The 60,948-nt window shown below is 49.5% G+C and overlaps 1 protein-coding gene across 1 annotated transcript; it reads right to left on the bottom strand.

Annotated features, from left to right (window-relative positions):
* Positions 1–12,520: 12,520 nt before the first annotated feature.
* On the bottom strand, positions 12,521–52,799 carry PDE6D (phosphodiesterase 6D). Its single transcript, XM_056850127.1, has 5 exons — positions 52,722–52,799; positions 21,832–21,920; positions 17,830–17,955; positions 15,166–15,271; positions 12,521–12,653 (listed from the first exon to the last, which is right to left on the bottom strand). The coding sequence occupies exons 1-5, from the start codon at positions 52,769–52,771 to the stop codon at positions 12,572–12,574; spliced, it is 453 nt and encodes a 150-aa protein (XP_056706105.1). The 5' UTR covers positions 52,772–52,799; the 3' UTR covers positions 12,521–12,571.
* Between the last annotated feature and the right edge of the window lie 8,149 nt (positions 52,800–60,948).

Here is a 60,948-nt window from a genome sequence, read left to right on the forward strand (position 1 = left end):
AATCAGAGGATAAGTTTCCATGATATATCAGGGGTGCTCCCAAAAACAGTGTTTCCTTCCAGTATGAACACCTTTTACTCACTCCTTCATTCATGAATAAATAGACAGACGTATTATCTGAGAGCCAGCGTGGTGTAGTGGTTTTGAGAGGTGGAGTCTGATCTGGTGAACCGGATTTGATTCCCCACTCCTCCACATGAGTGGTGGAGGCTAATCCGGTGGACTGGATTTGTTTCCCCACTCCTACACACGAAGCCAGCTGGGTGACCTTGGACTAGTCACCGCTCTCTCAGCCCCACCTACCTCACAGGGTGCCTGTTGGTGGGAGGGGAGGGGATTGTAAGCCAGTCTGATTCTTCTTTAAGTGGTAGAGAAAGTCGGCATATAAAAATAAACTCTTCTTCTTCTTAACTAATCAATTAAAACAAATCAATTAATTAATCAATTAAAACTATTTCCTGACAATTATTCTCCCAAATAACTGTTTCCCATTTTCCCTGCCTTTCAGTTTTCACCATAAAGTTTTTAAACATTCTGTAAAATTTTCTTAAAACTAATTTTGGAGCGTCTGGCTTCAATGGACCACAGTCATTAGATTTTTCTTTGTTTGTTTAAAAGATTTACATCCTGCCTCTCTGGTTTAAAAAACCCCAGTAAGGTGGCTTACTGTTCAAACTGCAAAACTCCCAAACAAACAAATACTATAGACATGTTAAAACACATATAACCACAAGTTTATAAAACAGCAGCCAGTAGAAACCTTCAACCTGAGCCCTGATTTATACAAGGAGAGGAATAAACAGAAAAGGAAACACTTTTTCTCTACCACTTCAGGCTGCAGGAGAGAGGAGGATCGTTTCAATTTTCCTCAGAGGGGACCAAAAAAATCCTCCCTGCCCATAGAAATCTAGCGTAAAATGGAGCAGGTGAGACTCAGCCCTTCTTGACAAGCTACTTTTCTCCACGCAAGGAGTTTTGTGAGCACTCAAACATGCAGCTCCTCCTGTTACGCACCTGTTTCTCTAAACGGTCCAGGAAAAATCAGAACAGGTGATCCCGCTGCCTCCCCTTTTGTGAAAGGGCTGACCGCCATTCTTTTTCTAGGCCGCTTTTTGTCAGCTGTTTTTAAGCTGATCAGGGACGGTTCTCAAAAGGGTAACAAGATCCACAGCCGCTTAAAGGCTAATCATAGGCCTTGGCAGACATTTATCGACAGGTGAGGAGGGATCAACCTGTACTGTTGCAGGTGTTAGCAGCAGGGGCTGCAGGTCTGGCTACTTTCCCCTTGACAACTACTTTTCTATGTGCGGGGAGTTTTTGATAGAATGAAGCGTTTGGTCATGTGGCCTCTCACCTGATGTCTGTAGAGTACGGTAACCACTGTACCTCTTTGTCCTCTGTTAGCCAACGTCGGGTCTCAGAAACTGTTCCACAAATAATGTAGCATGTGCAGGCAACACTGAGAAAGTTTTTAAAATCCCCTAGTTTTCTACATGCAAGGAAGAGTTTTTATGTGACGGTCAAAAAGATAGTCTTCTCGCCTGTCAATGGTTTAAGGTCAGGGGCAGGGGTAAGGTAAAGCTATATGTTACTATTAGGGGTGTCACCCAAATCGGTCAGTTTTAATTGATTCGCTACCTGCTTCCTAACCAATTTGTCAATAAGCAACTCCGTTAAATTAAAAGCACGTCCTGATCATTGATCTTTGGAGCGCTTGGAAAAAATTTAAAAGGACCAAACTCTGCTTCTCTTGTTCAGCGGGAACATCTCGTATTGCAACTGTTGATATAATTATCGCCTGTCACCTTGTGTTAACTAGTGTTATGAAAAATTTAAAGTAGACCGTTAACAGTTACAAAATTTTCGCTCTTCAAGAGTAACTTAAATTCGCCCCCCAAGCTTTGCAGTTGGTCGTTCTGCGTTGGGCCCAAACTGGAGTGGCCAACCCTGGGTTGGGACAATCCTGGAGATTTTTATTTGGGTAGGGAGCGGAGTGTGAGGAGCAGAGGGACACCCCCCCACCCAAATAAAAATCTCCAGGATTGTCCCAACCCAGGGTTGGCTACTCCAGTTTGGGCCCAACTCGGAACGACCAACTGCAAAGCTTGGGGGGCGAATATTAGGGTATAATGCCATAGAGCCTCCACCCTCCAAAGCAGCCGTTTCCTCTTGGGCAACTGATTGTTGTAGTTTGCAGAACAGCTGTAGTTTCAGGAGATCGCCCGGACCCACCTGGAGGTTGGCAACCCTAGGCCAAAACATTTGAGGCTTTTTGGGGGGGTGGGCCCTAGGAAACCAGCCAGACCCCAGTGAACTCATCGCAGTGAGCATGAACAGAACAGACAAAGCTGCCTTCTACTGAATCAGACCATCAAGGTCAGTATTGTCTACTCAGACCGGCAGCGGCTCTCCAGGGTCCCAGGATGAGGTCTTTCGCATCACCTACTTGCCTGGTCCTTTTTAACTGGAGGTGCTGGGGATTGAACCTGGGGCCTTTTACATGCCAAGCAGATGCTCTACTACTGTGCCACGGCCCCTCCCAAAACATCCGTAGACATAACCATGAAGCTGCCTTCTACTCTTGGCCAATCAAACTCAGTCTTGTCTACTCAGATCGGCAATGGCAAATAGGATCTCAGGCAGAGGTCTACCACATCCCCTACTGCCCGGTCCTTTCAACTGGAGCTGCCAGGGATTGAACCTGGGACCTTCTGCATGTAAAGTAGATGTGCCACCATTGAGCCACGGCCCCTCCCCAAACACAAATGCACATACATGAAGCTGCCTTCTACTGAATCAGACCATCGGTCCATCACGGTCAGAATTGTCTGCTCAAACTGGCAGCAGCTCTCCAGGGTCTCAGGCGGAGGTCCTTCATGTCACCTACTGCCTGGTCCTTTCTTAACTGGAGATACCAAGGATTGAACCTGGGACCTTCTGCGTGTCAAGCAGATGTTCTACCACTGAGCCATGTTCCCTCTGCATAACAACTAAAGAAACCATCAGACTCCCGGAAAGGTGACATGGGTAGGGTGTGTGTGTGTGTGTGTGTGTGTGTGTGTAAAGTGCCGTCAAGTAGCTTCCGACCCTATAAATGAAAGTCCTCCAAAATGCCCTGTCTTTGACAGCCTTGCTCAGATCTTGCAAATTGAAAGCGGTGGCTTCCTTGATTGAGTCAATCCATCTCTTGTTGGGTCTTCCTCTTTTCCTGCTGCCCTCAACTTTTCCTAGCCTGATTGTCTTTTCCAGTGACTCCTGTTGTCTCATGATGTGACCAAAATACGACAGCCTCAGTTTAGTCATTTTAGCTTCTAGGGTCAGTTCAGGCTTGATTTGATCTATAACCCACTGATTTGTTTTTTTTGGCAGTCCACGGAATCCGTAACCCTCTCCTCCAACACCACATTTCAAAGGAATCTACTCTCTTTCTGTCAGCTTTCTTCATCGTCCAGCTTTCACAACCATGCATAGTAATAGGGAAAACGATGGCATGAAATTAACCTGATCTTGGCGGCCAGTGACACATCCTGACACTTCAGAATCTTTTCTAGCTCCTTCATGGGCAGGGTAGAGGGCAGATTATAAAGGTTGACTTTGACCTGACTCAGAAGTCCCCAAGCACCAGAATGCCTCTCTTTGGAGGTGTTATGGGGCATCTCAAGATACTTGCGCGTGGCATGGAGGTGAGCACATGTTTTGCATGCTCAAGACCTCGGCTTCAGTCATCATCAGTTAAAGGTAGCAGCAAAGATCTCCCTTGCCTTGACATCTTGCTGGCCTGCTGCCAGTCAGAGATCACAACTCTGAGGCCATTTGTGCATGGTAATTAGCAGCACGTTCCAGGCTGAATTGCCCCGCATATTTTTTTTAATTTTGCTGAACCGTCATTCCGGAAGTGACTGCTAAGCAGGCACATACCTGCTTCGCATTAGTAAAGAGCCTATTTAATGAGACCTTTGGTGTTTGCCCCAAAGAATCTCCCTCAAGGAACAATGCAAAACAACAGAGGTGCATTAGCTATGCATATGCTAATGACTATGCAAACAGGAACAAAGGAGCAGGCAAGTGGAGGGAGCGGAGCTTCTCCTTTTGCATCGGGACCATGAAAAGGCATTTTTTAAGTCAGATTTTTAAAAAGAGCTTTGAGCGAGCATCAAAATTCACCATGCAAAAATGACCCCAGCTCGGAGGACCAGTCAGGCAGCTTCCTATAGAAGAGGCGTGATGCAGAACTGTTAGCTCGAATCAGCGATGCTGTCTTGGTCCCCTGGAGCTCAGCCATGTGATTGGCAGGTGTCTCCCTGGCCAAGAAAGGTGGCTTTCCTGACACCTGAGGCTATTTAACTAGAGACACCTGGGATTAAACCAGAGTCCTTCTACTCACAGAGCGCATGCTCAGCCACCGAGCCCCAGACCCTCCCCAGGTTAGGTCATGTTTGGTACAGAATACATCTCCCGGGTTGCATCGAAGGCTGTGGGGAGAGAGACGGCTGCTCAGCGCCCTCCCTTTGAAACTGGAAACACCCACAATTACTGTGTTCCGGCACTAATTGGAACACAAGTCCCCCTGGAAACTTGGCAAGCGGGCAGAAATAGAGAAAAACACAGCAATCTGTCTGTTAGCCAAGTGGAGGTGACTTTGCTGTAGTGGGTTAAGGGCAGAGCCGCGCCTTGTATGGGTAGAAAAGAGCAAGAGCCCAGTAGCATCTTAAAAACTAACAAAATTTCTGGAGAGGTTTGAGCTTTCGTCAGCTAGAATATAGCTAGATCTTCAATGGGTGCGTATGTGTGTGTTTGGGGTTACTGTTGGGGGGGGGGGATGTTCAGCGTGAGTCTCCCTCCCTCTTTGCTCAAGCTGTTTCACACTCTTTCAGGAGAAGAAGAGTTGGGTTTTTTTATCTAGTTTTTCCTCTACATTTAAGGAGTCTCAAAGCGGCTTACAATCGCCTTTCCCTCCCCACAGCAGGCACCTTGTGGGGTAGGCGGGGCTGAGAGAGTTCAGAGAGAACTGTGAGTGGCCCAAGGTCACCCAGCAGGCTTCATGTGGAGGAGTGGGGAATCGAACCCAGTTCTCCAGATCAGAGTGCACCACTCTTAACCACTACACTATGCTGGCCCTCTACTCTAGTAGGAGCTGTCCAATGGACTGATGCCCTTGGCAAATGGTTTAAGAGCTGGATGAAATCTCCCCTGTGTGGGATTTGGCCCCCTCCCCCGGGGCTGTAATGTGCCCATCCCATCAACAGAAGGGGATCTCAGAGCAAAGAGACACCTCTTCAAAGGCAGTCAATTTGCTATCAGGTGGGGCTTCATTCCCCTTGTGCTCTATCTAGGCTTTAAGAGAGGTACACATGAACACATGAATCTGCCTTATACCGAATCAGACCCTCCGTCCATCAAAGTCAGTATTGTCTACTCAGACCGGCAGTGGCTCTCCTGGGTCTCAGGTAGAGGTCTTTCACATCACCTACTTGCCTAGACCCTTTAAGCGGAGATGCTGGAGATTGAACCTGGGACCTTCTGCATGCCAAGCAAAGGCTCTACCACTGAGCCCCGGCCCCTCCCCAGATCCTGGAATGCCTGAACGAACCCTTCTAAGTCTGCTTTGGGAATGAAGGATTTAACCACAGTATTCTGGAAGGAGCTGCTGAACAAATAAAGTTGCAGAAGATGTATTCGTTCCATTTGTTGAGCTTTGCCACTGGCCAGCAGAAGAAGAAGAGTTGGTTTTTATATGCCGACTTTCTCTACCACTTAAGAGAGACTCAAACCGGCTTACAATTACCTTCCCTTCCCCTCCCCACAACAGACACCTTGTGAGGTAGGTGGGGCTGAGAGAGCTCTAAGAGAGCTGTGACTAGCCCAAGGTCACCCAGCTGGCTTCATGTGTAGGAGTGGGGAAACCAATCGAGTTCACCAGATTGGTCTCCACCGCTCATGTGGAGGAGTGGGGAATCCAACCCGGTTCTTCAGATCAGTCTCCACTGCTCCAAACCACTGCTCTTAACCACTACACCATGCTGGCTCTTCCTAAACATTATAGCACCTCCCAAACATCATAGAATACGCTTTCGACACAATGGCATTTCTGTCAGTCTAATTTAATTGTGTCACACTTTCATTTTCTACTGTTAGAACAAATATTTTGTCGGGGGAGGCGTGGAGAATAAAAGGGGATCTCTAGGATTTACCAACCTTAAGCAAGTGAATAAACCTTCAATTTATGACTGGAGAGAGAAATTATGGATATATATGAGGATGGCCAAACTAACCGAATTCCTACATGGAAAAGATATGGAAGAATATAAAAAAACTTGGACAAAGGCCGCCACATATTGGGATAAACTGGCAAAAATGGATTTTACTACTTTAATTAGTGAGTTATAGAAACTAGTTAATATTTTTATATTTTACTGTTAATAGATATTTTTAAAACTGTTAAGACACTTCTTTGGAAGTCGGGTGATGGGTCACGTTTTCAAGGTGGGTGGAGGGTTGAAGAGGTATCTTTTTGGTTTTTATAATTTTGTAACTACGAATGTATTAATAAGTATATATAGATACTCTTTTGTATTTTCTTATGTTAATTTTCTTTTTTGTATATTATTTTTTATTATTGTATTCGTTTGTTTTTGTTTTATGTGTTATGTTATAAAAATTAATAAAAAATTATATATATATATAAAAAAAAAGGATTTACCAACCTGGACTCTCCTGCTTGGATTGTGACAGGGATGGAAGAATTGTTGTGCTGCAGCACCATCTAGTGGCCATGCATGGGAAACAACACCCCACTGTTAAAACCCGGTTGTGGGGAAATGCACTAGATAGTTGCATTTTCTGGAGGTCGAGCCTGAGGAGGGGGAGATTTGGAAAGGGAAGAAACCTCGGGGGGGGGGTGCAATGCCATAGGGCCCACCCTCCAAAGCAGCCATTTTTCTCCAGGGGAAATGATCTCTGAAATCTGGAGATCAGCTGTCCTTCCAGGAGATATGCAGTCCCCACAAGGAGGTTGGAGCAGAAATTTCACATATACTACAATAGTCAAGCTAAAGGAAAAGAGCAGTAATGGCTCTAAGAATGTACCCAAACAAGTATTCAATGAAAAAGTGAATTTAGTGCCAAAGTGAAAACTACAAAAATTAACAAAGGAAACTTACAAAATGCTAAGAGTACAAACTCGATACAACAATGTACAACAGGCAAGGATTCAGTTCTTATCTCATTCAATCACTTGTAATCCCTTAGGACTTGTGTACAGTTCATATGCTTATAAATCCCACAGGCGCAGGAAGAAGAAGACTGGTGAGAAATGGAGGAACGCCGTCCGGATGCTTCGTGTTTTCACTACCAAGTGGGCAGCTTCATCAGCTCTCTGTTCAAGTTGGAGTCAAAGCTCCTTCAGATGAAATACAAAGTTTCACAAAGTTACCAAATTTCATGCGCCCACTAGGCTGCTCTGCTCTAAACTGCTTGGTAGTGAAAATGCAAAGCATCCAGACGGCGTTCCTCCATTTCTCCATGGCCCCTTCCAACTCTATGGTTCTAGTTGAATCAATAGCATTTATTGCATATGTGTGTACGTTAAGTGCCATCAAGTCTCTTTCTGACTTATGGCGACCATCTTCTGTCAGGGCTTCTTATTTTCCCGCTGCCACCATTAGCAGAACGGACCGATGGGATCCATCTTTGTGTAAAGCTACCAAAAAAACCCCACAAAAGGCACAATGCAGAGGTGGATTGCTCCTCTACAAGCCAGCGATGTAATTCCGGTGTTCGTATGCATCCAAGAAGACAAAGGCCAGCTAAGGTGAACTTGGAAAGGGGGAAGAAATGCTACGTGGGCTCCTCTTTGCTCTGGAACACGGCAGCGCGTTTGATCGGAGCCAGAAATCTGAAAAATCAAGGCGATCAAAATCCAACAGCCCAACTGCAAGGTGAGAACGTCAGAGCAGACTGAGCTGTATGTATTTGATGAGGGTGGGTGTGGAAGGGGGAACTTGGGAAGGTGACGCATCTCACAGAGGGGAGGAAAGGCATGCCAGCCCCAATCCTGTGCAATTGTCCAAGGAGCCCTGAATCCTGATCAGCCTTAGAAACGGAGAGTTGATACACAAACTGCTTATTAGCAGCATTAATCAACACGAGCAGATCTTTCCAGTGGATTTGGGGACACTGAATTGGGGGAGGGTGGGGGGTGCTTTTACCTGCGGGACAATCTATGGCCACACGCCTCCTGGAGAAAAGCCGGCATTTATGTTTTCTTTCAAAAAAATGGCCATTAGCAGAATGGTGTGTACGACGTCAAAGACAGTTCTGTCTTCCCAGGCCCTGACGCTGCTGGGGCTAGCCCTGGGCATGCCGTAGCATCAGCCTTAGCGGAACTTGTATGGAACTCCCTGCCCCAGGATGTGGTGATGGCTGCCAACTGGGAAGGCTTTAAGAGGGGAGTGGACATGTTCATGGAGGAGAGGGGTATCCAGGGCTACTAGTAAAAATGAATACTAATCATGATGCATACCCATTCTCTCCAGGATCAGAGGAGCATGCCTATTATATTAGGTGCTGGCAGGATGCTGCTGCTGCAGTGGTCTTGTTTGTGGGCTTCCTAGAGGCACCTGGTTGGCCACTGTGGGAACAGACTGCTGGACTCGATGGGTTTGTGTCTGATCCCGCAGTGCTTCTCTCATGCTGGGGGGCTAACCCCGGGCATGCTGTAGCATCAGCCTCAGACCCGGCGATGCTCTCCGGCTTCGGCCTCCAAACTACACACCCTGTCAGCACCTGTTGCTTCTCCTTGCCTGCACATTGCAGCATGATCTCCGCTGTGGCAACAGTGGCAGGGCAGGTGGCGGAAGGCAATGTGCCCCCAGGCAGGGCCTGCCTCTTTTGTTCGGCCTCCTGGAGGATCCTTGCATTCATTAGGTGAGGCAATTGAACAGACTTGCGCTTGAGTGGGCAGGACAGGCCCAGGGCCAGCGGCATAGGGTTTGGTTTCTCTGACAGTGTTCGAAGGGTTCAGGTTGCTCTGGGCTGCCTGAGACAAGAAGCTGATGTTCGGGGGTGACAGCGAAAAACACACCAAAAGGCTCCGGGCAACCACAAACACAAGAAGAAGAACAAGAAGAGTTGGTTTTTATATGCCGACTTTCTTTACCACTTAAGGAAGAATCACACTGGCTCACAATCACCTTCCCCTCCTCACAACAGACACCCTGGGAGGTAGGTGGGGCTGAGAGAGCTCTAAGAGAACTGTGACTAGCCCAAGGCCACCCGGCTGGCTTCATGTGGAGGAGCGGGGAAACCAACCCGATTCACCAGATTAGCCTCCGCCGCTCACATGGAAGCGTGGGGAACCGAACCCGGCTCTCCAGATCAGAGTCCACTGCTCCAAACCACCGCTCTTAACCACTACACCACGTTGGCTCTCCAGCGGCGTAATTGTACATCTGAGCCCAAATTCTGTTTGCGGAAAGAAAGCACCCCCCTCGTGGCAAGGGCTGCAAGCTGTGCACACCGTCCAGTATTGTCCCCAACAGGGGATGGGCAGCAACCCCTGGAAGTTCAAGAAGAGGTCATAAGGGAGGCAGTCATCCTTTTGGTCCCCCCCCCCCCAAAGGATCTGTGATTTCGGCAGCTCACCCATTGATGCAGGCCCAGAAGCAGCTGCTCAAGGCTGGATCTCCAGGGGATTTCTTTAGACCGCAGCGTCATAGCAACCGCTGGGAAAGAACGCGGCCCCTCCATGGATGCCAGCCGACTGGGAGGCAGTTTCTATAGGAACCGGCCTCAGAGCGCAGGAGGGTTGCGGGGTCTCCACGGAGGAAGACGTCATCCCAGAGCGGCCACGTGGGTTACCGCAACTCCAAGCCCCAGAGTAAAGAGAACCGTGGGTGCCATGCATTCGGCTCCCCCCCCGCGAACTCCAGGGGTGCCTTTTGAGAATACTGTGACATATGGAGGAAGCGCAAACTGGCCCATCGTCTTCATGACCCGCACAAGATTGCGCTTAGTTTGAGGACCAGCAACTGGAAGAGAATTGCTAGCGGGACACAAACATAAAAGGTACTTAGTGAGCACCAAGCACCCATGCAGAAGCTGCCTGCTGTGTCTCAGGCCAGCCTCCCAGGAGACGTTCTGCTGTCTCGCTAAGCTTCAGGTTCAACTGGAATTATCTCTTGAATGGACAGAGCAAAACAATTCGGCCTCACGGGAGATTCCTTGTTTAATCTCTGTATCAGTCACTGTTCTGGGATCGCCTCCTTCCCATGAGGAAGTGGGTTGACTCGTGCAGTAAATCAGGGGATATGCTCCTCTGACGGTGGGCTGGTTTTATTACACGGGTTTTGGGTAATAAAGACAAGCTGTTGAAGTGAAAGATTTCCTCTCCTGGTGGACGATCTCTCCCTCAGACAGGAGATAGGGGCTTACAGATTACTTGGATACCTTTGCAGTGTGGCAGAACGGCAAGAGTGCTGGACTTTGGAGCAGGAGATCTAGTTTTAAGGCTCTGTGATGTCTTGGCCACGTGCATTTGCCTTTATTATTTATTTATATCCCGCGTTTCTTCCCCAGTTGGGACTCCCAAGCGTCTTAGAATATTGTTCGACCCTCCTCCATTTTCTCACAACCCTGTGAGGTAGGCCAGGCTGAAAGTTTGTGATGGGCCCAAGGTCACCCAGCAAACTTCCATGGTAGAAGTGGTGATTCAAACCCATGTCTCCCAGGATCCTAGTCTGGCACTCTGTCCGCTATGCCATGCCGGCCCCTCATGGCATTGGCCACCATTTTATCAACTTACAGGACTCGTAGGGTTGCCAACCGCCAGCCCTCGTGCTGCCAATTTCTTTAAGGTATCTTAATTCTGGCACAGGTGTGTTGAATTGTTGTAACCGCCAGGTACTAGCTGGCAATCTCCTGCTGTTACAACTGGTCTCCAGTCGACAGAGATCAGTTCACCTGGAGAAAATGGCTGCTTTGACAATTGGACTCTATGGCACTGAAGTCCCTCTCCTCCCCAAACTGCCAGAGAGGGGGAGCTCACCACCTCCCTAGGCAGGTGATTCCACCGTTGAACAACTCTTACTGTAAACATTTCTTTCCTACTATCCAGCCGGTACCTTTCCACCCACAATTTAAATCCATTATTGTAAGTCCTATCCTCTGCTGCCAACAGGAACAGCTTCCTGCCCTCCTCTAAGTGACAACCCTTCCAATACTTAAAGAGAGCAATCATGTTCCCCCTCAACCTCCTCTTCTCCAGACTAAACATTCTCAAGTCCCTCAGCCTTTCCTCGTAGAGCCTGGTCTTCAGGCCTCTGACCATCCTCGTCGCTCTCCTCTGCATCCATTCGATTCTGTCCACATCCTTTTTGAAGAGGCCTCCAGAACTGCACACAGTACCCCAGGTGCAGCCTGACTGATGCAGTGTACAGCAGAACTATGACATCTTGCGATTTGGATGTTATGCCTCTGTTGATGCACCCCAAGATCTTGTTCACACACACTGCTACCCAGAAGTGTATCCCCCATCCAGTATGCATGTCCTTCATTGCTGTTACTCAGATGTAGAACTTGGCACTTACCCGTGTTGAATTGCATCCTGTTCGCATCTGCCCACTTTCCCAGTGTGTTTAGATCTCGTTGAATTCCATATCTTCTTACGGCGACCCTATGAATTAATGTCCCCCGAAACCATCCTGTCATTAACAGGTCTTGCAAATGGAAGGCCATCTGATATCTACAGAGCTTCTCTTCTCCTTGCCAAACAATCTCACCTTTCCCCATCCTTCTTTGTGTCTCCAGATGCATACGTCCACATGGATTTAACCTGAGAATCAGCCCAGAGGTGTTCCCCCCCTCCCAACAAGAAGAAAAACCACGGATAAGAACTCACCTGGACTTTGAGTGGTAGGAACATTTGCTTTTTTTAATTCAGAAATTTATTTTAAATTACATTATGTAATAATATCAAGTCTATTTTACAAGTTTAACGGGGGGGGCAGGGGTTGACATTGGAACCAGTTATGCAGAAATCAGAAATGAGATGAAATGATTTTTTCTTTTACAAAAAAAGAGAGAAGAGACAGGAAGAGGAATTATGAGTAAGTACCAGAGAGTTAACTAAAAAAAATGGGAAAATCAAGAAAATGTAAAGCCTGCCAAAAAAATGAAAATAAAGAGGAATCTAGTTACTAAGATTCCGAGACAGCCAAAGGATTTAAAAAACAAACCAACTAAACACAATTTACAGTCTTGATCCTTCATGACCATGTGCCCGTGTTTTAGAAACTCGGTCCTCGACAGCCCCTCCCCATAAAATCCTGAGCAAATGGTGGTACAGCAGGCCGCTCAGACTCCTCCATCTGGTCAGGAGGAGGAGGAAAACGGAGGACGGGCAGACATCATGCCAAGCAGGCCCCCGGGGTCACCGCCTAAAGGAACCGTCTTCCGCTGGATGCTTTTGGATGGGGTGGGGGGATTCTGCTGCGCCAGGAACCAGACGAAGGGGAAGGGTGGGAAACTAAACCAGGCGTCTTCTCTCTCTCCCCCCCACCCCCGGGGCCTTCTCTCAAACGTAGAACAGTCTTACTCTGGAAGTGCTTACAAGGAGGTCGTCGTCGAAAAACTTGGTTTCTATGATAACGTTTCCGCTGCAGAGGGGGGAAAAAGAAGGGGAGGAGATCAGAGAAGAACCGGAGCAGGGTTGACGGCAGACTAGCTGGAGAAGGCACAGAGAATCATAGAGTTGGAAGGGACCATAGAGGCCATCTATGCAGGATCAGAGCATCCCTGAGAAATGCTTGTCCAGCCTCATCTTGAAGACTGCCAGTGAGGGGGAGCTCACTACCTCCCTAGGCAGCCCATTTCACTGCTGAACATCTCTCACTGTAAAAGATGTCTTCCTAATGTCCAGCCGGTACCTTTCCGCCTGAAATTCAAACCTATTATTGCTAGTCCTGTCCTCTGTTGCCAACAGGAACAGCTCCCTGCCCTCCTCTAAGAGAGCCACTATGTCCCCCCTCGACCTCCTCTTCTCCAGACTGAGAATTCCCAACTCCCTCAGCCTCTCCTCGTAGGGCTCGGTCTCCAGGCCTCTGATCATCCTCGTCTCTCTTCTCTGCACCCGCTCCATTCTGTCCACATCCTTTTGGAAGCGAGGCCTCCAGAATTGCACAGAGGACTCCAGGTGCAGCCTGACCGATTTGGTGTACCGTGGGACTGTGACATCTTGTGATTTGGATGTTATGCCTTGGTTGATACAACATCGAATTCTGCACAGCCATCACTACTGTGAGGTTCCCAAGTGTGCTGGGAGATGAGGCAGTTGGTACTGAACTGCACTTTGAGTCAGAGGGTGCCACTTAGAGGGGGGCAGGGAGCTGCTCCTGTTGGCAGCAGAGGACAGGACTTACAATAATGGGTTTAAATTGCGGGAGGAAGGGTACCGGCTGGATATTAGGGGAAATTTTTACAGTAAGAGTTGTTCAACAGTTGAATTGGCTACCTAGGGAGGTGGTGAGCTCCCCCTCTCTGGTGGTCTTCAAGCTGAGGCTGGACAAGAACTTGTCAGGGATGCTCTAGGCTGATCCTGCATTAAGCAGTGGGTTGGACTAGATGGCCTCTATGGCACCTTCCAACTCTATGGTTTTTGAATCCACACAGCAATTCCACAGATTATTTGGGCAAATTCTTCAGTATCGGGACCGGATCCCCTGGCACTGACTCTTTCAGTGCCTCAGTAATGGCTCCAGGGAGCAGCCGGGAACTGCGTTCTCTTCCCTCCAGGCATTCAAGTTGTACCTGCCAGCTGGGACTCATGTTACAAGGCATGCCACCGGGTGCGAGCATCAAGGAAACCCCTCGGCGTCTCCTTTCTATCTTCCGAAAGCAAGCGGGCTCTAACACTACCACAGTTGCAATCAATATTGCCGCAGAGAGGTGAGGTTAAGCCGGTGAGGCTGGGAGCGGCTCTGTATCTCAATGACAGCCCTGACTGAAGAAACTTTGGGCTGTTGTGTATTCTGCAACGGAGCACACAGTACAGAGTGTGGTATTCAGCACATGAGCATTTATTTGGTGGTGGCAAGCGCTGCCAAGTCGCAGATGATTTATGGCAACCCCGTAGGGTTTACAAGGCAGGAGACAAATGGAGGTGGGTTTGCCCTCGCCTGCCTCTGCATAGCAACATTGGACTTCCTCGGCGGTCTCCCATCCAAGTACTAACCCGGGCCGACCCTGCTTAGCTTTTGAGATCTGACGAGATCAGGCTATCCCAGGCTATCCAGGTCAGAGCATTTATTTAGTATTCTCAAAATTATAAACACATACACATGAAGTTGCCAGAATGGTGCAGTGGTTAAGAGTGTTGGTTTAGAGCGGTGGACTCTGATCTGGAGAACCGGGTTTGATTCCCCACTCCTCCAGATGAGCGGCGTAGGCTAATCTGATAAACTGGATTTGTTTCCCCACTCCTACACACGAAGCCAGCTGGGTGACCTTAGGCTAGTCACAGCTCTCTCAGCCCCACCTACCTTACAGGGTGTCTGTTGTGGGGAAGGGAAGTGAAGGGGATCGGAAGCCGGTTTGATTCTTCCTTAAGGGATAGAGAAAGTCGGCATATAAAAACCAACTCTTTTTCCTCTTCTGGGTCAGTATTATCTAGTCAGACTGGCAGCAGCTTTCCAGGATCTTAAGCAGAAGTCTTTCACATCACCTACGACCTAATCCTTTTAACTGGAGATGTCAGAAATGGAACCGGGGAACTTCTAAAAATCTGGCATAGTGAAAGGACTGAAGAGCATGAGATGGAACAGCGCCAATTCAAACGTCACCTAAGCCATGAACTCACTCGGTGACCTTGGACAGGCCACTAATTCTCTCATCCATCCCCAATGCCACAATATAGTGGACAATAATGCTGGGCTACCTTGTATGGATTACCAGATAATGCTTGGAACATTTCCTAAAGTGTCATCCTCAATGCTGGGTTTCGTTGGTTTTTAAGAATCACGTTTCTAGGCCTTAAGGCTGAATGCATATGTGCAGCACCTGGTGAAACTCTCAAACTGTGGTTTGGTTAAGCTGTAATGTCAAAGCATTTAGCCTCCCCGCCCCATTCTACGCAGCCCCTCTTTGCCAGGGGTTTCACATAGAGCAACTCACGTTAGGACATTCGCGGGCATCATCTGTGACTCCGGAGCGGCCTCTATCAAGGACTGCCAGGTATTTGTGGAGTTGGGGATCACAAAGCCGAACTCGAAGAACCATTCTGCAAAGAGAGGAATGGGGGAGAGGCGTTAGAGCAGACAAGTTCCCCCCTCCTTTCCCACCTTAGCATCCACCTAGCACCCCTCTGTGTTTAAGACCATGCCGTACAGCCCAGAGGGCATTCAGCAGCTCCCAGGACTATCCTCCCCAACAACGAAGCATTTATTTGCACAATGCATAGTGGGGGGAGCCTGGCTGTCCTTTCCGCGTTGGCCAGGACCCCGTGTGCCACTTTTAGCGGCATCTGTTTAGATAAGTGCTTGTAGAATTTCAAGTTGAGAGGGTACAATTTTTATGAAGTGGGGATATGAATGGTCTTTGAATCCTTGTATGTGTGCGTGCTATCTGTAATGTGCTGCTGTTAGAGAAAGAGCACTTGATTTTACTGTTGTGTTTCTTATGTAATTATGGATTGTTTTTAGATGTTTTTAAAAGGTTGTGAGCTGCTCTGAGCCTGGCTTGGCCAGGAAAGGGTGGCCTAAAAATCAAATCAATCAAAAATATTGATTATGATTGATTTTAAACTGTATATTGCTGACTTTAATTAATATGTATGGAATTAATGTTTTTTAAATAATTTGTATGATACGTTGTTTCTGTGACCTGCCCTGAGCCCGGCTTTGGCTGGGATAGAGGGCGGGATATAAATCCAACAAACAAATAAATAAGCTAATGATGTGACGTACAAGTAGGCTAGCAAAGGATGCTTTATGGGCAAGCATGAAGGAAAGAGGTTGCCAGAGGCAACCGTATCTTTTGATCCGGCTACCGCCTGCCCCAGCAGAGCCTGGCTGCTTCTGAGCACCTCCGAAGCTTAGCCTGCCTCCAGCCTGCCTCCCTTCCCCTTCTAAACTGGAGGGAAGGAGCAGAATCGGTGAAAACCACAAGTAAAATTTGGGGAACCCGCTCATGGGCTTGAAACTTTGGTGGACTGAGTCTTGCCCTTGTCCAGTTGCAGTCTCTCTCCCCCGATTCATGTTCAATTTTCTTGGTGGCAGGGACACATCAACAGTGGATCAGACCATCACAGAATTATAGAGTTGGAAGGGACCACCAGGTTCATCTAGTCCAACCCCCTGCACAATGCAGGAAACTCACAACTACCTCACACACACACCTCCAATGACCCCCTACTCCATGCCCAGAAGATGGCCAAGATGCCCTCCCTCTCACGATCTGCCTAAGGTCATAGAATCAACATTGTTGACAGATGGCCACCTAGCCACTGCTAGATCGGTCCATCAGAACCAGTATTGTCTGCTCAGACTGGCAGCAGCTTTCCAGGGTTTCGGGCTGAGGTCTTTCACGTAACCTACAACCTGATTCTTAACTGGAGATGCCAGGGATTGAACCTGGGACCTTCTGCACGCTGAGCAGATGCTCTACCACTGAGTCACAGCCCCTCCCAAGGGACCTGGTTCTTTCCCTCCATAAAGGTCTTTATTCACTAAACAGGTGTTCTAGCTGGCTTATCAGCGGCCGGACTCAGGGTACCTTGTCTCTCAGGAACAGGGCTGGGGAATTCACAAGCGAAGTCAAACAGTTCGAGGTCAACAGGGAGCCAGAGGAGTTGCCATAGTCGGTTATCAGTCTAAGGCCAGGTAAATTCAGGAGTCGATCACAACGGGGTCAGCCGGTTACACGTGTGGCAAACAAGTTGCAGCAACGCCCTGCAACTCCTTCCCGGGAGATTTATAGCTGACGCCTGCCTCTAGGAACCATCCTGCCAACACTCTTTCATCTGAGCTTCCCCCATGTAGCTTATGTGTATGTTACGTGCCGTCAAGTCGCTTCCAACTCATGGCGACCCTATCAATAAAAGTCCTCCAAAATGTCCTGTCTTTGACAGCCTTGTTCAGATCTTGCAAACTGAGAGCTATGGCTTCTCTTGTTGGGTCTTCCTCTTTTCCTGCTGCCTTCAACTTTTCCTAGCATGACTGTCTTTTCCAGTGACTCTTGTCTTCTCATAATATGACCAAAATACGATAGCTCAGTTTAGTCATTTTAGCTTCTAGGGTCAGTTCAGGCTTGATTTGATGTAGCTTATACCGGGCAGCCAATCTCGCGCTGCGCCGGAGTTCCCGCATCTCCGTGCGCAGTCTTCTGCGGCGCCCTTCCACGGGGCTGGTGACCCTGGAGGGATGGGACCAGGGGCTGGGGCTGCTGCCTCTGGTGCAGGAGGTGCCTCTGTTCTGCCCAGTGGCTGCATCTCTGAGAGTTCCTGGGTCTGGTCTTCCTGCAGGCCCTCTGCTGACAGCCTTGGGCCAGCCACTCAGGGCCCCTCCTGCTCCTCCAAGGAGTCCTCAGTACTGTGGAGCGCAGGCTGGACCATGACACCAGGTAAATCGTATACGAGGAACAGGTCTTGGTGCTCCAATTTGGTGGAGACCGGAATATTCACTCCTGTAAGCTGATGACTCGCTCCAAAAACAGGGTCCCGCTATTAGCCACAGTACATTTCAAGCTAAGCAACAACCTGCCACCATCCTCTCACCCAAGCCCATCGCACCAACCATCACCTGCCCCCACCGCAGAGCTGCCCACAGACCCAAATGGTACCTTCTAGACACTGTCCTTTGAAATACACTTTCTGCTCCAGGCGGAATTTCTCCATCTGTTCTGACGAGGAGAAGTTGAGCTCCCGGGAGACAGCTTTACATTTCAAGATTTTCTTAGGGACTCGAGCTAGCGGAGAGGAGAGAAAAGAGGTTTAATTATTACTCGGAGGAATAAGACAAGCCCTGCGAAACGATTTAAAGCATGGGGGGTGGGGGATGCAGGAGAGGCCCCTGTCAAAGTTTGGCAGGCTTGGAAAAAGTCAATCACCTAGAAGAAGAGTTGGTTTTTATATGCCGACTTTCTCTACCACTTAAGGCACACTCAAACTGGCTTACAAATTACCTTACCTTCCCCTCCCCACAACTGATACCGTGTGAGGTAGGTGGAGCTGAGCGAGTGTGACTAGCCCAAGGTCACCCAGCTGGTTTCATGTGCTGGAGTGGGGAAACCACCCCTGTTCACCCAGATTAGCCTCTGCCACTCATGTGGAGGAGCGGGGAATCAAACCCAGTTCTCCAGATTAGAGTCCACCGCTCCAAACCACCACACCACGCTGGATCCTCACCCTCAATGGTGTTCCCTATAAGGAATCTATCAAGAGCCCATGAAGCAGGCAGCGAAATGCAGTGTTGGCATGAGCCTTTCTGAATACGAGGAGAGTCAGTAGCGGGCAGGCTTTCAACTGTTGAAACTTCTTGGCCGGAACAGACTGGCACAGTGCCCCTCAAGTCCACCACAATAGGAATGCTTGATCAGTTTGCAAGACCAGCGTATACCCACACTGTAAAGATCAGATACTGAAGCTGCTCTCTAAGTATTTGAAGGGCTGTCACTTACAGGAGAGCAAGGAGGTGTTACAGTTGGCAGCAGAGGATAGGACTCGCAATAATGGGTTTAAATTGCAGGCAGAAAGGTACTGGCTGGATATTAGGAAAAAAAATTTTACAGTAAGAGTAGTTCGGCAGTGGAATCAGCTACCTCGGGAGGTGGTGAGCTCCCCGTCACTGGCGATCTTTAAGCAGAGGCTGGACATACACCTGTCGGGGATGCTGTATGGTCCCTTCCAACTCTGTGATTCTATGATTCTAAATCAGGCTGCGCAGAGAAGAGCGGGCGAAGGAGCCAGAGACCCTACGATTCCAGAAAATGTGAGAAAAAGGACTGGCAAGGGAGTTATTCAGCACGTAACCCTTCCCGCTCAGCAGGGACGTTATCGAATTATCTTAGTTTGCTGAGTCCATTCTGCAGGCTTTAATGACATTTTCCCCCAGCCTTTTAACAACCCCCCACGTCAATTGCTAAGCAGGTTAGGAGCCCAGCGATTTTCTGCAAAAAGCGCGGGAGGGCAAAAGAGCAAAGAGAGCCGAAGGCTAAAGTGGATCTTGATAAAAGAAGCAAAAAGCCAGATTAATGGCTTGTCGGAGCATTTCCCTCCATCTGGCTTGGCATTTCCCAGTCGCGCCCAGGGATGCTCTCGGGCACGATCGGCTAAAGACCTGCTGCGTTAAGAGACGGGGAGAAGAAACCGCTAGAGGCCAGGCAAGAGAATCCGACTCTCCCCGCTGCCTGCGAAGCGTAGCGCCAGGATGAGCTGCCTGCAGCAGGGTGCTGCCTAACTTGTTCTCCCAGGGCCCCCAAAGTCCACCGAGGTATCTCATTAAAAGAGGAAAAGCGGACCCTCGGGACCTCTTAACAGTCAAGGCGTAACTAAATCTGAATTGAACAGGAATGATATATGGGGCTATTGACATGTCAAATATGGCCAGCTGACCACAGCCAAGCGCTTCCACAATGCCAAGAACGCCAGAATCGGAGAGAGTGACCTCCCCTCCTTAATTTCCTTACAGGACGGGAGCTCCCTTTGCTAGTAAGGACGGGACAGTGGTTTCATTTGCCTTGCATCGCTCAGGGACAGTCCCGGTGGAGAGCCAGCGTGGCGTAGTGGTTAAGAGCAGTGGTTTGGAGCAGTGGGCTGTAATCTAGAGAACCGGGTTTGATTCCCCACTCCTCCACAGGAGTGGCAAACTCTAATCTGGAGTATTGGGTTGGTTTCCTCACTACTACATGTGAAGCCAGCTGGGTGACCGTGGGCTAGTCACAGCTCTCTTAGAGCTCTCTCAGCCCCACCTACTTCACATGGTATCTGTTGTGGGGAGGGGAAGGTGATTGTAAGCCAGTTTGATTCTTCCTTAAGTGGTAGAGAAAGTCGGCATATAAAACCCAACTCTTCTTCTTCCTTGCCAAACGCCTCCTGCTGTCCCACTTGCGATCCCGGCAGCCATCTCAAAAATGCTTTCAAAACTTTGCTTTTTTCCAAGAAGTGCTGTTGCTTTGCTTTATTTCTGCTTTGATTTAATTTAAAAATTAATTTGGTTGACCTCGCAGAACAAAAGCCAAGGAGGAAGCGTTCAGTGAAATCATTCACAGTCACAGAAAACCTACCGGAGCGTTATTAAGAGTTCCAACAATCGCTACTGTTTAAAACAAAATTAATTTCACAATAGTACTAAATGCATTTGTTTCTGTCATTCACATAAACAGCAAGTTAAAGATTAGAGTTTTCTGTTGTTATTTTAACAAAAGTTAATGCTTCAAAAACCCCTGACCGCTAGTTAATGGATCAGCTCTTCTTCCCCCTGATCAAATAGTCATTCCTTGTATGTAAATACACTCTTCTTAAAGAAGGCAAGGAGTGTCCTGACGGATTAGATCAGGATCCACTTGATCCATCACACCTTGCAAGAATCCCTGCAGCCAGCAGCTGCTAGGTGGTCTGCTAAAGTTGGCCAGCAGTTCGCTGGTGGACTGCAATCCACTTCCTAGAGCTCCGCCTCCTGCAGCAGCTACATTTTTGGGGGGCGCTCTCTGCCCCCTCTCAAAATTCCAATGGTGACCACAGGCTCTAAAGCAGGGGTGTCGAACATAAGGACTGTGGGCCGGATCCAGCCCCTTAAGAACTCTTATCCAGCCTGCCGAGGCAGCCGCCCTCCTCCACTCTCGATCTGGGCTGGGGAGGCACGGACTGACCAGGTGACGTTTATGTCATATCTGGCCCTCGTAATAATTGCGTTTGACACCCCTGCTCCAAATGGTTTGGGGACCCCTGTTCTAGTGTGTTCTATACCCTATAACCTGCCTTGAATCTCAGCGTGAAAAGAAAGAATTATAAATAAAGTAAAATAACTACACATTTCTGGCCACCCTGGAACAGTGGCTAGAATGCTGGACTTGATCCAGAGAGACTGGGGCCCAGTCCACGCTCAGCCATGACACCCTGTGAGGAAATCTTGACCTCGGTCGCTTCAGTTGAGCATCCCTTATCCGGACATCCAGTATCCGGATGGATCCAAAAACTGGACCTTTTGAGCCAGCATGCAGGGATTACTCACAGGCCTCAGCAGCGCCACTGCTGGTTCAACATACACAAAATTGCATTGGTTCATATCTGCTGCAGCTCCCATACCTCCTTTTCTTAGATCGCCTGCACTGTGGAAATTTACAGCCCATTCCTGACCTCCAAGGACAAAAGTCCTTAAGAGGCCTAAAAGGGGCTGTGCTGGCGTCGGGGGGCCCCTGCGCCGGGGCGACTTACGCTGTGCAGAGTGGCCCTGACGCCAGTGGGGAGGCCAGGACACCGGTCTCCCTTTCAGCCCGGCACGCCGGCAAGGAGAACGACCTTGCTGCGACTGCTTTTTCTGCAGGCACAGCCTCGCTGTTCTCAATGGGGCAAAAGTTCGGCAGCCAGAAACGGGTCCGGAGGCGCCTCGGCCACGCCATCCCCAGCCGCCGAAAGGTGAGGAATGGGCGGTTAGAATGTAAGCTCACTGCAGGCAGAGAATGTCATTTTTGCCTATGCTAAAATGTTACGTACACCAACAGTGACAAACCACCATCTTGACAAACCACCATCTACCACACATCAGGCAGCCCTGAATAAGGCTGACAGCACAGGCCAGTCCCTCTCCCACAATTGCCCGTCACCAAGTAAAGGCCCAGAAATACCTTCATGTTCTACTCCTGGGACGGAGAGATCTTCTGTCCCTTGCCAGAGAATCTTCCCTGTTTCTGCATCCCGGAGATTCATCCAATTTCTGTTTGCAAAGTGGTTAAGGAAGACAGATGGTGTCTCTTAACTCCACCCACTACATTTCTTGGCCCAACCCAATCCAATCCAGTCAAACACATCAGTTGTTAAAAAGGCTGATGAAAACCTCAACCGAGTTCACTGCACGGATGTCTCTCTGCACGAAGACATGGCCTATGATTGCAATTCACAGCGATATTCTACTCTCTTGTACCACGGATGCCTTTGACTTTTGGAGGGCACCTTGACAGGTGATGATGAAGATGGTGGTGGAGGAAAAGGCCGTCAGGTCACAGCCAACTGACGGTGACCCCGTAGGGTTTTCAAGGCAAGAGACGTTCAGAGGTGGTTTGCCATTGCCTACCACTGCATAGCCTCCCTAGACTTCCCTAGCGGTCTCCCGTCCAAGTACTATCCAAGGCTGAGCATGCTTAGCTTCCGAGATCTGATGAGATTGGCTAGCTTGGTGACTAAAGGGAACCACCACCTTCAGATGCTGTAAACCCTCTGGATCCCAGTGCCTGGAGGCAACATCAGGGGAAGGCCTCGGCCTCTGTGCCCTGTTGTTGGACCTCCAGAGCAACTGGCTGGCCACTGTGTGAGAAAAGATGCTGGACTAGATGGACCACAGCTCTGATTCAGCAGGGCTCTTCTGATGTTCTTCTGAAGGCCTCGGCCTCTATGCCCTGTTGCTGGACCTCCAGAGGAACTGGTTGGCCACTGTGAGACAGGATGCGGGACTGGATGGACCCTCACTGGTCTGATCCAGCAGGGCTCTTCTGATGTTCTTATGTTCTCTTCTTAAGGCCTTGGCATCTATGTCCTGTTTGTTTGGCCTTCCAGAGGAACGGTGAAAGACAGAGTACAAGACAGGATGGACCCTCATTGGTCTGATCCCGAAGGGCTACTCTTATGTTCTTACCCTACAACCCAAAGTAGGGCAAAGATTACCTGAAGCTGCCTGAAGTTCCCAACAACAACTTGAAAGGTTCCAATCTCCCTCCAAAACACAGATGACACCCAGTTCTCCTCTGGGTCATTCAGATGTGCATTGGCAAACTGCAGACGGGCCTGTACATGTGCTGTCTTGAGCAAGGGGACCTTGCGGGCTCTGCAAGATCTCAGTCCTTTATGGCGTAGTGTGTTACCAACTGTTTTCATGGTGACTATGGTCCTAGCTGCCCTGAGATCATTGACAAGTTCCCCCCGTGTGGTTCTGGTTCATCACCGTTCTCATGATCATTGCAACTCCACGAGATGAGATCTTGCATGGAGCCCCAGACCGAGGGAGGTTGAGGGTTAGGGTTAGGATCTGGCTGGTTGATGGGGGATCAAATACTTATTTCACTCATTATAATGCACATCAATCTCTGACTTTTGTCTTCTGGGTTTCTGGGGGTTATTCTGTCTCTCACAGCTACAAGGAGGTTGAGGGTTAGGGTTAGGATCTGGCTGGTTGATAGGGGATCAAATACTTATTTCCCTCATTATAATGCACATCAATCTCTGACTTTTGTCTTCTGGGTTTCTGGGGGTTTTCCTGTTGTTATTCTGTCTCTCACAGCTACAACAAACCTACCATTAAAATTATGGACTGGTCATTTCTTCGTCAGAGGGCAAACGGGCAAATTTAGCAGGGGATCAAATACTTTCCCCCCTCACTGTATAATAAAAATATATATTTATTGGTTACTCTATTAGATAGTGTTTAGCTCAACCCCTTTGGTTTCTATTTAGGGAAGGGAGACAGAGCAAGAATCCCAGAACGGCAGGCAGAGCAGCTGCCTGAAACAGATCTAGTTAGCAGCTTAACCAAGTTGGAAAAAGTCTCCGGCGCTAAGACAAGCCAGATAACGCAGCTACTAGCAATGCCGGGACTGGACTCGCATGCATGGTTGCCTCCTAGCGCGTTTAATTGGCTTAACCGTTCTGCCATCTGAGCAGGAGAAAGACAGGACTGAAATAGAAACAGCCTTATCCGCAGAACAAGCAGAGGAGACCTGCAGGGAAGAACGAGAAGGGCGGCGAGAAGCCACCTTAACACAGCTCAAACATGAGCATCCCGTCTGGAGGAAGTTTTTGGAGGAGACTGGAGAAGGACCAAACCTGGAGTCAAGAAAGGAGACCGCTCCAAGAACCAGGGATCGGAGGGGAGGGAAGAAACCCAACGGCATGAGCACCCGCAACTTGGAAAAGGTGTCTAGAGATGTCAAAGGTCATATCACGGCCAATCCCTCAACCAGGCAGATTAGGGTGAACGGTGGACTGAATTGGAATTGCTTCACCTTGTTTGTATTCCCTTATCTAGTGGGCCAGCAAAGTCTTACTGCAAACCGTGCTTCGTACACAGGAATCCATAATATTAGAAATATGATGAAGAAGAAGAGTTGGTTTTTATATGCCGACTTTCTCTACCGCTTAAGGAAGAATCAAACCAGCTTACAATCTCCTTCCCTTCCCCTCCCCTCCCCACAACAGACACCCTTTGAGGTAGGTGAGGCTGAGAGAGTGTGACTAGCCCAAGGTCACCCAGCTGGCTTCATGCGTAGGAGTGGGGAAACAAATCCAGTTCACCAGATTAGCCTTCCCCACACACGTGGAGGAGTGGGGAATCAAACCCGGTTCTTCAGATCACTGCTCCAAACCACTGCTCTTATCCACTACACCATGCTCGCTCTGTTTGTAGCTAGTGTAACTTATTGGAAAATGAAGCTGGGTGGCTCAAAACTGGCTGGTTGATCATGGGAGTCGTAGTGTGAAACATGAAGGGAAGAAGAATTGGTTTTTATACCCTAATTTTCTCCGCCTTTAAGGAGTCTCAAAAGTACATTCGCCTTCCCTTCATCTCCCCACAACAGACACCTTGAGAGGTAGATGGGGCTGAAAGAGTTTGGAGAGAACTGTGACTAACCCAAGGTCACCCAGCTGGCTTCATGGGTCGGAGTGGGGAATCCAACCCGGTTCAACAGATTAGCCTCCACCGCTCATGTGGAGGAGCAAAGAATCAAACCCGGTTCTCCAGATCTGAGTCCACCGCTCCAAACCAAAGGAGGAAGGCCAAAGAGGGCCTTTCAAACTGTATACGCCAGGGATCCCCAACCTCTTTGAGCCTGTGGGCACATCTGGTTTTTCTTCTCTCCCCCATCATTGTTGTCTCAAATGTTGGGGAGCAAATAGAGAACAGTTCTCTATTTGAAGGTTGTTCTGGCCTGGTCCACCGGATGGGTCATACAACAGCTATTACAATTGCTTGATCGAAACTAGGTTTTAAATTTGGTCTTATCGTTAACCCATACTCAGTTATTCTGCATTGTTTTTAATTTGTATGTACTAAAATAAGACAAAATGCACTTAAGGCTCTGGAATAACCAATCTATGATTAGAATCCCTACTGTTTTATGCGTACCTTGGAGGATTTTATCCCTTTATTCTAGTTTTTAATCTCCACTACATTTTTATCTTTTGTATTATCAGTTCAGCCCTGACCTGGATGGCCCAGGCTAGCCTGAACTCGTCAGATCTCAGAAGCTAAGCAGGGTCAGCCCTGGTTAGTATTTAGATGGGAGACCACCAAGGAAGTCCAGGGTTGCTGTGCAGAGGAAGGCACTGGCAAACCACCTCTGTTAGTCTCTTGCCTTGAAAACCCCATAAGGGATCGCCATAAGTCGGCTGCGACTTGACGGCACTTTACACACACACACACACACACATTATCAGTTCATAACTATTTATGTATGTATTTAATTACAATTTTGTGGAATATTTGATGGTCTATGACTGCAAATAAAGTCTGTTGTTGTTTGTTAAATTTGTATGTACTACGTACGTCTCAACTTGTGGGAGGCAGCTCTGAGCTCTGCTTGGTGGGGGAGAGTGAAATATAAAACAAACAAACAGACAAATTCTGTCAAGCCATGGGGGGCACAGCAACAAAACGGCTGCCCCAGGAGGCGAAGCCAGCCACATAAAGAGCGCCACAGCTTAACTTCGGTAACGCAGTGCAGATCCTTGTGCCGCGGTGGCAGCAAAGGGCCTGCAAGACAGAGCTTTTCTGCCGGGCCTATAGTTGAGGGGAGCCGCAGATATTACAATCGCTGGCCTCCCTACACTCGCATTATGTGCGCTGCTGGATCGATCGGAGGGGGGGGCGCCTACCTATTTGCTTGACCAACGTGATTAGATAGTGAGCGCCATCATGGGATTTTGTTTGTTTGTAAGGAGAGCTAGTGTGGTGTGGAAAGCCAGTGTGGTGTAGCGGTTAAGAGCGGTGGTCTCTGATCTGGAGAACCGGGTTTGATTCCCCACTCCTCCATATGAGCGGCGGAGGCTAATCTGGTGAACTGGGTTGGTTTCCCCACTCCTCCACACGAAGCCAGCTGGGTGAACTTGGGCTAGTCACACTCTCTCAGCCCCCCCTACCTCACAGGGTGTCTGTTGTGGGGAGGGGAAGGGAAGGGGAATGTAAGCCGGTTTGATTCTCTCTTAAGTGGTAGAGAAAGGTGGCATATAAAAACCAACTCTTCTTCTTCTGTGTTTTATTGTTTTAAGTTTAATATTATTGATGGAAGTTTTAAATGATGTAACCCGCCCTGAGCCTGAGTTTTGGCTGGGGAGGGTGGCCTAGAAATTGCAAAATAATACACACATAAATAAATAAAGCTGATGCCAACGCAACACATTTAAACATCTGCGCAGCCAATCGAATCTCCAGTGGCCAATCAGAAACCTTGCTGGGTAAAAGCCTCACCTGGCCCCACCCGCTTCCTAAAAACACTTGGCAGGTGCCAGAAAAAGTGTTAGTGGGCGCCATGGTGCCCACGGGTACCTCGCTGGGGACCCCTGGTGTATGCGATCAGCTCATGAGCAGATTGCCCTTTATAAAGGGGGCGGCTGGAAAAAATCGAAGATCACAGAAGTCTCGAAGAAATCAGCCATCTCGGCCTTCTGGAAGCATTTTGCAGAAGAGGAAAAGCAGAGGATTAGATCAGGGGTGGGGAACGTCAGGCCCGGGGGCCGTTTAAGGCCCGCGAAATCATTTGGTCTGGCCCTTTGTGGGTCCTGGCAGATCTCTAGCTCAGAAGGATCTAAGACTGGTGATCTGCCCCCTCCCGCGGACAGGAATAGCCTCTATTCAAGGCGGATGTGAGTTTGTTTTGCCGAGAAAAGGAACTTTTTCCCTCTTGCAGAAGAGTCCTTAGTTATGGAGCTGCTAGGACCGCCCAAGAAACTGTGTTAATCCTTTCCCACCTGGGCCATGGAGAAATATATTCCCTCTGTACTACAAGAGGGCTGAGGGAGGAAGTGGCAACAATGGAGGGGTTAAAGGGGGCAGGGCCAGAATGTGCGGGAAGGGTGGGGGAGTTCTTAGCCAGTGTGTCCTCATTTCATCCCTGCAGGTGGAGGTAGCAGGAGCCGGCTGTAGAATCTAGCCCCGACCATGTGGAGCAGGAGCAACTCCGGTGTGCGGCGGGACGGCTATGCCTGGTTGGTGCAATGGACCATCCTGTGCCACCAGGTGGGCAAGTGCGCCACCAGTTGCATGAATGCCTACTTGGCCCGGGGGGGCGTCTGGGGCAGCTGCCTGCTTGGGGATTGGTCGGCTAATTTTTAAGTTGATAATTTTGTATGGCCCGCGAATGATGTTATAAATATCCACATGGCCCTTAGCGGAAAAAAAGGTTCCCCAGCCCTGGATTAGATGGAGGCAGGGAAAAGAAATAGTTTGGGGGGGGGGGAGGAAACTGTGATCATTTTTGCCCTACAGCCTTAACCTGTGAAACCACGTTCACAGCCATTAACCACTGACAAAAGTATCAAATTGCAAGAGGAAGCTGAGATGCCAGCGAGAGCAACATGACCAAAGCACTGAAACCATCCCGTTTCAGGCGGGACCAAAACAGCTCTAATTGCTTTTTCCATTCATTTCCCTCCACAGGACAAAACGGAGGTGCATCTGAGAGTATTTCTCCCACGACAATGCCATCAAACGCACTCGCTCAGGGGAGACGCCCACTGCGCGGTATGAAACGACTTCCCCAGCGCTTGATTTCTAAACCCAGGGAAAGGCAGACGTTCGGCACAAATGATTTTCACTTTCTGCAAGGCGCCCAGGAGTTACAGAAGAGAAACGCTCAGGAAATTTGACAAACGCACTAGCTTGGAAAATTCAGGAGGCCAAAAAAGGCCCTGCCCGGCAGCCTCAGTTAATTTTGTGGAGGCTTACGTAAGGGGACAGAGGGAGAAAGGCAGGGTATAAGTGAAGTACAAAAAATAATAAATTACCACTGATGGATTGAATAAACTGGGGAGAAATTGGGGAGAAAGGCAGGTTATAATAAATTGGGGGGAAAGGCAGGGTATAAATGAAGTAACAAAAATAATCAATTACCCCTGATGGGTTGAAGGAAAGGGCATCTATAATTTACTTTCATTTTTATTCCCTGTTGCTGGAAATCACAGCATCAGGCAAGTCCAACAGATATTTCCGCGAACTCCCCCGCCCCCTGTGAGCAGCTAGCTCTCGCGTCATGCCTGATAGCTCATGAAATCCCCTTTAGCTTCACGACATGGCTTTCCCTGGGGTCGCGAGACAAGGGGAGCAGTTTTAGATGAACAAGCCTGAAGCCCCTCGGGCTCAGGCACCGGTTCTGTGGTCCTTTGGGCCTGGGTTGGAGTACACAGACATGCCGCGAAATGCTCAGCCAGGTGTAACAGCGCCAGCTACTTGTGACCACATGAAGTCTCTTAGTCCATAAAAGTCAGTATTGTCTACTCAGACCAGCAGCAGCTCTCCAGGGTCACAGAGGCCTTTCACATCACCTACCTGCCTAGTCCCTTTAACTGAAGATGCCGGGGACTGAACCTGGGACCTTCTGCATGCCGAGCAGATGCTCTACCACTCAGCCACAGCCCCTCTCCATGGCTCTCCAGGATCTCAGGCTGAGGTCTTTCACACCACCTACTTGCCTAGTCACTTTAACTGGAGATGCTGGGAATCGAACTTGGGACCTTCTGCATGCCAAGCAGATGCTCTGCCACTCAGCCACGGTCCCTCCCCTTCTCAGTCTTAAGGCGGCCAGCCACACCCAGGCACCAGGTGACAAGATGCCAGCAATTTGTCCAGGTTTGTACAAGGGAAAGAAATGATGGCACAGGAGGGCTAGAAAGATCCTCGCCTTGACGCCAACCTTGATTTTCTCTTATTTTTCCCCCATCAAATTTTTAGAGACCAGCCTTATGCAGGTTGGAGGAGTGTTGGAGGAGAGTGTTATGGATACCACAGACTGCCAAAAAAACAAATCGTGGGTTATAGATCCAATCAAGCATGAACTGACCCTAGAAGCTAAAATGACTAAACTGAAGCTATCGTATTTTAGTCACATTATGAGAAGACAAGAGTTACTGGAAAAGACAGTCATGCTAGGAAAAGTTGAGGACAGCAGGAAAATAGGAAGACCCAACAAGAGATGGATCGACTCAATAAAGGAAGCCACAGCCCTCAATTTGCAAGACCTGAGCAAGGCTGTTAAAGATGGGATGTTTTGGAGGACACAGATTCACAGGGTCGCCATGAGTTGGAAGCGACCTGACGGCACTTAACGCACACACACACTTATGCACGTTACAAAAAGGGACACTCCAATCCATCAGCGCCATCCCGAAGCCTGGCTTCCAGAATTGCTTTTGCCTCGAGATATATGTAGTCAGCATTACCCCTATCCTAGCAGTTTCCAGGACTGCTGCCCAACATTTTCCTCCAGCGGCACAAACACGCTTCCCGCTCACAGCGTTAGCAGGCCAGCACGCCCGCTCTGAGTCTCGCTCAACGTTTCCTTTCTGCAGAGCCAGCGTTTTCCCCAAACCACATCCAAGGCGTTTCAAAACGGCAGCATTTCAGGCACCAAAGGGCAAAGCTAGAAAGTCTGGCAGAGGTCAGGAACTGGAGAGAATCACTCAGAAAAGCTGCTGCCGGCCAAGTAGGAGCTCATCAGGCCAGAAAGGGAAGAGGAGAGGCAGCACTTGCGGGAAGAGAGCCTGACAAAAGGGGACTACGTGCCTGCCTGAAGCAGGGAGACACTGCTAAAAACTCCAGCGGCACTGCTAAAAACAACCACAATCTTTGAGCGCCTGTTGTCACGCAGAAGAGGCTGGGTAGAGTTCTTGGGTGCAAAGGGGGTAGCCGCGATAAGTCTCTCGTAACCAAGATGATGATGAAGAGTTGGTTTTTATATGCCGACTTTCTCTATCACTGAAGGAAGAATCAAACCGGCTTAGAATCACCTTCCCTTCCCCGCCCCAAAACAGACACCCTGTGTGTGAGGTAGGTGGGGCTGAGAGAGCTGTGACTAGCCCAAGGTCACCCAGCTGGCTTCATGTGTAGGAGTGGGGAAACCAACCCAGTTCACCAGATTTAGCGTCTGCCGCTCATGTGGAATAGTGGGGAATCAAGCCCGGTTCTCCACATCCGAGTCCACCGCTCCAAACCACTGCTCTTAACCACTACAACACGCTGGCTCAAAAAAAACAACAACCCACAGCAGCACCGTAGACTAATGGCATCTATTTCAGCATGAGCTTTTGTGGGTCACAGCCCACAAATAGATATGTGATGGAATATAGCACAGTTAGATACGCGATGGAAACATTGTACTGGGAAAATATTATGGGGCAGGTGGGTGGGGTGAGGATCCGTCACATCTCTGATGAAGTGGGCTGAGACCCATGAAAGCTCTTATTGAAATAAATATTGTTAAGAGCCAGCATGGTGTAGTGGTTAAGAGTGGTGGTTTGGAACGGTGGACTCTGATTTGGAGAACCGGGTTTGATTCCCCCACTCCTCCATATGAGCGGCAGGGTCTAATCTGGTGAACCGGGTTGGTTTCCCCACTCCTACACATGAAGCCAACTGGGTGACCTTGGGCTAGTCACAGTTCTCTCTGAACTCACTCAGCCCCACCTACCTCACAAGGCGTCTGTTGTGGGGAGAGGAAGGGAAGGGGAGTGTAAGCTGGTTTGAGACACCTTATAGGTAGAGAAAATCAGGGTATAAAAACCAACTCTTCTTTTACTTCTTGATGGACCAGCAGTATAAGGCAGATTCATGCGTGTCTGCAGGCTTTTTAGGCGTTTTTGTTGACATTTCGTTCCTGAGTTCAGGGTTTTAAAAGTCCTGCTTTCATTTTGTTCCTCTCTCCCCTTTGTTTTATGGTTCTTGTTTTCAAATTGAAAGGGGTTTTCTGCTTCAGTAAATCTGTCAGTCTTTATGCTGCCCTACAACCCTCTGTTGGTTTTCCCAGGGCTATCTCACTGGAGTTTTTAAGAGATGAAATCGACTGCATTTCGCTAATACTGCAAGCTGCTTTAGGGACAGGATACAAAGCTAATGAAACAAAAATTGTTAGAAGCCGCCTTGAACCACAACGAAAGGTGGGGTATAAATGTTTTAATTACTGAACAACCTCCCCAGGAAGGTCGCCTGGGCCCACCACTGTTAAGCAATAGGAGGCAAATAAAGACAGTTTTATTTAGGACTGCATTTGGTTTCGTTTTTATTTACTGGCAGTCCTCAACCTGAGGAAGAAATAAGGAAGAATCAAACCAGCTTACAATCACCTTCCCTTCCCCTCCCCACAACAGACACCCTGTGAGGTAGGTGGGGCTGAGAGAGCTGTGACTAGCCCAAGGTCACCCAGCTGGCTTCATATGTAGGAGTGGGGAAACCAACCCTTACTGGCAGTGCTTAACCTGAGATTTTAAATTGCAGTAATGGGCTTTATTGTTGTTTTTACTGTGTTTGTAATAATATTTTATTTATATCGCAAGCTGCCTTGATTTCCACAAGAGAGAAAGGCGGCTAATAACATTTTAAATAAAATAAATAAATATTTTTGTTGCACGAACCAACTTGTGCAGATTCTTTGTGAAGAGGGAACCATCTAGCAGCAAAAGCCTCACAGGTATGAAGCGCTCGTCCTCCAGTGGAACTGGAACTTCACATACAGAACCCAAAGAAGAATGGAAACAGTCAAGGACAGAATGTCTCATGTCTCTTACAACTGGAAAATATTTTCAAGGCCCAAAATGGCTTGGGGACAGGATACCTGAAGGACTGTCTCTCCCTCTCCCCCCCCCCCCCCCATACTATCCAGACTGACAGCTAAGGTCTACCTCTCAAGCCTGGCTCTCTGTGCCCCAGGGCATTTTCTGTGGTGGCCCCTCACCTTTGGAACGCCCTCCAAAGCCAGCGTGGTGTAGTGGCTAAGAGTGGTGGTTTGAGAGCAAGCATGGTGTAGTGGTTAAGAGCAGTGGTTTGGAGCAGTGGACTCTAATCTGGAGGACCTGGTTTGATTCCCCACTCCTCCACATGAGCAATGGACACTAATCTGGTGAACCGGTTGGTTTCCCCATTCCGCCACACGAAGCCTGCTGGGTGACCTTGGGCTAGTCACAGCTCTCTTTGAGCTCTCTCAGCCCCACCTACCTCATAGGGTGTCTGTTGTGGGGAGGGGAAGGGAAGGTGATTGTAAGTTGGTTTGATTCTTCCTTAAGTGGTGTTGAAAGTCGGCATATAAAAACCAACTCTTCTTCTTCAGGCTGGCAGCAGCTCAGTCAAAAACAAAAGTCTTTCCCGTCACCTCCTACTTGATCCTTTTTAGGACTGAACCCGAGATCTTCCGCACGCCAAGCAAATGCTGCACCAAAAAGCGGCTGCAGCAGCAGCAGGATTGCAGAGTCCAAACGCAGACAAGCGCCGTGACTCATTCCCAACAGAAGGAACTGGCAAAAGTATTACCTTTCTAAGAATCTGACGCTAATTTTAACAGCTGTAATGCAACAACAACAACAAAACCTCAAGTCTGTGTTGGTTAATGGTGTAATCCTAAAGTGACAGATCACGATGGGGCAGCCGTGGTAGTCTGTCTGTAGCAGTAGAAGTGAGAAGTGACTTGGGAAATCTCATACCCTGCCAAAAAAAAATGTTTTTGTTTGTCTTTTAAGGTGCTACTGGACTCTTGCTCTTTTTTAACCCTAAAGTGAGTTACTCTAGTCTAAGCCCATTCATTTCAATGGGCTTAGACGGGGATAACTCTGCATAGCTGTAAATCAGTCTTGCCAAGAGCCGTCACCACCACATGCCTACAATGGTAATATTATCACAGTGACTATGATTTTAGACAGATCGTGAGAGGGAGGGCAGGAAGGAATAAGCCAGTGCTCGGATCTTGTGGCCCTTTCTTACATGCCCACAGTAATGCCAAATTGCCACTTTGGGGCCAGGAAGCCATTTTCCTGCAGGCCAGATTGGCCCAGGGGTCCTGGGGTTGTTTTGCCCTCCTCTGGGCATAGAGCAGGGGTCACCAGGCGGAGGGGGAAGGTAGTTGTGAATTTCCTGCGTTGTGCAGGGGGTGGGACCCTTGAGGTCCCTTCCAGCTCTATGTTTCCGTGCTGAGGACAATAGCTCGCTCTGCTCTTCCACACACATATACGGGCTCTCCAAGCCAGCTGCTGCTTCTTATATTCCACCACTTCTGGCTTCAACGCTGCTAGTTGTCTTCTCTTGGGGAGGGGCTGTGGCTCAGTGGCAGAGCATCTGCTTGACAGGCAGAAGGTCCCAGGTTCAATCCCCGGCATCTCCAGTTAAAGGGACTAGGCAAGTAGGTGCTGTGAAAGACGTCTGCCTGAGACCCTAGAGAGCCGCTGCGGTCTGAGTAGACAATACTGACTTTAGTGAACCAAGGGTCTGATTAAGCGTAAGGTAGCTTCACGTGTTCATGGATCCCACCTGCATGCGTCTCTCTACACCTGTCCGCCAACGAAGCAACTCATGCACCTAATAGAGTGGGTTCTAGTCCCTCTGAGAGTGTGCAACAAATAGAATGGTTTGCCTCAGTTATCATTTGCTATTTTCAAAAGCAAAAGGGCTTTTCCGCACTCCAACAGGGCTTATCTAGCGTGAGTCATCTCTCTAGACCAGGGGTGTCGAACTCATTTGTTACAAGGGCCGGATATGACATAAATGTCACTTGGTTGGGCCAGGCCATGCCCCACCAGCCCCGATTGGGAGTGTGTGTGTGTGGGGGGGGGGCACCTGGCTCAGCTGACTTGCGGGCCGGAAAAGCGCTCTCAAGGGGTTGGATCCGGCCCGCGGGCCATGTTTGACACCCCTGCTTTAGCCCATGTACAGTTTAGCCCAGAACACCCCCCCCAGAGGACACAACACATGAAGCTGCCTTGTACTGAATCAGATCCTCGCTCCATCAAAGTCAGTATTGTCTACTCAGACCGGCAGTGGCTCTCCAGGGTCTCAGGCCGAGGGTCTTTCACATCACCTACTTGCCTAAGTCCCTATAACTGGAGATGCCGGGGATTGAACCTGGGACCTTCTGCATGCCAAGCAGATGCTCTACCACTGAGCCACAAACCCTCAAAAACCAACCCGTTCATTCATTCCAACCACATGACACACTGGCCTGCAAACAGGGTGGAATCTCTGCGGCAACTCCACGCACCCTCCTAAACGTCAAAGCAAGTATTCCACCCCCTCCGCGGCAGCAGCAGCAGCACACCTGGGAGAGAAAACATGACAGAAAGTCAGTCTCACCGGGGAGAGCTGCTTGCCTCACCAGCGAGTGGCACGTTGGCACCATGGCAATAGGCACCAGAGAGGGAGCCATGCTATTTTAAAAAGTATATCTGGATAAACATGGTCCAAGCAGCCACAATGCCAGACAGATACGGGCTTCCTGCCACAAGGAATGTTTATTTTAAACATTTTTTTATGCTGCCCTTTCTACCCGAATGGGGTCCACAAGGCAGCGAACATAAAAGAAACACTGAAACATCTGAGCAATTAAAAATACAGTTAAAAATACATAAAGTAATTCAATTAAAAAACACAAACAGAAGAAGGAGGAGGAGGAGGAGAACAGAGTTGGTTTTTATATGCTGACTTTCTCTGCCACAAGGAAGAATCAAACCAGCTTACAATCACCTTCCCTTCCCCTCCCCACAACAGACAACCTGTGGGGTAGGTGGGGCTGAGAGAGCTCTAAGAGAACTGTGACTAGCCCAAGGTCACCCAGTGTAGGAGTGGGGAAACCAACCCGGTTCACCAGATTAGAGCCCACCACTCCAAACCACCGCTCTTAACCACTAGACCACGCTGGAGTGTCAGTAACCACTATTGGAGGTATGCCAGATGAAACAAAAGAAGCATTCACCTGCTGGTGAAAGACAATAAGAGAGGGAGATGGATAAATCTCCCCGGGGAGGGAGATCTGAAGTTTCGGTGCCACAACACAGAAGGCCCTTTCTCAGGTTGCCACTTGTCTAGCTTCAGACGGGAAGGGCAACTGAAGCAGGGCCTCCGAAGACAACCGGAGTGTACAGGAAGGTTTGTATGAGAGGAGGGGGCCCTTAAGGTATGTTGGTCCCAGGCCATACGGGGCTTTAGAAGCAGAAGAAGAGTTGGTTTTCATATGCTGACTTTCTCTACCACTTAGGGGAAACTCAAACCAGCTGACAAACTCAAACCCTTCCCCTCCCCATAACAGACACCCTGTGAGGTAGGTGGGGCTGAGAGAGCTCTAAGAGAGCTGTGACTAGCCCAAGGTCACCCAGCTGGCTTCCAGTGGAGGAGAGGGGAAACCAACCCAGTTCACCAGATTAGCGTCCGCCGCTCATGTGGTGGAGTGGGGATTCAAACTTGGTTCTCCAGATTAGAGACCACAGCTCTTAACCAATTCACCATGCTGGCTCTTTAAAGCTCTATACCAGCACCTCGAATTGAGCCCGGAAGCAAACTAGAAGTCAGTGTAGATGGAACAAGCCTGGAGCAATGTGAACACAAACCCAGCTAGACGCTGAAGCCAGCAGTTTATGAAACTCCTGTGAGATCCTAGCATCTGGAATTGCTTTTCCCCACACACACACACAAGTGCCAGAACCGCCTTCTGGGAATACACCAAAGGACCGGTGATGCCATGGTAGGGATGCTAATTAGCCCATAAGGACCCGCCTTTGTAGCAGAAGCACAATCTGAACTATTGCAGTGTGGCGGGGCAAGGGGAGGAGTGCAGGGCCCTCCCCCAGCCCTCTCTCCTTCTCGAGACCCCAGAGGCAGGCTGGGCATTCAAGCTAGCGAATCTAATAATGCGCCGAGTGGGCCACATGGGGATCTATCTCGCTAAGCCAGTGCCCTAAACACGAATCGTTCCGAGAGGATGAGACTCTCGGGCATTTGACGAGCATCTCTAGCCAATTCTTCATGTATTTCAGGGTGTCAGGGAAGCCCAGAGAAGAAGAAGAGTTGGTTTTTATTTGCCGACTTTCTCTTACCACTTAAGGAAGAATCAAACCGACTTACAATCACCTTCCCCTCCCCACAACAGACATCCTGGGAGGTAGGTGGGGCTGAGAGAGCTGTGACGAGCCCAAGGTCACCCAGCTGGCTTCATGTGTAGGAGTGGGGAAACCAACCCGGTTCACCAGATTAGCCTCCAACACTCATGTGGAGGAGTGGGGAATGCAGATAGGTCTCACTCATGTACAGATTTCATCTTGTCGAAATCTCACAGCGGGCTTGGCAGTCACATCCCGCCTGCATCTCCTCTCTCTTCCTCTCTCTCTCTTCCTCTCTCTCTCTCTCTCTCTCTATATATATATATATATATATTATTAATTTTTATAACATAACACATAAAACAAACAAATACAATAAAAATAATATATAAAAAAATTAACAAAAGAAAATACAAAAGAGTATGTATATATACTTATTAATACATTCGTAGTTACAAAATTATAAAGACCAAAAAGATACCCCTTTGCCCTCCACGCACCTTAAAAAAGTGACCCATCACCCGACTTCCGAAGAAGTGTCTTAACAGTTTTAAAAATATCCATTAACAGTAAAAAATAAGAATATTAAAACTAGTTTCTATAACTCACTAATTAAAGTAGTAAAATCCATTTTTGCCAGTTTAGCCCAATATGTGACGGCCTTTGCCCAAGTTTTTTTTTATTCTTCCATATCTTTTCCATGTAGGAATTACTGCCTGCATCTCCTGAGCAAAATAAAAATCCAGATCGGCTGGCAGACCTGCTATGGCTCACGGCTCAAAGCTCGTGCCGACAAAGGAACCGGTGTCTTATCTGCTGACGAAGCACCACAACAGGGCAATCTCTCTCTCTGAGACTTAGAAGGGACCAGTCTCTGCACAAAACATTCAGACAGCACGGCGAGTGCCGGGCGCCCTTTGCATTTCGAAAATCGAAATCCCATATGGAGATTAACTCAACTTCTGCAACTCTCAAGAAATCCAGCAAGCTTGAAACCTGCGTGCTCATTCTGACTAATGGGTTTCTGCTCTCAGTGGTCATGGGGAGGAGCAGACAGCTCTGCAGATTCCCACACCCCTGGCAACTGCTATTCAATCACTCCCCAGTTTAGGACTTCACAAGCACTATGTACTAGCACAAAGCTTCTTAAACTGTGGGTCACGACCCCATATGAGGTCATATAACTGAATGTGGGGGTCGCGAAAAATTTGGCAACAGTAAAAGGTTTCTGAACATTATCAGTATATGTTTGATTTGTATACCTATTTTATATACCTATATACCTGGGGTCACATAAAAATGTTTTGGGCGAAAAGGGGTCACGAGTGGGAAAAGTTTAAGAAGCCCTGTTAGCAGACCAATTTTCACAGCCATAACGTTAGAAAATTATTTTCCTCCACACATATACACACATGAAGCTGCCTTCTATTGAATCAGACCCTTGGTCCATCAAAATCAGTATTGTCTACTCTGACAGCGGTTCCCCAGGGTCTCAGGCAGAGGTCTTTCACCTCACCTATTGCCCTAGTCGCTTTAACTGGAGATGCCGGGGATTGAACCTGGGACCTTCTGCATGCTAAGCAGATGCTCTCCCACTGAGCCACGGCCCCTCCCCTAAAGTCATCAGCACTCACATGGTCACACATGAAGCTGCCTTATACTGAATCAGACCCTTGGTCCATCAAAGTCAGTATTGTCTACTCAGACTGGCAGTGGCTTTCCGGGGTATCAGGCAGAGGTCTATTCACATCACCTACTTGCCTGGTCCCTTTAACTGGAAATGCCTGGGATTGAACCTGGGACTTTCTGCAAGCCAAACAGATGCTCTACCAAGGAGCCACAGCCCCTCCCCAGCACACAGACCTTTTTGGCAAGTGCCTGAGTTTCGAAGAACATTGAATTCCACCCCTCATGCACCTCCAACAGAACAGTGTTCAGACTCAAAAAACTGAAAAGCGACAAAAGCCAGTCCTCAAACCTTTGGAGACAAGCTGCAGGCCAGCTGTATGGCAGGCACAGTGGGCAGAGCCTTCTTCCCAACTGCCCAGCACAGCCCTGCTCCACGTCAAACCACGGCTAAAGCACGGGCACTTTTTTCTCCCTGTCCCCAAATGCTAGAACTCGAGGGCATCCAATGAAGCTGATGGGCAGTGGATTCAAGAAGGGCAAAAGGAAGAAGAAAAAGAAGAAGAGTTGGTTTTTATATGCCGACTTTCTGTACCCCTTAAGGGAGACTCAAACCTGCTTACAATCTCCTTCCCCTCCCCACAACAGACACCTTGTGAGGTAGGTGGGGCTGACAGAGCTGTGACTAGCCCAAGGTCACCCAGCTGGCTTCGTGTGTAGGAGTGGGGAAACAAATCCAGTTCACCAGATTAGCGTCTGCTGCTCATTTGGAGGAGTGGGGAATCAAACCCATAGAATAGACGGCTTTAAAGGGGGATTAGACAGGCTCATGGAGGAAAGATCCATCGGTGGCTAGTACTGGCTATGGTGACTAAAGAGAACCTCCATATCCAGAGGCAGTCATCCTTCGAATCCCAGTGCCAAGAGGCAGTATCAGGGGACAGCCTCGGCCTCTGTGCCCTGTGGTTGGCCCTCCAGAGGAACTGGTTGGCTACAGTGTGATACAGGCAGCTGGACTAGATGGACCACTGGTCAGATCCAGCAGGTCTCTTCTGATGTTCTTAAGAAGGCCTGGGCCTCTGTGCCATGTTGTTGGACCTCCAGAGGAACTGGTTGGTCACTGTGTGAGACAGGATGCTGGACTAGATGGACCACTGGTCGGATCCAGCAGGGCTCTTCTGATGTTCTTAAGAAGGCTCTTCTGATGCTCTCAAGAAGGCCTCTGTGCCCTGCTGCTGGATCTCCAGAAGAACTGGTTGACCACTGGGTGAGGCAGGATGCTGGATCAGATGGACCCTCACTGGTTTGACCCAGCAAGGCTCTTCTTACGTTCTTCTCAGTCCTGCACAGTGCAATCCTAAGCAGAGTCACAGCCTTCTAAACCCAGTGACGAACTCTCGTCAAGGATTTAGATCACGATGGATAGCCGTGTTAGTCTGTCACCAGCAGCAGAAAAGAGTAGGAGTCCAGTAGCACCTTAAAGACTAATTTCTGGCAGGGTATGAGCTTTCTTGAGTCACAATTCACTTCTTCAGATACAGCTAGAATGTGAGTCCTTCTATTCTTAAGCAGAGAGGAGTGAATTAGACACGCAATGGCAATGTAAATATCAAAAGCAGATCAATGACATTAGTAGGCATGACTGCATTTAGGTGTGATAATGCAGAGGGGTAGTCGGCATGGAGAAATCAGCATTGGTAATGAGACATTAATCCCAGGTCTCTTCAGTCCAGGAGAATGCATTGTCTTGAGCTTCATTATTAGTTGTAATTCAGCACTCTCTCTTTCTAATCTCCCTTTGAAATCCCTTTTGTAAGAGAACTGCTACTCTTAAATCAGCAACTGAACGTCCTGGAAGGCTAACATGTTCCCTGACTGGTTTCTGTCAAGGATTGCACTGGCAGTCGCCAATCCTCTCTACCTCCCTTGACGCTGTTGCCTGATCTGCTCTGACGTTACCGTGGGCCTACTCTACGCTGCCGTGTCTGACGAAGGGAGCTTTGAATTTCCCTTCTTACAACAGCCATTGTACCTCTGCCTCCTTTACAAGCATTCTTTATGACACCACCACCCCGCCCTCCAACTAGGAAAAAAGGACTCGGCTGCTGTGAAAAAGGCAAGTTCCATGCTGGCCATAATTAGACAAGGAGTAGAGAATAAAGTTGCTGCTATCATACTGCCCTTGTGCAAATATATGGTGAGACCACACCGAGAATACTGTGTACAGTTCTGGTCACCACACCTAAAAAGGATATTGCAGAGCTTGAGAAGGTGCAGAAAAGAGCAAGCAAAATGATCAGGGGACTAGAGCAACTGCCAGTGAGGAGGCGCTCACCACCTCCCTAGGAAGCAGATTCCACTGTTGAACAACTCTTACTGTAAAATATTTCCCCCAAATATCCAGCCAGTGACCTTTTCACCCACAATTTAAACCCATTATTGCAAGTCCTCTGCTGCCAACAGAAACAGCTCCCTGCCCTCCTCTAAGTGACAGCCCTTCAAATACTTCAAGAGAGCAATCATGTCCCCCCCTTCGACCTCCTCTTCTTTAGACTGAACATTCCCATCTCCCTCAGCCTTTCCTTGTAGGGCTTGGTCTCCAGGCCCCGGATCCTCCTCATTGCTCTCCTCCGCACCCACTCCATTCTGTCCACATCCTTTTGGAAGGCCTCCAGAACTGCACACAGGACTCCAGGATCCATGCAGTTAAGCTTGGTCATGCCACTCTGCCACAGAAAGAGCAGCCCAGCCCAGGGGAGTTTCTCCAGACAAAGGAGCCCAGCTGAGGCTATCTGGGATTTAAAGAACAACGGTCAAGTGACTACTAAACTGCTTGGGCTATAACATCCACTCTCAAGTCTTGCAGACGGCTGCAGCCCCACTGGTGCCTTTCTCTGGCTTCTGAGCAGAAGGAGGCATTTGCCAGGCTACCGAGGTAGACAAAGAAAAAGAGATGGTTTTATATGCCGATTTTCTCCACCACTTAAGGCAGAATGAAACCAGCTTACAATCACCTTCCCTTCCCCTCCCCACAACAGACACCCTGTGAGGTAGGTGGGTCTGAGAGAGCTCTAACAGAGCTGTGACTAGCCCAAGGTCACCCAACTGGCTTAATGTCTCCCTCCCTTTCTTTGTCTCCCTCCGTCCTTTTATTTCTTTCCCTCCATTCTTTTCTTTCTTTCTCCCCCTCTCTCCATTTCTTTCTCCCATTCTCTCTTTCTCCCTCCCTTCCTTTTCCTCTTTCTGTTTTCCTTCCTCCCTTGCCGATCAACTGTGGGTTGCGCCCCCCTGGTGCCTCGTTTGCTCGGGCCCACCTCTGGCTGCCCTCCCACCTGGGAGTGGAGTGGGGGCGCCCTGCAGCCCTTCTCTGTGTGGCCTCCCCTGGGGTTGCCAACCTCCAGGTGGTGGTTGGAGACATGGCAACCCTAGCCTCTCCCCCCCGCACCGGGAGATCTACACCTGGTATGGCCCCTGAATGATGTCATAAATGTGCAAATGGCCCATGGCAGGAAAAAGGTTCCCCACCCCTGCTCTACACCTTCTGGAACAGCAGACGGGTTCTTTTTCCAAGGCATTCCTCTACGCCTTTTCCCTCCCTGCCGTTCCAGAACAAGATAAAAGGAGGAAGGGGCCAATGCTAGTATAAGGCAAGGCAAGAGCAGGTAAAAAAGACCACCAATAATTGGGGGGAAATTTAAAATACTGGGAGCAGCAGCCCCGTGGCCAGAAGGAAGACCTGCCAAGACCACCGCCAGGACTCAATGAGATGCGCCAAGCAGGAGACCTTCATCCGGCTGGCCACAGGGCACACTGCTGGGACAGTAGTACAGAGGGCAGCACCATTTTCATACTCTGCTCTGGGTGCCAGGGACTGCCGCAGCCTGCTTATCGAGCCTCATCTCCGGTCTGCCTCTGGAGTTCGCCTGGAGCACACCGGCTGCAGAGGCTTTTAAAACCTCCCCACTAACACTGCAACTCCGTGAGCTCAATCCTAAGGATAAAAGGGGGGGAATCCACAGAACCTGCTTAATCCAGTTTTTGCTAATATTTTGGGAGGCAGCATTATCTACTTTATTCACCAACTGTGCATTCATAGCAATCATCAGATCTATTCTGGCTGGGACCTTGAGTGGATTGACTTATGTCAGATTAAAGCCTCGGCTTTGTGGCAGGCTGCTCTTCAGCAATGGGCTTGCTGAAGAGGAATCCACCTCTTTTCAAAGACCAAATAAAAGTGTACTTATTTGTCGAAAGTGCACAAGCCTACAGGGACCTGCGTTTCACTAAAGCCCCATGATAGCAGGAGAAATGTCGGCGCCGACAGCCAAGGTTTCACTAGTTCTACCTAAACATTCCCCAAATTTTAAGCACCTGTTCACGCATGGTACAGAGACTGCCTTATTATTTGGGAATACTGTGTACAGTTCTGGTCACCACACCTAAAAAAGGATATTGCAGAGCTTGAGTAGGTGCAGAGGAGAGCAACCAAAATGATCAGGGGGCTAGAGCAACTGCCCTATGAGGAGCGATTAAAACGCTTAGGGCTGTTTAGCTAGGAAAGGAGGCGGTTAAGGGGAGACAAGATAGAGGTCTATAAAATTATGCATGGTAAGGAGAGAGTGGACAAGGTAGGAGAGAGTGGACAAGGAGAAGCTTTTCTCCCTCTTTCATAATACTAGAATGTGGGGTCATCTGCTGAAGCTGGAGGGTGACAGATTCAAAACTGATAAAAGGAAGTATTTATTCACACAGCGCATAGTTAAATTGTGGAACTCCCTGCCCCAGGATTTGGTGATGGCTGCCAACTTAGAAGGCTTTAAGAGGGGAGTGGACATGTTCATGGAGGAGAGGGCTATTCATGGCTACTAGTAAAAATGGATACTAGTTATGATGAATACCTATTCTCTCCAGGATCAGAGGAGCATGCCTATTATATTAGGTGCATTGGCACACAGGCAAGGGAATGTTGCTGCAGTCGTCTTGTTTGTGGCTTCCTAGAGGCACCTGCTTGGCCCTGTCTGAACAGACGGCTGGACTCGATGGACCCTGGTCTGATGCAACAGGGCTTTTCTTGTGTTCTTATGATGCATCTTCCATAATTGCCATCAAAGTACCAGAAAACACTCAAAGGGTGCCATCTGTAGACAAAATACACTTTCTAATCAAAACAGCCTTTCCGTGTACTTTACCAAAGCAAGACATAAAACTGAGAAGCACCAACCAGTCAAGCAGTAGGAGCACACCAAACGCTGCCTACAGAAGGATCCCTGTTCGTTTGCCTGGTGGGGTGGGACCAAGAAAAGCCCCTCAACCTCCTCTTTTCCAGACTGAACATTCCCAACTCCCTCAGCCTTTCCTCATAGGTCTCCAGGCCCGTTGATGTGAATTTGTAGCTCTGGGCAACAACTCATTTTAGTCAGGGGCTGTTTTGAGAAGAGGGTGGAAGGCTGACGGGCCAACCCCACCCCACTCCGAAACACAGCTTGTCAACGCATAACCCTTCGCACAGCTACCAGACCACACCTCTCCGGGTTGGCAACTCGGCCATGCAATTCTCCTTTGAGGCCTGGATCCGTTTGGGGATGACGGAAGACACGGGGGGGGGTGGAGTGGGGGAACAACACAAAAGCCAGAGAACTTTTATCCAATATACAAAGAATATTAACAAGCACGTATCATGAGCCGCCACTCAGTGGGAGGTTTACAAACACAAGTGCTATTCTTGCAGCTCAGGCTGCCCTACTATCTGCGTGGCACAGAGCATGAAAAGAGAGAAAAGGAAAGAACAGTGAGGGGTGAGAAAAAGGGGCCTTTTCTTTGCTAGCCTAAGAGCAAGAATCCAGCAGGCTCCAAAGCTATTCTTTTGAAAAGGCCCTGCTCTCTCAAAGCAAACAGAAAGAGCATTCACAGCGCAGACAGTTCTCCAAAAAGCACAGCTACCTTCTTGGCCCTGAGCTTAACGCTTCCCCATCAGGAACAAGCTTTGCTGGACAGCTCCCTCAAGGCCAAAAGAACCAAGGTGGGGGCAGCGAAAACCGATCCTGGCAGAAAGATCTTGGACAGTACAATCTGGGAACGACCAACTTCTGGAAGCTACTGGGCTAAGCTCTACAGACGCACTGAGCTGTTGGTGCTTCTTGAAGCCCCCCCCCCCCATACTCATGAGCAGAATGGTATTCTGAACAGTTCATTTGCAATTCACACTTTGCTGGCTGGGCATCCCAAGTCCTGCATTGGGGCTGGGCATCCCAAGTCCTTCCTCCAATTCCTGCCAGCAGTGAATCATCTTAACCCAGGAATCAGGAGGTTGTGGGGGTGAGGGGAGCGGAAAACACCTGGCCCACAGCTATGGTAATCATAAAACAGGGACCCTGGAAAGCTGCAGCACTTCGACCTCTCGTATGGAATCTGGGGTCTGTGCGGGTTTCTTTCAAACAGGCGGTTCTAGTCCTCGTAGCTGAAGAGGGCAATGTGGTCGAAAGGTCAGGTGAAGAGTTGTACAGACAAATCTAAACAAGATACTAGATCAAATAAAAATGTACTAGTCTGCCTGCCCACACGTATACACGCCAGTCATTTCCAACTTCAAAACAATCACCTTCTGGGCAACTTTCCTGCATTCCTGGGGTGGGGCTGTGGCTCAGTGGGACAGTATCTGCTTGGAATGCAGAATGTCCCAGGTTCAATTCCCAGCACCTCCTGTTAAAAGGACCAAGCAGGAGGGGATGTAAAACACCTTAGCCTGAGACCCCGGAGAGCCGCTGCCGGTCTGAGTAGACAATACTGACTTTGATGGACCAAGGGTCTGACTCAGTATAAGGCAGCTTCCTATGTTCATATATGACCCACCCCACCCCGCTGACCAGCCCAGTGACTCAGACTCTTCAGGTGAGGTGCCCGAGAAGTCAAGGCCGGTAGCTGAGGAGGACCATAGGGACCAGGGAGGGCCTGCCATGGCAAAAATGCCTGCTGGCAATGGTCAAGCAGCACCACAAGGCACGCCCGCACCTACAAGGGAGGACTCCCCCAGCGGCCCCTGAGATGGTTAACAGGCCTCCGCAAGTCAGGAGGCAAACTTGGGCCCAAAGACCCCCAGGATTGTGGAACTCCCTGCCCCGGGATGTGTGATGGCTGCCAACTTGGAAGGCTTTAAGAGGGGAGTGGACATGTTCATGGAGAGGGCTATCCATGGCTACTAGTCAAAATGGATTCTAGTTGTGATGCACACCTATTCTCTCCAGGATCAGAGGAGCAGGCCTATACTATTAGGTACTGAGGAATACAGGCAGGATAATCCTGCTGCAGTCATCTTGTTTGTGGGCTTTCCAGAGGCACCTGGTTGGCCACTGTATGAACAGACCGCTGGACTTGATGGGCCGTGGGCTGATCCAGCATGGCTTTTCTTATGTTCTTATGTATGCTAATATCACACAGGAGGGACTCTAATCTGGAGAACCAGGTTTGATTCCATGCTTCTACACATGAAGCTTAGGGCTGTTTAGCTTGGAAAGAAGGCGGTTAAGGGGAGATATGATAGAAGTCTACAAAATTATGCATGGTATGGAGAGATTGGACAGGGAGAAGATTTTCTCCCTCTCTCATAATACCAGAACGCAGGGTCATCGGCTGAAGCTGGAGGGTGAGAGATTCCATACAGAGAAAAGGAAGTATTTCTTCACACAACACATAGCTAAATTGTGGAACTCACTGCCCCAGGATGTGGTGATGGCTGCCAACTTGGAAGGCTTTAAGTGGGGAGTGGTCATGTTCATGGAGGATAGTCATGATGCATGCCTATTCTCTCCAGTCTCAAAGGAGCATGCCTATTCTATTAGGTGCTGTGGAACACAGGCAGGATGCTGCTGCTGCAGTCATCTTGCTTGTGGGCTTCCTAGAGGCACCTGGTTGGCCACTGTGGGAACAGACTGCTGGACTTGATGGACCTTGGTCTTATCCAGCATGGCCGTTCTTATGTTCATGATGCATACCTATTTCCTCCAGGATCAGAGGAGCATGCCTAGTATATCAGGTGCTGTGGAACACAGGCAGGATGGTGCTGCTGCAGTCGTCTGGTTTGTGGCTTCCTAGAGAACCTGGTTGGCCACTGTGTGAACGGACTGCTAGACTTGAGGGGCCTTGGGCTGACCCAGCAGGGCTTTTCTTATGTTCAGGCCCCACACTAACTTTGCAGGACGTCAGCGACAGAGGGCCCGGGGTGGGGTAGCGCAGTGGAGGCCAAGTGCCAAACTGGCTGCACACAACCCCACTGTGGACCTTGAATGATGCTCTCAGAGTAACACATCCTTGCAGGATCCTGGCCAGAGCACACAACACAGCCTCTGGAGCTCTGCCAGGGTTGCCAGTGCAGCTGGGGCCACTTACATCCCAGCCCAGTGAACCAGGGATGAATGAAGGCCTTGTTGGATCAACTGATCCAGCATAAGCCTTGTGTCTCCAGCTCCCCAAAGCTGGGCCAGGGCCCACTCTCCCTGCAATGGCCACCTGACCGCAGAGAGCAGGACACCTGGATGCTGACTTGGGAAAAACCTTTAGTCACCATAGGCGAGCAGCTATTTAGGAGCCTGGCTCAGGCCACACCAAAACAAAATGAGCATGAGAAGTGGAGAAAGATCCCCCTGAAGAAGCTTGTGTGAAAAGTGTAGGGGTTGCAGAATTTATGAAAATATAACTCCCTTGCACCAATTATTGTATGTGTTTTTTGCCTTCGCGCATGAAAAAAATCTGGCTGACATAAGCCCCATTGAGTGCCCACGACCTCCATGTGCCTGAAGAAACTCTCTGGATTGTGGTCGCTGCAAGTTTCTCATAAAATGTCTTAGCTATACTGGATTAAGCCATTCTCCAAGACCTTGATCTTGGCCCTAAAGGAACTATACTCCTCAACCCGCCCCACCCAATTCCAAACATTCAAGGAAGTTTCCAAATGCTACCACAAAAACAACTGTGGAACACCGCAAATTGTGGAGCACGCAAATTAAACATTTGTTTATGGAACTCGTTCTGGGAATGCTTAGACATAGTGGGTGTGGGACTTCCTCTAGGGACGCTGATCTGAGCACTAAGTCTCTCGGGGGCTCCCGGAGGGAACCAAGAATAGTTCGAATCTGGGGTGCAATCCTGCACCCCTACCCGATCCTAAACAGTGGACCGGGAAACAGGACTACCCCTGCTGCCTTTAAGTGCAGTTTTGACCCCCAGTTTTGCTGAGAGAGCCTTCGGACGACTCTTGGAAACCTGAACGAGGTCCCGCCGGCCTTAGAGGAAAACATTGCCGTGAAGGTCTCTTTGGAATCAGGCTCAGATCTCCCCTATCTACTACCATCTAAGCCAGGGGTCGGCAAACTCATTAGTCAAAAGAGCCAAATATCAACAGTACAACAATTGAGATTTCTTTTGAGAGCCAAATTTCTTAAACTTAAACTATATAGGTAGGTACACTGTTTATTAACTTAATAAACTTTAATTAAAGTTTTAAGTCTTAATTAAACTATAGGTACACTGAATAAAACTTGATATCATACTTAATAATGATCTTATTTATTGATAAAAATTAAATTCTAAGACCCTGCCATTTCCCCCTCCCCGTCCGGAGTCCTCGTCTGGAGGCCTGGTCTACCGCCATAAAAGCCTATTGGTAGACCTGGCCTCCGGCTGAGTCCCATTGGGAGGCCAGGTCTACCCATTGGCTTTCTTGGCAGTAGACCAGGCCTCCGGAGGCCCATAGAAGCCAATTGGTGGACCTGGCCTCTGAAGGGGGACTTTTTCCCCTCCTCGGAGTCCAGGTCTACCGCCAAGAAAGCCAGTTGGTAGACATGGCCTCTGAGGAGGGAAAAAAGTAAGTAAGGTATCCATAAAATTAAATCATGACAATGACTGACAAGCACTTAATGTGAACAATGTGAGCAAACTTCTAGATTCACAGACGCAGTAAACACATGAGAACATAAGAAAGGCCGTGCTGGATCAGACCAAGGCCCTTCAAGTCCAGCAGTCTGTTCCCACAGTGGCCAACCAGGTGCCTCCAGGAAGCCCACCAGCAAGACCAGTGCAGCATCATTGTTCTGCATGCGTTCCATAGCACCTGATATAATAGGCCTGCTCCTCTGATCCTGGAGAGAATAGGCATGCATCATGACTAGTATCCATTTTGATTAGTAGCCATGGATAGCCCTCTCCTCCATGAACAGGTCCACTCCCCTCTTAAAGCCCTCCAAGTTGGCAGTCATCACCACCTCCTGGGGCAGGGAGTCCCACCATTTAACCACGCGTTGTGTGAAGAAATACTTCCTTTTATCAGTTTTGAATCTCCCACCCTCCAGCTTCAGCAGACGACCCCGAGTTGTAGCATTATGTGTGTCCCGGGTCGGGGGCCTCACCCCACGCCCCAGGGCTTTCCCGCCACCCTCAACTTACCAGACAAGCCCCTGCGCTGGCTCCAAAGTGTGCTTCTTCCCGGCTTACAGGGACCCGCAGGCCCAGAAGACGACGGGGGAACGGAGTCGACACCGCAGAAGACGGGGCGCTGCGGCCCAGCGCTGCTGCCGGGAATGTGCCGCCAAAGAAAGCCCGCCCCGCCCAACAGCTGATAGGCAGGCGGGCCCAGGCCAGGAACCGCCCAGCCGCCCACCCAGCAATCGCGCGGCTAGAGGGGAGGGGAGGCTTTAGCCTCCTAACCATTGAGGGCAAGGGAAAGGGGGACCCGGCCATTCTCCACGGCGGGGCGGGGGGAGAGACAGCACGCTCGCTCGCCTGCTCTCTCTCTCTCTCTCTCTCTCTCTGGCGCGCCAGCTCCGCAGCCCGGCTGCAGGCGCGAGCGGGCGCGAGAGCAGGGTCTCCGAACCAAGTTCGGAGAGCCGCACTAAAGGGGCCAAAGAGCCGCATGCAGGTCTCGAGCCACAGTTTGCTGACCCCTGATCTAAGCAACAATACAGAAGCAAGAATACCTACTCTTCTAAAATCTGAGTAAGTTACAAGAATCCTTTTGTTTTACCTGGATCTGGAAGTCTTGAAGGAGCGAAAAAATACCTATTGAATCCGTATCTCCCCATCTGATGTTTGGATGACTCTTTGAAAATTAAAAACACTGGATAAACCGGCAGGATTTTTATCAAATTGATCGGTGGGTAGACATAACAATCGGGACTCTCTGAATGACGTTACAGCCACCAGAGACTGAGATGTGCAAAGGGGAGGGAGGAGAAGATTCCCCCCCCCCATTTCCGGGAAGACGCTTTTCTGAGTAAACAAGTTTTCAAGCCACGTCTTATCCGGAAGCGTCTGCTATCGTCTGCTACCGCGAGAACACCACGGAATTTGAGACTGGAAGTGTGGCATTACTGTGTAACTGGCAAATATCTCCCAAGTTCCTGGGCAAAAGGAAGTAACGGCAGGCATGCGACTTTATATCCTACCCCCCGCAACATTTCTTTACTACCCACAACATAGGAACTAGTGATATACCTGTCTGGACTTTACCAATTAAATTTCAACAGAACTATTAGAAGCAGCAACTATGGAAAGTGTGACTAAACAGATGGATCGATTACTCTCTCTAACAAACAATATCTACAAACTTTTCAACCGGAAACTGGATGTAATTTTGGAAGATCTCAAGGATGTAAAAGACCAAGTTACTACATTGAGATCAGAGATGGGAGAAGAAAGCTCTCCAAATGACAAGCCATCAAAAGAAGAATTAAATTTTGCTAAGGAGCTGGAGAGCCACAATGGACAACCAAAGAATATACATCTGCAAGAAGAAATTGAACCAATCCAGTTGACAACCATGGATTTGAACGTAAGAGACTTTGACTTTTGTTTGTATAATCTACCAGATGAATTCTTCAATGTTAACTGGGAGAACTTAAAAGGGCAAAAAGCTGGAAACACCGGGATCTTTTTCTTCGCCTTAGGGATGGAAGAAACTACACTGCAGATTGACTATCACTCATCAGTTTCTGCAGTGGGAACTGCACTAACAATTTCCAAGGATGCTCTTTGACGTTTAAAGCTACTGAGAAAAAGAGGAAGATGTTGGAAATTCAGAATAAAGAGACTGGTTCAAAGGGTCTAGATTTCTTGGGATTTAACTAAAAGGGACTGATTAATGGCTTGGCTTTGACAAAAACAGAATAATTATTGTCATTAACATAATAGATAATTAGATGTTGGGGAGAAATGGAGGAGTTATAATGATACCTATTTTTAAAGGAAGTAAAAAAATGATACCTATTATCTAATCCATTTTTATTATAAAATAGTGCTTTTTTCTATTTTCTCTTTCTCTCTTATTTCTTTCTCTTTACTTGAATATAGAAAATTGTTATAATCGAAATAGTGATCACTTAGATTATAAGTAATATTAAATAAAGAATAATTTCTTATAAATATTTGTAATAATATTAGGATTAGAATTTTAAACAAAGGAGATTACAAATAAATGACAAGATTGAGGGAGGTGTAGGGGAAGTCTTCATATTTTATTTATATATATGTATTTTCAACAATTTTTATTGGAATCTACACCTTGATGCTTATTTACATTGATTGTTGAATATTGTGTTTAATCAGTATGGAAAAACAATAAAAAAATTATAAAAACAAAAAGACATAGTGGGTGTGCTTCACCCCAGCCACAGAGGTTTTGTGTCCTTGTTTAAGCCAGCAAAGATAACCTTGAACGACGAGGGAAGGCAAGATATACATTTTTAATAAGTAAATAAAAAGATAAATTGAGCCCTCGCACCTGGCACGTGAGTATCTCTAAGTTAATCAAAAGTGGCACAAGCTTTCACGAAATGGCAACACAGAGAAGTATATAATCCATCTACAGAAATCTTGGCATCAAGAGCCATGTTGGTCAGGGGTCTTATCCAAGATGGGAGGTGCCATCCCCTTACAAGCAGGGAGACCGCAATTCTCTCACACCAGATTCCCCTCAGCTGAAAGTTCTGCATTCTGCTTCGAAGGGCTCGCAAACTGATACAGCGTGCATACTTTCAGTTACGTTTTCTCTTGTAACTTTGACGAAAGGAGGAAGTCAGAGGGCAGAGCCTAAATCCTCCACGCTGATTTACTCAGAAGCAAGTTCCACCGGGCATTCAGAAGCTTTGGCTTTAAGCCATCACCATCTCCTGATCAGGATGGTTCGTTCTCATGAGATTTTTACACTCTTTCCCCCCTCCCTCCAAAGTTTGCAGTTCAGCATGTTTGTTGAAGCGCCCTGAAGGTACTGGCTTTGCAGGCATCTCTCCCTGCAATGCACCTTCTACTGCACTTGGCACCCGACTGTCAGGATTGTGTGGATTAGCCTTGCAAAGGCTCACATCTGGAGAATCCTGCCAAGAGTCCGGGGTGGGGGAAGGGGGCTAAACTTGATGACCTGGTTATTTCCAGATCTACCGTTTCATTTACATAACCCTCGCAAATCTGCACAGCCCCAATGTACCTGGGCGGCAAAGTGGTAAGGAGAAGCCGGCAACACTTTGCGTGTTTCCTGCAATGGGCAACTCCTCACCAGAAGAAAACCCAAGGTTCCTTTGCCAGAGAGCTTAGTCTAGAGAAGAGGTGGTTGAGAGGGGACGTGGTTGCTCTCTTGAAGTATTGCAAGAGGTGTCACTTAGAAGAGGGCAGGGAACTGTTCTTGTTGGCAGCAGAGGATAGGACGCCCGATAATAGGTTTAAAGTACAGGCAGAAAGGTACCGGCTGGACATTAGGAAGAAATCTTTTATAGTAAGAGAAGTTCAGCAGTGGAATGGGCTGCCTAGGGAGGTGGGGAGCTCCCCCTCACTGGCAGTCTTTAAGCAGAGGCTGGACAAGCACTTGACAGGGATGCTCGTCTAGGCTGATCCTGCACTAAGCAGGGGGTTGGGCTAGATGGCCTCTATGGCCCCTTCCAACTCTATGATTCTATGATTTTATGAGAGAGGCAAGTTTCAGAATGTCAAGCAAAGTTACCCTCTTAAATACAAGCCGAAAACAGAATTCCACCAGCATGGCTTAAGCCGAACAGGTACCAAGGTAAGAACGCCTCCATGCCCGGCTCTCCCTTTGCATTGAAGACATTCACACACACACCCTGCAATACCAGGGATGCCCCCCAACACCCCACCAGAAATACAACTTGCAATGATCGAAACCAGCCTTCGCCAGACATTGCCGCATTTGCACTCAGCACCGCGCCCCACAATTCATGGCACACCGTCCATATTCCCCCCCACGCCCAAACCGTATTACAAGCAGCCCCCCTGCAGAGCTACCGTATTTCACCAACGAAGCGCGCCCACCTCCTATAGCACTGGTTCCCAACCAGGGGTCCGTGGACCCCCAGGGGTCCGCAAGAACTAAATTAAGGTCCGCGAAACAAAGTTATAAACCCATCATAAATTAATATTTTCAATTAAAAGTTCTCTATTATAAAAATATATATTCAAATATTATTCTACGTTTAATGTTTAACTAACAGTTAGGATTAAAGTTTATTTTCAAATTCTCGGAATTTTTATTTTGAACCTTGGGGTCCCTGCACCGAACAAAAAAGTCCTAGTGGTCCCTGGTCAAAAAAAGGTTGGGAACCACTGTCCTAGAGGCACCCCTCCCCGCCAGAGTCGAGGCGGTACCGTATATCCCCTAATAGCCGCGCCTCCCCGCAATCCTGCATCACCCCGTTACCGTATTGCCCCCTCTGGAGCTCCCTGCCAATACTGCATGACCGTATTGCCCCCTCTGGAGCCCCCACTACCGTATTGCCCCCTCTGGAGCCCCCATTACCGTATTGCCCCCCCCCAGGATACCCCCCTATCGCCACTCTAGGCCGGATACAGCTTGAATCCCCTCAGGATCTCCTTGGCCCGCTCCTCTTGGCCCGACATGGTCCCGCTCCGCACGTCCGAGCTCGGCGGCCCCCCAGCCCAAGCTGGGCTGGCTCGCAGGCCTGAGCGAGGCCGGGGCGGGGGGGGGGGCGAGAGACAGAGGCGAGAGCGCGCCGGCCCGGACCCCGCTGCGCCCGCCACTGCCCAGCTCCACCAACCACCCGAGGAGGTCCCGCCCGAGCCCAGCCAATCAGCGCGCGCCGCTCCCGCCTCCCCCCCGCGCGACGGACGGCTCCTCTGGCCAATGGGCGTTCGAAACCGAGCCCGGCGGCCGCACCCTGCCGGTCGTTAAGGAAGAGGCACCCCCCCACACACATACACACACAGCAACGCCGGGCGGCGGCGGACGGGTGTCGCCGCGGGACAATCCTCGGCGAAAGGCGTGGTCGGGAGAGGAGGGGCCTCGTTCGCGCTGGCGAGTCTCGACCGCGGGGGGCGCTGCCGAGCAAGGGCGCCGCCAGGTGAGAGCGGCCTCTGGCGGCGGGAGGGGGAAACCGGCCGCGGAGCCAGCCGCCCTCGACGCGTGTCGGCGTTCACACGTTACGCCCGTGGAAGAGCGGACCTGGGTCATCTCGAGGGCAATACCTGGAGGGAACGTTGTCCCTGACTGCGCTTTGATAGTTAAAAATGGATATTAAGAGAGAAGTTTGGGGTTAAAGAGCCCCGTGGCGCAGAGTGGTAAGCTGCAATACTGCAGTCCAAGCTCTGCTCACGACCTGAGTTCGATCCCGACGGAAGTCGGTTTCAGGTAGCCGGCTCAAGGTTGACCCAGCCTTCCATCCTTCCGAGGTCGGTCAAATGAGTACCCAGCTTGCTGGGGGTAAAGGGAAGATGACTGGGGAAGGCACTGGCAAACCACCCTGCAAACAAAGTCTGCCTAGTAAACTTTGGGATGTGACGTCACCCCATGGGTCAGGAATGACCCGGTGCTTGCACAGGGGACCTTTACATTTGGGGTTAAAGGCTCCCCATGTAAACACCTATAATAATCGTGTCTGCTATGCACGTTAAAGCAGAAAGCAACGAAACAGGATTATATCTGCCCATCAAGAACACACAAGTAATTAACACCGGGGAATTACACAACTTTGAAATCGACGACGAGATGGGAATTGTTCAAGACTTTCTATCCCTTGGCTTTTTTGCTTTTAAGATATAAGCAGCTGACAGCTGAATCAGGAAGGGTAATTTCAGATACATCTTTCTGGCAAATAGTGAAGAATGACTCTGTTCTTCTCCCTTCAAGGACAAGACCAGGGTAAGTTAGTTAGCTCTTGAAAGAATTCAGACCTTGAGAGAATTCAGTCAGCCTGTTCTAAGGACATTTGCGTTTTGCAAGCTGTTGCCAGGCTTTTCATTACACAAACCTCTGCAGTTTGTGGTTCAGTTTGTATGTTGTGTTCAAGCTCTACATGGAATTAATTCTGCACATGTACACAAAATACCATGTTTATGTCAGAGACCGTGATACCGTCATCATCTCAAAAGGAGACTGCAACCGAGAAAGCGGAAGGAGACGGAGACTGGGAAGTTCTCAATTCATCTCACACCGGATTCCCCTCCGCTGAGAGTTCTGCATTCTGCTTCGAAGGGCTGGCAAACTGATCCAGCGCGCAGACTTTCGGTGACATTTTCTCTTGTAGCTTTGACGAAAGGAGGAAGTCAGAGGGCAGAGCCTAAATCCCCCACGCTGATTTACTCAGAATTTCTTCACTTCTAGCCCTTCTGTTCTCCATTGTTTTCATCTATTTATTCCAATTAGCAGTAGTAGAAAAGAGCAAGAGTCCAGTAGCACCTTAAAGACTAACAAACATATTTTCTGGCAGGGTATGAGCTTTCGTGAGCCACAGCTCACTTCTTCAGATACCTGAAGAATCTGAAGCCCATCTGAAGAAGTGAGCTGTGGCTCACGAAAGCTCATACCCTGCCAGAAAATATTTTTGTTAGTCTTTAAGGTGCTACTGGACTCTTGCTCTTTTCTACTACTGCAGACAGACTAACACGGCTACGCACTGTGAATTATTTCCATTAGCAGGTCATGGGAAGAGCAGACAGACCTCAAGAGCTGAGGGAACAATAATAAAATAGCAATATGCCATCTCTGAAAGGCTGGCCGATTGCTTGTTGTTCAGATCAGGTAATGGCCACTAAGGAGTCATATTTTATTGAGCAAGGTGGCTCTAACCTCTTTACCTCAGATGTCCTGTAGTGCAGTCCTGAGTAGGGTTACACCCTTCTAAGCCCTTTGACTTCCATGGGCTTCAGAATGGCGTAACTCTGTGTAGGATGGCCCTGTTAAGAACACAAAGTGCTCTCCCGTCCTAAGCAATTAAACAGATCAATAGAGCAACTTAAAATTACAATGCATTCTTGTGGCTTCATATCTATGTTGTAAGCTGCCTTCAGCTCTACACTTGCCAACCTCCAGGTACTAGCTGGAGATCTGCTATTTCAACTTATCTCCAGCCGATAGAGATCAGTTCCCATGGAGAAAATGGCCGCTTTGGCCGTTGGACTCTATGGCACCCCCCGAGGAAGCCTGTTCCACTGAGGAACCGCTCTGTCAGAAAGTTCTTTCTAATGGCTAGACGGATTTAATTTCAACACATTGGTTCTGGGATGGTGTCCGGCCAATTGGCCATCAGCAGATATAGCTGGGTGTCATCAGCATATTCATAACAACCCAGCCCAAAACTCCAAACTAGCTGGGCGAGGGGGCGCATGTAGATGTTAAAGAGCATTGGGGAGAAGATCGCCCCCTGAGGGATTCCATACACCAAAGGGATAGAAATGGTAACTTTACTTTCATGTCACTGCAGAGTGGTAGCATGCTGAGTTTTACCTGTTTTTATTTGTTTTCTATTATTATTATCCCATCTGGCAAACATAGTCCTCCCCAGCATGGGGCGGTGGTTAAGAGCGGTGGTTTGGAGTGGTGGACTCTGATCTGGAGAACTGGGTTTGATTCCCCACTCCTCCACATGAGCGGCGGAGGCTAATCTGGGGAACTGGATTTGTTTCCCTACTCCTACACACAAAGCCACCTGGGTGACCTTGGGCAAGTTACAGTTCTATTAAGAGTTCTCTCTACCACTTAAGGAAGAATCAAACCAGCTTACAACCCTTCCCCTCCCCACAACAGACACCCTGTGAGGTAGGTGGGACTGAGAGAGCTCTAAGAGGGCTGCGACTAGCCCCAAGTCACCCAGCTGGCTTCATGTGGAGGAGTGGGGAAACCAACAGGTGCACTCTGATCTGGAGAACCAGGTTTGATTCCCCACTCCTCCACATGAGTGGCGGACTCTAATCTGGTGCACCAGGTTGGTTTCCCCACTCTCCCACACAAAGCCAGCTGGGTGACCTTGGGCTAGTCACAGTTCTCTGAATTCTCTCAGTCTCACGTACCTCACAGGGTATCTGTTGTGGGGAAGAGAAGGTGATTGTAAGCCGGTTTGAGTCTCCCTTAAGTGGTAGAGAAAGTCGGCATATAAAAACCAACTCTTCTTCTTCCCATGGTTCATCCCCACAACAACCCTGTGAGGTAGCCAGCATGGTATAGTGGTTAAGAGCAGCAGACTCTAATCTGGAGAACCGGGTTGGTTTCCCCACTCCTCCACATGCAGCCTGCTGGGTGACCTTGGGCTAGTCACAGTTCTCTCAGAACTCTCTCAGCCTCACCTACCTTACAAGTTGCCTGTTATGGAGGAGGAGGGCAGAAGGAAGGTGATTATAAGCTGCTTTGAGATTCCTTTCAGTAGAGAAATGTGGGGTATAAAAAACAACTCTTCTTCTAGGTTAGACAGAGAGTGACTGACTTAAGAGTTAGCTGGTGAGCTTCATGGCAGAGTGAAGATTCGAACTCAGATCTCCCTGGTCTCCACCCTAACAACTACATTGGCTCTTACATTTTTGTGTAATCAAACCTATTTGCTGATTTCCTGAACTTTGAAGTAGAGGCATCATCCACCCATTCAGGCTAGTTTTAGGGTACTGTGTGAATATAAAATGCCTGTAAATAATATAGGGTATATGGCTGAATCAGAGCTGATAGGCTGGAATGATGCCAGTCCTTATAAATGGGAATGACACCATCTTACCTGAGTCTTTGCTTCTCCTTCATACCGTATTTTTCGCTCCATAAGACACACTTTTTTCCTCCTCAAAAGTGAGGGGAAATGTCTGTGCGTCTTATGGAGCGAATGTGTGTGAATCCGGCCCCGGGGAGAAGCAAAGCTGCCTAGGCAGCGCAGAGCCCTCCCCCCTCCCCCCTCCCCCCACACTTCCCGGTCCCGAGGCTCAGCTGTTGGGCGGGTCCCCGGGGGGCGATGGGTTGTTAAACTGCTGCGCTGCCTGCCCAGGCTCAGAAGCCGGGGGGGGGGGGGTCTTGAAAGTGCTCTGTGCTGCCTGGGATGGCAGCGTGGAGAACTTTCAAGACCCCCCGCCCAGCTTCCAGGGACTCTGCTTTAAAGCCTCCTCTAAAAACTTGTTTTCCTTCTCTGAAAACTAGGTGTGTCTTATGGTCAGGTGCGTCTCGTGGAGCAAAAAATACGGTAATTCTTTCTTCTGTTCAGAACCTTTACATTTATTTCGACAAGACAGTTGAAATAAATCAACCATTTTTATGGTGCCTGGTAAATCTCCCTGTTTTAAAGATAACTCTGTCATATAATTGTGCTCTCTCTCTATAGGGTAACATACCCTAAAGTGTTAACTTTAAATGTTCCTTTCCAGTACTGTCTTTAACTTTCCTGAGACTTCATAACTAAAGGCGCTTCAGTTCCAGCCAGAACACCAACTGTCTGTCCGCCTTCTCCCTCCCTCAGGATCAGTGCCGGATTTATGTATAAGCTAAACAAGCTATAGCTTAGGGCCCCACTCTCTTGAGGGGCCCCAAAAAAATTTAAAGGAAAAAAACAACTGGATGTACATTTCCAAAATACAAGATAAAAAACAAATAAAGTAAAATCTACATACAGCAACAGTGTTTTGTGTTGTGTGGGCTCCTATGATGTAAGTAATGGGCCCCGCCTGCTCCCTAAAATATCACTGGTTTGCTCATTTCTATATATAGGGTGCCTACATTCTGCATGGACTGGTTGCATGGCAACATGTAGCATGCAGCTGCAGACCGCAGTGCAGCACAGTTGAATGTAGATCAAGCTGTTGTACCTGTTATCTGGACATATAAAGGGCCCCATTACCTTCAATAGCTTAGGGCCTCATCAAACCTAAATCCGGCCCTGCTCAGGATTCTAAAAGGGGGCTCTCTTCCAAGTTGTAAGGTCAGCCATTTAACCCTTCCCATAGCAGCTGCACCCTTTTTGTGCAAAAATAAATACACATCAGTAGGGTTGCCAGCTCTGGGTTGGGAAATACCTAGAGATTTTGGGGGTGGGGCCTGAGGAGGGCAGGGGTGAGGGAGGGATTTCAATGGGGTATAATGCCATAGAGCAGGGATGTCAAGCTTAAGGCCCGCAGGCCGGATCTGGCCCCCTGAGAGCCCTTATCTGGCCCATGAGCCAACCGAGGCAGCCACCCCTCCACTTTCAATCTGTGCTGGCGAGGCACAGCCCGGCCTGACCAAGTGACATTTATGTCATATCTGGCCCTCGTAACAATTGAGTTTGACCCCCCCCCCAGTAGAGTCCACCTTCCAAAGTGTCCGTTTTCTCCAGGGGAACTGATCTCTGTCGCCTGGAGATCAGTTGTAATAGCAGGAGATCTCCAGTTAGTACCTGGCGGTTGGCAACCCTAGAAGAACCCCCCCTCCCCGACCCATTTTTTAAAACGTAATTAAACAGAGGGGGGAAGTGTGCGCACATTCAGACTAAAATGCCACACAGGTCCTAACCTCGTGGGGAGAAATGAATGAATGGTTTCCTGCAGCTGTCAATGCAAGCCTGGAGAAAGGCGCTCGGACGGTAGGGCGAAGGGGACAAAACACCGAGGAGGGGGAAAAGGAGACGGTTGCGAGAGGAGCCGCGGGCGTGAGCTTCACAGCAGACCCCCCCCCCCGAGGCCGCGGGAGATGGAGGTAGCGCTGGAGGGTGGGCAACGCCGCCCCCCGGGGCAGGTGCCCTCCTTCGCGCGCCCCCCCCCGGTCCGGCCCTGCCTAGTTCCCCCCGCCCGGCGGAACCTTTGTGCGCGGGAGGCGGTTGCCGGGAGGACCGGCGAGCGGGGCACCCGTGCGCATGCGCGTGGCGCGCCCTGCTGCTGCCGGCTGCTGTCATGGCTGCCTGAGGAGTGGCGCGAACGGAGCCAGGAGCGAGCCGGGCGGCGGGTGGGAGCGGCAACGGCCAGGTGAGGGCGGAGGAAGGCCGCGGCGAAGAGGAAGCCCGCTGGGGAGCCGCCTGGCTCAGTCAGGTCTTTCCTTTGGGGAGGGAGGGAGGGAGGGAGGGAGGGGGGGGGGAGGAAGAAGGATGGGCGGCCCCCCCATCAGGTTGCCCCTCCCCTCCTCCCTCTTCCCTCCTCCCCTCCTCTCCCCCCTCCCCCTCCCTCTCCTCCCCCTCTCCTCCCCCTCCCTCCCCTCCTCCCCCTCCCCCTCCTCCCCCCTCCCCCTCCCCCTCCTCCCCCCTCCCCCTCCTCCCCCTTCCCCCCTCCCCCCTCCCCCTCCTCTCCCTCTCCTCCCCCCTCCCCCTCCTCTCCTCCCCCTCCCCCTCTCCTTCCCCCTCCCCCTCCCCCTCTCCTTCCCCCTCCCCCTCCCCCTCTCCTTCCCCCTCCCCCTCCCCCTCTCCTTCCCCCTCCCCCCTCCCCCCTCCCCCTCCCTCCCCCCTCCCCCTCCCTCCCCCCTCCCCCTCCCTCCCCCCTCCCCCCTCCCCCTCCCTCTCTCCTCCCCCCCTCCCCCTCCCTCTCTCCTCCCCCCCTCCCCCTCCCTCTCTCCTCCCCCCTCCCCCTCCCTCTCTCCTCCCCCCCTCCCCCTCCCTCTCTCCTCCCCCCTCCCTCTCTCCCCCCCTCCCCCCCTCTCCCCCCTCTCCCCCTCCTCCTCCCCCCCTCTCCCCCTCTCCCCCTCCTCCTCCCCCCTCTCCTCCTCCCCCCCTCTCCTCCTCCCCCCCTCTCCTCCTCCCCCCCTCTCCTCCCCCCCTCTCCTCCCCCCCTCTCCTCCTCCCCCCCTCTCCTCCCCCCCTCTCCTCCCCCCCTCTCCTCCCCCCCTCTCCTCCCCCCCTCTCCTCCCCCTCCTCTCCTTTCCCTCCTCTCCTTTCCCTCCTCTCAGTTTGTGTGTCTGTTCCATTCCTATCCCGCCTTTCTTCCCTTATGGGCAATGGAAGGCTCGTCTTCTCCAGTATCACCAGCGACTCCCCCATTGGAACATAAGAAAAGCCCTGCTGGATCAGACCCAGGCCCATCAGATCCAGCAGACTGCTCACAAGGTGGCCAACCAGGTGCCTCTAGGAAGCCCACAAACATAACGGCTGCAGCAGCACCAACCTACCTGTGCTCCACAGCACCTAATAATAGAATAGGCCTGCTCCTCTGATCCTGGAGAAAACAGGTATGCATCATGACTAGTATCCATTTTTATTAGTAGCCACGAATACCCCTCTCCTCCATGAATATGTCCACTCCCCTCTTAAAGCCTTCCAAGTTGGCAGCCATCGCCACATCCTGGGGCAGGGAGTTCCACAGTTTAACTGCATTGTGTGAAGAAATACTTCCTTTTATCTGTTTTGAATCTCTCCCCCTTCAGCTTCAGCAGATGACCCCGCGTTCTGGTATTACGAGAGCGGGAGAAAAGCTTCTCCCTGTCCACTCTCTCCACACCAGGCATAATTTTATAGACCTCTATAGTGTCCTCTTCACCGCTTTCTTTCCAAGCTAAACAGCCCTAAGTGTTTAGGTTATTACCCCCAGCGCCTCTACCAGGTGATAGTATTATTACTTATTAACTCATTTTTACTCTGCCTTTCTCCCCAATGGGGACCCAAAACAGCTTACATTGTTCTCCTCTCCTCCATTTTATCCTCACAACAACCCTGTGAGGTAGACTGAGAGAGTGTGACTGGCCCACGGTCACCCAGCCAGCTTCCATGGCACGAGTGGAGATTTGAGCCTGGACCTCCCAGATACTAATCTGACACTTAACCTCTACACCACACTGGTATTGAGCAGTGTACAGAATGATTAAGAACACGGATCTATGAAAGAAAGCGATCTTCAATCAACCAGCATTTCCGTGGTGG

Source organism: Euleptes europaea, chromosome 5, assembly GCF_029931775.1.
Source record: "Euleptes europaea isolate rEulEur1 chromosome 5, rEulEur1.hap1, whole genome shotgun sequence".
NCBI classification, from domain to species: Eukaryota; Metazoa; Chordata; class Lepidosauria; order Squamata; family Sphaerodactylidae; genus Euleptes; species Euleptes europaea.

What these genes read in the sequence shown, in the direction of transcription:
- PDE6D (XM_056850127.1), bottom strand. Translation starts at nt 52,771, where the DNA reads ATGTCGGGCCAAGAGGAGCGGGCCAAGGAGATCCTGAGGGGATTCAAG. An exon ending in ATCCTGAGGGGATTCAAGCT is followed by an intron (nt 21,921 to 52,721) that starts GTATCCGGCCTA and finishes CTTTGCAAACAG; the next exon opens with AAATTGGATGAATCTCCGGG. An exon ending in CAAAGGACAGTGTCTAGAAG is followed by an intron (nt 15,272 to 17,829) that starts GTACCATTTGGG and finishes CTCTCTTTGCAG; the next exon opens with AATGGTTCTTCGAGTTCGGC.